This window comes from Eretmochelys imbricata, chromosome 17, assembly GCF_965152235.1.
Source record: "Eretmochelys imbricata isolate rEreImb1 chromosome 17, rEreImb1.hap1, whole genome shotgun sequence".
NCBI lineage: Eukaryota > Metazoa > Chordata > Testudines > Cheloniidae > Eretmochelys > Eretmochelys imbricata.
Genome location: NC_135588.1, coordinates 22,259,078 through 22,331,166, shown reverse-complemented (window position 1 = coordinate 22,331,166; position 72,089 = coordinate 22,259,078).

Sequence of the window (72,089 nt, the reverse complement as noted above, 5' to 3'; positions counted from 1 at the left end):
CGCAGTGAGAGGGGGAATTAACGGCCACGCTAATTATAAACTGGAGCTGTGGCTATTTTTACTCCAGCAGCCGAGGTTAAGCTCACTGGCATTTCCTCTGCTGGCCTGGCTGCACGGTGTGTCATCCGGCTGGGCGCTCACGCCCAGAAGGGCTGCGTTTGGATGCCATTCCAGTGTGGCCAGCACACGGCCACTGTCCGCAGCCAGGGAGGGCAGGGAGCGGGGGGGCCGGGCCAGCAGCACAAGGTGTGAACGAGCTCCGGTTAGAGGGGCGTGCAGCTGTCTCCTGCTAGGGGATGGGCCCACGGGGACGTTCCCGGAGCCCGTCGGGCCCAACCCCATTCGCTGCGAAGCCGGCGGGCACGTTTCCCCCTGGGCTTGACCCTGCCACTTGTGCCCCTGCAGAGCCGCATCCCACTGCACTGGCAGCCCCAGGGAGTCCTGCAGGCCACCTCAGCCGGAGAGAGGCTGCCAGTGCGGGGGCCTCTGCTGGGAGCTGGCTTGGGATGGACCCAGGCCCAGTTGGAGCTAGGTGCCCACGTCCCTTTGAGGACCTGGACCACACAATCTATTTTCTCTGCTGCTGCTCCTGTGACTTTCCATGTGCTTGTAGCACTGGCCTGTGTGAATGCTGGGAATGGTGGGGGTGAGCCCATCAGAGGAAGGGCCCGGACAGCCCCCTGAGATGAGGGAGCGCCACAGAGCAAGGTACGGAGGGCAACAAATGAAAGAACCAGGATGGGCATGAGGTTATGGGTCCAAGGGAAGGGAACCGGAGAGGGACCCAGAGCAGAGAGCACCCACCGGTCCGCTAGGATTGCCAATTTTCTAATCGCACAAAACCGAACACTCCTGGCCCGCCCCTTCCCTGAGGTCCCGCCCCTTCCCTGCCCTATAGAATCATAGAATCATAGAATATCAGGGTTGGAAGGGACCTCAGGAGGTCATCTAGTCCAACCCCCTGCTCAAAAGCAGGACCCATACCCAATTAAATCATCCCAGCCAGGGCTTTGTCAAGCCTGACCTTAAAAACTTCTAAGGAAGGAGATTCCACCACCTCCCTAGGCAACGCATTCCAGTGTTTCACCATCCTCCTAGTGAAAAAGTTTTTCCTAATATCCAACCTGAAGCTCCCCCACTGCAACTTGAGACCATTACTCCTTGTCCTGTCCTCTTCCATCACTGAGAATAGTCTAGAACCATCCTCTCTGGAACCACCTCTCAGGTAGTTGAAAGCAGCTATCAAATCCCCCCTCATTCTTCTCGTCCGCAGACTAAACAATCCCAGTTCCCTCAGCCTCTCCTCATAACTCATGTGTTCCAGACCCCTAATCATTTTTGTTGCCCTTCGCTGGACTCTCTCCAATTTATCCACATCCTTCTTGTAGTGTGGGGCCCAAAACTGGACACAGTACTCCAGATGAGGCCTCACCAATGTCGAATAGAGGGGGACGATCACGTCCCTCGATCTGCTCGCTATGCCCCTACTTATACATCCCAAAATGCCATTGGCCTTCTTGGCAACAAGGGCACACTGCTGACTCATATCCAGCTTCTCGTCCACTGTCACCCCTAGGTCCTTTTCCGCAGAACAGCTGCCTAGCCATTCGGTCCCTAGTCTGTAGCTGTGCATTGGGTTCTTCCGTCCTAAGTGCAGGACCCTGCACTTATCCTTATTGAACCTCATCAGATTTCTTTTGGCCCAATCCTCCAATTTGTCCAGGTCCCTCTGTATCCTAACCCTGCCCTCCAGCATATCTACCACTCCTCCCAGTTTAGTATCATCTGCAAATTTGCTGAGAGTGCAATCCACACCATCCTCCAGATCATTTATGAAGATATTGAAGAAAACCGGCCCCAGGACCGACCCCTGGGGCACTCCACTTGATACTGGCTGCCAACTAGACGTGGAGCCATTGATCACTACCCGTTGAGCCCGACAATCTAGCCAACTTTCTACCCACCTTATAGTGCATTCATCCAGCCCATACTTCTTTAACTTGCTGACAAGAATACTGTGGGAGACCGTGTCAAAAGCTTTGCTAAAGTCAAGATACAATACATCCACTGCTTTCCCTTCATCCACAGAACCAGTAATCTCATCATAGAAGGCGATTAGATTAGTCAGGCATGACCTTCCCTTGGTGAATCCATGCTGACTGTTCCTGATCACTTTCCTCTCATGTAAGTGCTTCAGGATTCATTCTTTGAGGACCTGCTCCATGATTTTTCCGGGGACTGAGGTGAGGCTGACTGGCCTGTAGTTACCAGGATCCTCCTCCTTCCCTTTTTTAAAGATTGGCACTACATTAGCCTTTTTCCAGTCATCCGGGACTTCCCCCGTTCGCCACGAGTTTTCAAAGATAATGGCCAATGGCTCTGCAATCACAGCTGCCAATTCCTTCAGCACTCTCGGATGCAACTCGTCCGGCCCCATGGACTTGTGCACGTCCAGTTTTTCTAAATAGTCCCTAACCACCTCTTTCTCCACAGAGGGCTGGCCATCTGTTCCCCATGTTGTGATGCCCAGCACAGCAGTCTGGGAGCTGACCTTGTTCGTGAAGACAGAGGCAAAAAAAGCATTGCCCTTCTCTGAGGCCCCGCCCCCTGATCGCTCCATCTCCCCCCCCCATACGTCGCTCGCTCTCCCCCACCCTCACTCACTTTCACCAGGCTGGGGCACTGGGCTGGGGTGCGGGAGGGGGTGAGGGCTCTGGCTGGGGATGCAGGCTCTGGGGTGGGATTGGGGATAAAGGGTTTGGGGTGCAAGAGGGGGCTCCGGGCTGGGGCAGGGGGTTCAGGGTGCAGGGTCCCAGCGGTGCTGATCGTGGCTCCCAGGAAGCAGCCGCCAGCCGCCAGCATCTCTGCCTTCCCCTTTTGACTGTCCATATGCAGGGTTCCCCTGCCGCTAGGGGCTGTCCCTGTCACCCTCAGTTTCCCAGGTGCTCGTCCTTCTCCCGCAGGCTTCCTGAGGGGGCTCAACTCATGGCTGCAAACTTCTTCCTTGCTCTTATTTCACAGTGCTGCTCTCCAGGGCTTCCCCCCAGCACCTCCCGTCCATAGGGCTGCTGCAGAAGCCGGTCCCTCCCTGAAGCTGCTCTCCGTTGTTCCCCAGCCTTCAGTTCAAGTACCCCTTCGGCTTTACCATCTCCACCTCTTGGGCTCCACTGCTTCCAGCCCCCTCCTGGCTCAGGATAACCCACCTCTGGCCCCAGCTTCATTTACCCAGCCTCCCTCCCAGCTCAGACCCTTCCAGTTCTGGCTTCAGGCCTCCCAGGCTCGTTTCAGCTTTTAGCCCAAGAGAGGAAACGTCCAGCTCCCTCCCTCCTGGGCGCCCTCCCTGACCTTCTCCCACTGCCCTGCACTCCTTCCGCTGTGAAGACCCAGCTCTTCCCCAGCTGGGTTTGATCACTGTTCTTGGGGTGCCCAGGCCTGTGAGTCACCTTGTTACCCCCGGCTTCTAGCGAGAGGGAGTCTTGCCTGTGGGGGCTGGGTGTCAGCTTGCTACCACCAGCAGCCTTTCAGCCACTCAAACCCTCTCCTCGGGGCTGTGCCAGCCAGGGCTTTGCCTTGCAGGTTAACAATAGATGCACCCCAGCCCCTGAGTTCCCCTGTGCTATCCAGCTCCTGACACTGGCTGCTCACAGAAATCCCACCTCTACTGTCTCTCAGGAGCAGTGTACCCCATTTTACCCAAACCGTCACTCCTGTAATACCCACAGCACTTGGAAGGGAACGAAAGAAGCTTAATTTAAGAAGGAACAGAAATTCAAGTAGGAATAAGAGAGAGGGTGAAAACAATGGTTACAACACAACACAAAACAAAACCAGAAAACACGAACTAGGGCCTACTCATTAATAGTTATCTTTCCTATCTACAAAGCAGGTCCTGCCCCACACCGCACCCACCAAGTTCAGTCTGGTGCAGAGCTGGCTGGCTTCACAGGAACCAGGATCCAAACGTTCATGCAAAACATCCCTGCTCCCCAAGATGTTTTCTCAGTGACTGGACACAGAGGGCCTCTCCCCACTCGGTGGTATATTGAAATAATCTTTTGTCTCTGTTCATAGACCGTGGGATTCCCTGCCTGTCTATTCTATGGTTCATTTTTTACCTCCAAGTGATTTCCTTTGTTTGCAGTTGTCTCTGATGGATTTCCAAGGATAGTCTTGGGATGGAGCAAGGCTGGACAACTGAGCCTTGCATTACATCACCTGCTAACCCAGGAGGGGTGACAACTCCCTCCTGCTGGAATGGGCCATCACCGAGACATCTTCTCCCCTAGTGACTGACTTTTACTCTAAGACCAGAAAGCAGACCGTCACTATAGTTACATTATGCCTTAATAGGTTACCTGTACACACAACTCAACAATGATTATGGGTCTTGATAAGTTTTACCCTGTCTGTAGATACCTTACATGATACCCCTTATGGATAAATACCCCGAAAGACATATTTGGGGCAGTGAATTTGTCAGGTCTGAGGTGAGAGTTGTTTGCGAAGAACAGGGGACCCTTTGCCAAGAGGTCTCTGTGTCACAATCACCAATTATGCCTTTCACCCTCCAGGTGCCACCCACTGTCCTCATTAGGCCCACACTCCGGTTAACCCATGGTTAACCAGTGTTGGGTTTATAGATCCTATCACCTGTACATACTCCACTCGCCACGCTCTAGTCAGCAAGTGCACCAGAGATGGAATTTCTGTCCTCCATCTAAAGAGAGGGATGGGTCCCACCAAGTTACAGATGTTGGCCCTTTGTTGGAGCAGCACATAGGAAGCCCAGGAGTGACTCACTATGGAGAGGGATTCCACCCCCACCCCCATGGTGCCCATCCCCATAGTATCTTAAAAGGAACAATGTGACAAAGCCAAGGAATGAATTCCCACCTCCCCGGCAGAGAAGAGCATACAGATGTTTCTTTCAGGTCCGGGTTGAGGTCATGGCTCATGTCTGGGTGGACAGGACTGATCTCCGGCTCCCTGCACTGGACACAACCTGCAGAGGCCCCGGGGCTCAGATTCAGTGGCTCTGTATAATGCTGCTGAGAGTTTGTGTTAAGAGGTCTCCTTTTGTGGGTGTGTGGTTTTGGTAATTCTAGCAGCTGTGAGAGCTGGATCTTAGAGGAAGGTCAACATGAGCCATTCCCCTGTCCACATCTGTGTGTGCCTGGGGGCCCCCCAGAACTCAGGCCCTGAGAATATAGCTTAGGAAATGCTGCACATTTAACAAAACGAGGTGGAAAGTTTTGCTCCTAGGGAAAAGGAATCAAACCCGGAGCAAAGCCTGAACTTTAACCTAAAAACTCCCCACGCGTGTGCTGCTGGCTGTGCTTCTCCAGCCACACGGGCCCTGGCTGGCTCCTCAGGGTTTTCTCTCCTTGGAGAATGTGGTATTTTCCCCTGCTGGTTGTCCGCCTTGCATTTCCAGCTGCGCCTCCTGAAAGGCTGATTGTGCAGCTTGGCCAGGAAACAGCCCGGCAGGAGCTTTGGCTGTGAGTTGTGTCTTTTCCAGTCCAAATGGAAGAGAATGGGGCCTCTGTGCAGTGCTGCCCACACCAGCCGCAGGGCTCCAAATCCAGGGGGGAAGCGCTCACAGCCTCCAGGGAAGGAGAGAGAGGGAGCGAAGCACTGGGCCCTGTGCACTCCGGGACTTGGTGGCCTGAGATGATCGTCATCACCCTCATGAGCATTACTGGACGGTCCCCTCACAGCTTGCAGGGGGAAAGGACATGTTCCTGTGGCCTTTCCAAAGCGGCCGCACATAGGATCATGGAAAGGTTGGGCTGGAAGGGACCTCGAGACGTCAGCCAGTCCAGCCCCTGCGCTGAGGCAGGACCAAGTGAACCTAGAGCAGCCCTGACAGGTGTTTGTCCAACATCCAGTGACGGGGATTCCACAACCTCCCTTGGAAGCCTGTCCCAGAGCTTCACCACCCTGAGAGTTAGAAAGGTTTCAGAGTAGCAGCCGTGTTAGTCCGTATCCGCAAAAAGAACAGGAGGACTTGTGGCACCTTAGTGATGAACAAATTTATTAGAGCATAAGCTTTCGTGGGCTACAGCTCATTTCATTAGATGCATAGATCCTGCTGATAATAGCTCATCTTAACTAATTAGCCTCTTACAGTTTGTATGGCAACTTCCACCTTTTCTGTGTGTGTGTGTATATCTTCTTACTATATGTTCCATTCTATGCATCCTTCCCACTATAGTACTTTGCACTTGATTGAGTTTCATCTTGTGGATTTCAGACCAGTTCTCTAATTTGTCACAGTCACCCTGGACTCTAATGCGTGTGCCAGGGGGGCACGTTGGTGGCATGTCACACCGAGGACATCAGGCATCTCAGAAACTGCTCTCGCCATGTTCTTTCCTTCAAGTGCTAATTCTGTTTTACAGGCCAGCACAGTCGGGGTGCTGGGATGGGGCAGAGTGGATCGATCCAACCATTTTCCGTCTCCTGCCTCTGCCGGGTGTTGTGTCTGATGGGGCAAAAGGCCCTGGTAATGCAGCTGGCTGACTGAGCATGTGGGGTAAAGACTAGTCCAGGAGCAGGAGAGCCCATGATTAGCCCAATGTGGCATTTGCAGTACCAAGTATTATAATGATTACTAGGTGCTATTCTAGGACTCTGGAGACCTGGGGACAATTCACTGCTCTGCTATAGACTCCCTCTGCATGGAATATTAAGGTTGTAAGGGACCTCAGGAGGTCATCTTGTCCAACCCCCTGCTCAAAGCAGGACCAATCCCCAATTTTTGCCCCAGATTCCTCAATGGCCCCCCTCAAGGATTGAACTTGGAACCCTGGGTTTAGCAGGCCAGTGCTCAAACCACTGAGCTATCCCTCCCCCCACGACCTCAGGCAAGTTACAAAGGTCCTGATCCTCAACTGTTTTAGGGTCCTAACTTTCACAGAAGTTTGAAGCTCTGGCCCTTCGTCTCTCTGTGCCTTTACTCCCCGCCTGGCCCATGGAGATAACAGCCCTGCCCTACCTCGCAGGATGGTGTGAGCTGCTCAGATGCTCTGATCATAGGACCCATATAAGTGCCATAGAGAGATGATAGTTGGATGATCATGCCTCTCTTAAAATCCATCTGCCTCCTGGGCTCTCTGCAGATGCAGACCCCCTGTGCTGGCAACGCCCTGTGGGCAGCCGGCATTACTAGAGTCACTCAGCCCTTTTAGCATTAAACATGTATTTATTTTTTGCCAGAAAATGGCCTTACACCAAACACATGTCCTGAGCAGTTCTCGTGTGTATGTCCTTTGTGATCAACCCACCTGCCCTTCGCAGTGGGTGACCCCTTGGTCTGGTCCAACAGGAAAGAGTACAAGGCAGAGACTGGTCGGTCTCATGGTGCCCCTCCTTAAACCCTCACCCAGGAGCCCTCCAGCTCCCCTCTCGCCAGAGCTAAATAAGCCTCGTTTTTACAACCTTGCTGGGTGTTTATGTGCAGAGTGTTCAAGAAACAGTCCTCAAACACTGTCTCCTTATGCACCAGGGCACGTCAGCGTTCAAGGTTGGAAATCAAACAGATGGAAAATGAAGCTAGAGCTAGTTTTGGCCTCAAAAGAGGAAGATGTGGGGAAGGATCAACACTGGGCACCAGTCAGATTTCAGCCTAAATTACAGGAAAACTAAGAACATCCTCAAAGCCATGAGCACAATGAAAGTGCTCGTCAGCCCTCCTACGGGCCGGTGCAGCCATTAATTCTGTCATGCCCCCCAGCCCGCTGCACACACCAAGGGATGGAGAGCCTTCAGCGAACTGGGCACGGGCAGGGAGTTCGTCTGAGCGTAGAAGGCCAGCGGCTGCAATCTGGGGGCCTGGGTGGCATGGCCCATGGAGTTGGAAACCTGATGACTCCCCCGCGTGGGATGGGAGAGCTGCAAATGTCTGTCGTTTCTGCAGAGGTGATGGCAGCAAACCTCCTGCTCAGTGCAACCATTTTAAATCCATGGAGCCTGGCTGGCCATTGGAGACAGGGCTGGAAACACAGGCCAGCCTGACAGGGTGAGGGTCCCTGGCACTGAGTGCCCCTGAGGAATAGCACCTTGGTGGACAGAAGGTGAGCGCACAAGGGCCCCGGAGGAGATCCTGTAACGCAGGGGCATTGGGCCTGGCCAGGCAGAAGGCACAGCCCTCGCCTCACACCCCAGATCTGCTCAGACGGCGCCTTGGAAGAGATCCTGCCTGAGCCATGCATGCAGCAGAGGGATTGAGCCACCCCTGCAGGCCAGGGGTTGTAGAGTGCTGGGAGGGCCCCAGGCTTGGAGGCCAAGCGCTGTTGGTGCCCCCAGCACTGGGCTCTCCAGTTCCACCCAGCCCCGCATGGGAGTGCAGAGCTCCTGGCCAGAGCCCCAGCCGGGCTGGGGGGCTGGGACCTGACCACACAGCATCCCTGGTGCAGGCTGCTCCCAAGGATCTGCCCCCTCCCAGTCCAGCTCCTGGCCTGACCTGCCTCCCGTCCCAGCCAGCTGCCTGCAGCTTCCCCGGAGCCCTGTCCCCTGGGACACTAGTACAGCCCTCAGCTGGCTGACGTTGCAAACTCAGCACCCAAGCAGGAGGCAACAGGGCCCAGCCCCTCAAAGCTATTTAGGCGCCTAACTCTCATTGGAATCAATGGGAGTCAGGTGCCTAAATACCCGTGAGGCTCTGGGCCCTGGTTCCTGACCCCATGGGACAGTTGTGAGCTGACCCCGGTGCAGCCAGACCGAGCACTCGACCCACTGCCATTGCCACCCCACCAGCGGCAAAGCTCCCTTGATTGTCAGCCCCACACTGCAGCCGTGTGGCAGAGCCCGGCTAGCGGCTGCCTTGGGAGAGCCAGGGACATTCGCAGCATCCTGGCGGTTTAAAAAGCAGGGACGTGTTCCAGCGGTGCTGGAAACCACCTGGCAAGGGCAACGTTGGCACAGCCATCTGGGACCGAGCCACCTGCTGGCACAGTGCAAGTGGGGGCCAGGGCTGGAGCATGGCCCCCCAGGACTGAGGGTGCCAAGCACACCTCCCTGCATTGCCCCACCCCACCCACCCCGGAGGGCGCCCATGGGCGGGAGGGGGGCGAGCTCACTTTGTGCCCCCTCCACTCTCTCTGCCAAGGAGGCCAGGCAGTGCCAGCTGGGGTGGTGGGTTATGTGATGTGGGCAGTGGGTTGAGACAGCCCCCAACTCATTCCCTGCCGGCCCCCGGCAGCCGTTAGCTGGGACCTGCTCTCAGGCACTAGGACCCGGTGAGAAGCGGCCGCTCAGTCCAGGGGCTCCATGAGCTGTGCAGTAAGGGAGCCGGCCCGGCACAAAGGACTCCTCCCAGAGGAAGTATTTCCCAGTGGTTAGAGCACTAGCCTCTGGCTTGGGAGGCCTGGGTTAAGTCCCTGCCTCACTCCAGGCTTCTTTTGTGACTTTGGGCAAGTCACCTGCCCTGTGTGTGCCCCTGGCAGCCACCACTGCCGAGCCCACGCTGCTGAAGATGGAGTCCTGGGCTCTGGCAGCTCGCTCGCGTGGCCTCTGCGAAGTCCGGGCTCGGAGCTGCACAGACACTGACGTGGGGGAGCAGGGTTACCACAGAGCCGCGATCCCCTCCTGCAGGCCATTCCAGGCCTCGGCTCTAAGGACACATCCAGGACTGGCTGCGAGGCTCCTGCTCCCTGGACAAGCCTGGGGGGCTAAGTACAGCAGGAAGCACTGCCCAGAGATGCCCTGACAGGCTGGGCCCCCAGGGGCCCTGCCTGGCCCCGGCACACTGCGTAAGCCTGCAGGGACACCAGGTGCAGCTAGGTGGATCCCCAGCTGGTTGCTACGACAGACCCTGCTCCTCTGCCTTGCTTCGGTTCCGAACGTCTGACCCTTGGCCCCGCTCCTGTGTCCGACCCTTGGCTCCGGCTCGCCCCACTAGCCCTGCCCACCCGTGCGCTGGCTGTGACAGTGGTCCCTGCGGGGATGGCCATGCTATGACCGATCGGAATAAGCCATTTCGACGCCTCTGTGAATGATCAGATCCAGCTGCAGCCCTTGAACTTCCTAGCCCCCGGCTTGCCAAGAACGAGGTGGGAGGTGGGCATGGTGGATGTAGCCCGTATTGGCAGTGTGGAATTGGGGAGAATGGCCACTCCAGTGAGTCAGGACACCTCGATGGACCAGCTGGCTTCTAAAGGAGCCTCGGGACACACAGGCAGCTGTTCGAGTGTTTATCAGGGTTCGGAGCAGGGGGTTGGAGAACCAAAGGGATTGCCAAACTCCTCGGCTCTTTTGTCAAGTGTTGCTGAGTGTGCTGGGCACGTCACTCCTTCCCAGCACAGGGTTTGCCCCTATGGATTTATGAGGCTGACACACAGGGACTCTCTTTTCAGCTGGTGTGGGTGCTTAATCAGGGCCTGAGCATGCTGGCAATGGAAGCATCATGGCTAAGATTTTACAAGCACCAAAGTCAAGAAATTCAGGGTTGTGGCAAAGCAGCCATGGTGCACAGACTGGGCCAAGGGAGCTGGGCACGCACGTCGTGGGGCGCTGCTCGTTCCTGGAGGGCAGCATGTGTCCAAGAGCATGACCCTGCCCCACCCTTCCTCCAGGAGCGCCTGTGGGTGTTGGGGAGTCTGTGGGCTATAGGAAGGTGTGCAGGATCGGGGCCTGCCCCATCCACCTTCCTGCCTTGGCGCTGTGGAGTCCCAGCAGTGAGCCAAAGGGGACGCCCAGGGGGCTGGGCTGCTGGAGCCATTTGGCCACAGGCTCTGTCCTGGCTCAGAGCAATTAGACACTTAGCACTGGAAGGCTCCGAGCGCAGAGGGGGGCTGGCTGGAGAGAATGGGGGGAGCTGGGAGCCCCTGGGGTGGCAGGGGGCGGGAGTGCTGGGCCTGGTGCTTCCCTCCAGTCCAGCTCCCTTCCCCAGCCAGCCCCGTGGTATTTTTAGCTCTGGGAGGCTCCAGGGCCCAGCTGATAACACCGCGGGGGCAGCCCAACGGGCTCGTTACAGCCTCCTAGGCGGCCTTGGAACGCGCGTCGCCCTGGAGCTGCAGGGGGCACGGAGGGAGCCTCCCTAGCCCATCAAAGGGCTCCCCGCTGTGTCCCACGGACCCGCACCCCCAGACAGTCACACCCCCCCTGCTCCCCAGGGACCCGCCCCCCCGAACACTCACCCCCCGTTTCTCCCCAGGGACCCGCCCCCCCCAGACACTCACCCCCCGTTTCTCCCCAGGGACCCGCCCCCCCCGGACACTCACCCCCCGTTTCTCCCCAGGGACCCACCCCCCCGAACACTCACCCCCCGTTTCTCCCCAGGGACCCACCCCCCCGAACACTCACCCCCCGTTTCTCCCCAGGGACCCGCCCCCCCCCAGACACTCACTCCCCCCTTTCTCCCCAGGGACCCGCCCGCCCCGAACACTCACCCCCCGTTTCTCCCCAGAGACCCGCCCCCCCCGGACACTCACCCCCCCCTTTCTCCCCAGGGACCCGACCCCCCCGAACACTCACCCCCCGTTTCTCCCCAGGGACCCGCCCCCCCCAGACACTCACCCCCCGTTTCTCCCCAGGGACCCGACCCCCCCGAACACTCACCCCCCGTTTCTCCCCAGGGACCCACCCCCCCGAACACTCACCCCCCGTTTCTCCCCAGGGACCCGCCCCCCCCCAGACACTCACTCCCCCCTTTCTCCCCAGGGACCCGCCCGCCCCGAACACTCACCCCCCGTTTCTCCCCAGGGACCCGCCCCCCCCAGACACTCACCCCCCGTTTCTCCCCAGGGACCCGCCCCCCCCGGACACTCACCCCCCGTTTCTCCCCAGGGACCCACCCCCCCGAACACTCACCCCCCGTTTCTCCCCAGGGACCCGCCCCCCCCAGACACTCACCCCCCGTTTCTCCCCAGGGACCCGCCCCCCCCGGACACTCACCCCCCGTTTCTCCCCAGGGACCCACCCCCCCGAACACTCACCCCCCGTTTCTCCCCAGGGACCCACCCCCCCGAACACTCACCCCCCGTTTCTCCCCAGGGACCCGCCCCCCCCCAGACACTCACTCCCCCCTTTCTCCCCAGGGACCCGCCCCCCCAGGCACTCACGCTCACCTTCTCCCCAGGACCCACAACCCCAGGCACTCACACCCCTGGGCACTCACCCCTCTGCTCACCAGGGACCCCCGCACCCCTGGGCACTCACCCCCACCCCCTTCTCCCCAGGCACTCCTGAACCCCCAGGCAATCACCCCCCTGCTCACCAGGGACCCACACTCTGGGCACTCACCCCCACCTCCAGCCCCGGGACCCGCACCCCCGGGCACTCACCCCCCCGCGGTCCCCAGGGACCCACAACCTCGGACACTCACCCCCACCCCCATTCCCCAGGGACCCGCACCCCCAGGCACTCACACCCCTTCTCCCTAGTGACCCGCACCCCCAGGCACTCATTCCCCCCCCCTGCTCCCCAGTGACCCGCACCCCCAGGCACTCAGACCTCCTGTGTCCCAGGGATCCGCAGGCCCAGGCAGGTTTCAGAGTAACAGCCGTGTTAGTCTGTATTCGCAAAAAGAAAAGGAGTACTTGTGGCACCTTAGAGACTAACTAATTTATTTGAGCATAAGCTTTCGTGAGCTACAGCTCACTTCACCTTCCTGCTGCGCACCCTCCCCCCGCCCCCGCCTGGTCTGTCAGGGACCCCTGCTACCCTACAGCCCTGGGCACCTGCACCCCCCCAAACCTCAGGGTCCACACTCTCCACTCACTCAAACCCAGGGGTGGGTGTTGCTCTGTCATCCCTGGGGCAATGGGGGTGGATGATGCAGTCGTCTACCAGCAGCAGAGACCCTCCCCAGCTGCTCCAACCTCCAGCCAGGGTGAAGAAATGGGGCTGCTCCATCCCTGGCCTTTGGCTTGTCCCAACCCAGACCCTGCGGAGTGACTCAGGGCTGTGATATTGTAGGCAGCATGGGGACATGTGCAGGGTGGAGCGTGGGCTGAGTCGTGAAGCCTCACATCCATCATGAGCCCACTCGGGTTCTTGCAAACAGCAACATCACAGGCCTGAAACTGAGCCAGGCCCTCAGCCTCTGCCTCCAAGCACCCGGCACCCCTGTCTGGAGCCACATGCTCTGGCCACTGCTCCTGCCCAGGGGCCTGCAAGCAGTAACCAGGCGCAGCGGCCTTTGCTCCGCAGCTGGGGCAAGCGGCCTGGCTAGAGCATCCCGCAGCTGATGGCAGGATGCAGCCAGCCCTGGGCTAGGAGGAGCAACCGTGGAAGCCACCAGAGTTTGTGGGACAGCAGCCCAGGGTGGTAGCAGAGGATTCTTCCACTCCAAAAGCTGTAGTTCGGGCCGCAGGGACGGGCATTTGCCGCCACGCGCGGAAGGAAGGGACCGCAGAGCCGTCAAACGGGCAAAGGAAGCCTTTAGTCAGTCACAGGTGATCCCAGGTTCCTGCCTCCAGCCTGCACGGCTGCGCTGCGGGAGCCGGCGTGGAGCCCAAGCCAGGGGCTGGGGAGAGCCGGCATGCTGACAGCACGCTTTGTATTTCCTCTGGGAGCCACCGGCTCTGTCTGCGCCCAGCACCCTCAGCAGACTCCAGCCGCGTGCTGGCACGCAGCTGCCCCGCCGGCATTTCTGGCCCTTCTGGTTTCGACCTTCCTCCTGAGCCCCAGGGCCAGTGCCGGGTTTACCATGGCTCCATGGAGCCGGGCCCATGCTCCGCTTGCCCTGCGCCCCGAGACCCTGCTGGCTCCCCCCGCCCGCCACTTGCTCCTCCTGGCCTGCCCGCTGGCTGGCCGAGGGCTCCTCTCTGCCCCCAGGGCACCCCCCTGCTCCTCTCAGCCCCCTGGGCACCCCCCATGCTCCTCTCCGCCCCCTGGCCCCACCTCGCTCCTCTCTGCCCCCTGCCCCCTGTCACGGAGTCCCTGGGCGATGCTCTGGAACTGCTCCCCATGAAGTCAGGCAGGACTCTGGGGCAGTCGCCTTTCTGTGAGCAGCCTGTCTTCAGGACACACAGCTCACACGGCTTCCACCTTCCTGGGTCTGACCTCAGAGCATTCAGCATCCTCTGCCCCTCCGTGCTCTTCCCACAGCGAGTCCACTCAGGCGGGGCTCCTGGGGAAGCCAGAGGGTCCTACACCCCAACTTCGCAGTCAGACGTGACTCTCAGCCAGCCAGTAAAACAGAGGTTTATTAGACGACAGGAACATGGTCTAACACAGAGTTTGTAGGTGCAGAGAACAGGACCCCTCAGCTGGGTCCATTTTGCGGGGCAGTGAGCCAGACAACCACATCTGCCCTTCACTCCATGTCCCAGCCAGCCCCAAACTGAAACTCCCTCCAGCCCCTCCTCCTCTGCGCTTTGTTCCTTTCCTGGGCCAGGAGGGCACCTGATTCCTTTGTTCTCCAACCCTTTAGCTCTCACCTTGGGGGGGGGGGGGGGAGGGCCCAGGCCATCAGTTGCCAGGAAACAGGGTGTCGGCCATTCTCTGTGTCCAGACCCCTGCACACACCTGCCCTCCAGGGCTCTGCAATGATCATACACCCTTACCCCACCCCCTAGAGACTTAAGAACCGCATAGGGGAAACTGAGGCACCCCCACAATATTCGGAGGAAACATTAAGAACAGTCCCACTTCGTCACACCCCCCCACTCCTCTCCGTCCCCTGCCCCCCCTGGCCCCGTGCCCCCGCTCCTCGCAGCCCCCTGGCCCCACCCCTGCTCCTCTCTGCCCCCTGCCCCCCCCGCTCCTCTCAGCCCCCTGGCCCCACCCCAGCTCCTCTCAGCCCCCTGGCCTCCACCTGCTCCTCTCAGCCCCCTGCCCCACCCCCCTGCTCCTCTCAGCCCCCTGGCCCCACCCCCACTCCTTTCTGCCCCCTGTCCCCCCACTCCTCTCAGCCCCCTGCCCTCCCCCCGCTCCTCTCTGCCCCCTGGCCGGACCCCAGGGCACCTCCAGCTCCGGGCAGTCTCTGCTTGCCCCACCTGTCCCCCCGGAGCTGAGCTGCCTGGTACTGGGGCAGAAGCCTGGCCCGTCTCCGCCAGGTGTGTGGGGGGGAGACAGTGGGGGGGCTTGGCTGGGCCCCTCCAGGCCAAGTGACGGGGCCCGGCCGGGCAGGCCCTGGCCTGGCTGATCGCACCACTCCCGCGGGGCCGCAGCGATTCCCGGCGCCGGGACCAGCCCTGGCTGCGCTGCCAGCTGTGCCCGGCAGACACAGGTGCCTCCCAGCAGGGCCGGTGCGTGCGGCCGGGAGGCAGGGCGTGGGGCCGGGGGCCGTGGGGAGCCTGGGGGGTGCTGGGCTGGGAAGGGGCGGGGAGGATCTGTGTGTGTTGGGGCACTAGGAGCAGGGGTTCTGTGGGGGGGTGCTGGTCAGGAGTGGTGGGGCTGTGGGCAGGGGTGGTGCTGTGCAGGGTGCTGTGCATTTGTGGGTGGGTCGGGGGGGGCTCTGGCCATAGGGAGGCTGTGTGGTGTGGCATGGGCCTGCCCCGAGGGGAAGGGACACGCTGGCAGCACAAGGCCAGGCAGGCCACTGTGTGTCTGGCAACCGCCGGTTTGTAAATAGCGCCCACGGAGCAGGGCCGCCCCTGCCATGCCCCATTGCCTCTGGCTGACCCCTCGCTCCAGGGACTGACTTCCCCGCGCCACGCTCCGTTGCCTCCCAAGGGGCCCGCAAATATGTTTTGTGCCGGGCCCACAAAAGGTTAATCCGGCCCTGCCCAGGACCATGCTGTCTGGCTGAGCCAGCCAAGAACATGAATGGTCCTCCCATTCACCTGGGTGGGGTGTTGACGCTGAACCCTAATGATGCCAGTGTAAGTAGCAGCCTTGTTACTGGTTTCAGCAGATCCCTTCAGCTACTCAGGGGTTGTGGCTGGAGTCTGAGTATAGCCTTCCCCCACCCCCACCCCGCTCCGTGCGTACCAGATCCAGCCTTCCATGCAGAGTAACTGGCACGTGTGACAGCCCTGAGGCCACCCCTCGGCCACTCTGCACCTGGCATGGGAGTTCCTAGCACTGGGACAATCTGGCCACTGCCCCCCACCTTCCCTCACACCTCACCCACAGCCTGCCAGCCCATCCATCCTCGGGAGCCTAACGAAGTGCTGAAGAAGGTCAGCTGGTTAGCAGTGGGTTCCGTGGTGCCAGCCTCCTCCATCCCACAGCCGGGTGACGTCTGTGCGCCCCATGCCCGCGGCCTGGGGGCGGCCTCTCCCCACCCCTGGCACAGAAGCCCTTTCATTCCCTGCCCTGCTGCCTGTCGCCCACTGTGTTTTGCTTGGACAGAGCAGCTGGACCGGTGCTGGGCTGCCCTCCCCTTCCTGGCCCCCCCCTGCTCCTGCTGCTGACACACACTCCAGTTCTCGCCCCGCTGTAGTGCATCAGGTCCTGGTGCGTGCACAGATTGCTCTTTCTTTGCCTGCCTCCCCCTCAATCCCCAGCCTGGCCCAGCTCACGGGCCCAGGGCTGGCAGGCTGGCCTTCTGCTGCACAATGCGCCTCCTTGTTCGCCCCGTTGCAGGGCCGGCTTTTGGGGAATGGCAGGGAATCGCCTCCATTTCCTGCTGGAGTTTTATTACATTCTCCATAGAAATAAATAAATACCATAAAAAAGAGCCCAGGCCAGCTTGGAGCCTCTGGGACGGATGCTGGAGCCGAGCCTCCCGCAGCAGCATCGAACCTCGACTCACGCCGAGGGGTGCAGGGAGTGGGGCACTGGGCATACCAATGCCTGGCCCTGCCTGTGGGTCCTAGACCCCACGCTGCACTCTGCTCCTGAGTGCCGGATCCACCCCCTTACCCCAGCCTCTGAGCGCAGGATTCACACCCATGCTGGGGAGCAGAATCTATGCAAATCCATCTCCACATTCATCTACCCTAGAGTAAATGATCCACCCCCAACCCATCCCCTCCTGCCCCAGGGTGTAGGATCCACCCCCACTTCCAGCCTGAATATAGGATCCTGGGGGGGGGGCGACAGAATACATTAGCTCAGTGCCTTGTTTTAAACATCGGTTGATTTAATTCACCCACAGAGGAAAGCTCCTGAAGAACAGGGGTCATGGCGACAAAGGCAGTCTGGTGTGCCATGCAGCAAAGACCCAGTCTCCCCCAGCGGCCGTTTACGGGGGCGGGCACGGGGCATGACACACAGTGCTGTGGCTCAGCTCTGCCTCCCAGGGAACAGCATCCCCCTGAGTCACCAGCGCCACTCCCTTGGTGGGCCTGGAGACCCCCCCGCGCTCAGCGTGTAACATCTATTCTCCCAGCATGAGCAGGGGCTGCAGGCAAAGCGTTCTGAGCGGCCAGTGCCCAGCTTGGCAGGTGTGCCCGGGTCTCTGCGTGCCCTCCCCTGTGGCTCTGCGGGGGTGGGCAAGCCCTGGGAAGCTGTCATGGGCAGGCACCTGCCCATTCAGTCTCACTCTGCTGCAGCTCCAGCACGGAGGGGGACACGCCTGCTTCTCCTGCAGTCCTGGAGCCATCCCCCAGCTCAGCATCCTCCAGCCCTGGGGAGCCAGGCGCCATCCTGTGGAGCAGCAGGCAGGAGCTGGGACCATTGGCCACGTTAGACGAACTACAGGCCTGAAACAAAGGCCACCGAAGGCCGTGGGAGTCTCTCCACTGGTGTTAATGGGGTTTGGATCAGGCCTGAGCTGACTGGAGCAGGAGGCAGGAAGGGGAGTCGGGGGGGTCCTCCAGGAGAGAGAAGGGGGGAGCAGCATCGAGCGCCCCACAGCAGTGGCGTTGGCTGAGGTTGATGCCGTGCATCCTGGAACCTTTCCACAGGAAGGACTCACCCCCGCCGGGCCGGGAGAGCGAGGGTGGCGCGGAGCAGTCGCTCCGAGAGGGGGAACGTTGGTGCCGTAGGCACGGGGAGACGCCGGGGCAGCAGTTCAGTTACCGAAGTGGCGCTACCGGCTTCTGGGTCCCCCAAGTCCTCTCCCCTCTGCCAGCTGGGGAGGCCCTGGCTCTGGGTATGGCCGGGGCAGCTGGGTAGGCCATGCACACCAGGCTGGTGTGGTCAAAGCATGGGGCTGGCCCCACACAGGCCAGCTCTGACCAGAGACTGTTGGCACTTGACAGGCTGCAGCTCGCAGCAGAGCTGGGCCAGCCCCCTAAAACCGCAACAAAAATAAAGACCAAATCAGGGCCCCCCAAAACAAACCCATGGATTTTCCAGTGAAACGAACAAGTGAAACATTTTCATTTCATTTGATGTTTTTAAATGTTTTTAACACTAAAATGGAGTGAAATTCTGCAACTCACCCTCTGTCTGAAAGGCAAGGTTGAAATGGCTTATTTCAGAAACGCCAAAACCAACCTTGCCTCTCCGGAAGGGGCGGGGCTTCCTGCCACTCCAAGGAGGTGGGATCATATCATGGGGGCGGGGCTGAAGAGAGGTCCCATGACTTGGTGTGCCCGGGTTGCACTGCTGGGCCCCCTCTGTTTTGCCTAATGGCACACAGGCCATCGCAGGCAAGGCAGAGACCCTGGGTTGCAAGCACCCAGCTCTGAGTCCCTACAGCCAGGGAAGCTAGGGCCAGAAAAGTCATCCAAGACCTAGTCTGGCTAAGAGGCCCATGGGCAACATGCAAATCCTGGCCTGCCTGTGTGGCTGAGCCCTGCTGAGTGCCCTGGGTCATTGGGCCAGGGGAGAAGATCTCTGCATTCTGGATTACAGGCAAAGATTCAGGTGATGGGGCTTCTACCATGTCCCCTGGGAAATGCCCCACAGCCTGGGCGAGCTCCTGCCTGCAGCCCCGACTTCCCTTTGCTCAGCAGTGTCTTGCTGCGTCCTCAGCAGCTGTCAATCGTCCTGGTATGGAAACACGAGGCCTTTCCCCCCCACTCCTTGCTTCTTATGTTAACCTAACTCACATAGATGCCACGGTCTGGAAGATGTTCCATGGCGTTATTTATGGGATGCACTGAACAATGCACAGCAGCTTCAGTAATATCATCCCTTAACAAGGGCAGCTCAGCCTGGGAGCATGGTCCACAGTTCTGCTTTCCCATCCAGCGGCTGTAGGTCTCTGTCCAAGAGATCAGTTGTGCTGTGTTTGCTCTTCCTGCCAGCGTGCCCCATCGTTACGGGGCCCAACGAAGGATGTGTCAGCATCAGCCAACTACATTGATCACTACTGACTTATCCGAATTGGGGTGCATACGTTACCATGGGCTCTTAGGCCCACCGATTCCCAAGCACCATTAATTGTTGTGACCCTCAAGTAACTGCACAGACACCATGGGTGTCATTGGACATTGAACCTCGGAGCTTCAGCACCAAAAGGACAGGCCTCTCCCACTTGAGCTACAGAGGAACCCCTGAAACCCTGGTGTGCTCAGTCGGCCATTATAGCTGCCATGACCAGCCTCGAGAGGGAGACGGGGGCATACACAGAAGGCCAGTGGATTACAGGCTCCCGCATTAGACAAGTTCGCCCCAAGGGTCTGAGGTCTCCAGTAGGGCAAGTGCTAACTGCAATCACTTGTATACAGATGGCACCGTCCCTGGCCGAGCTCTGCCACTTGAGCTCCACGCACACATACTGCCCCCACGGATGAGCCTGCTGCGCTGTCAATCCACCACGAGGCCACGCTGGTCGCATGCCCAGGAAACTAAGTAGTGAGGCTCGGCACTCTCTTGTGAATCTACCCTCAGATACCTGCTCACCCCACCTGTTTGCTTTCTCAGCACCTAGCCCGTTGCCAAGCAAATTCACATGTGCTCAAACATGCTTGATGGCCGGTGGGCTGGCTAGACGGAACTCAGCTGGCCTGCCTGCCGTGACTTTACTCCTGCAGTGACTTGTCATTTTGACGAGATGACCCACGACAGAGTCTCTTTTACAAACACAGGCTGGGGATGGACAGCTGGATCCTCCATTTTAAAACACTAGAAAGGCAGGCAGGAGCCCAGGGCTACATTCCACCAGCCACATTCCAGCCTCTTTCCATTCTAGGCTCAGCCTCTGACCTTTCGGTTTGGGGTCAGACATGCTGGTTCCATCATGGAAAGGTCCCATGGCATCTCTGCACAGGTTTTGATCCATGTACACTTTGTTGTTGATTTAGATGAAGCCAGATCTCCAGAGGCCTCAACAATATGATCCTTCGAGTCCTCCCGAATCCTCCTCTGACGGCTTTTGGAAGTTTAGTGCCTCTCTCGAAGGCCCTGTTTTCTGTGCACAATGCCTGCTGTACTTCGATCAAAGCGCTCCTTGAGCACGCAGCAAATTGCAACATACCTGTGGTACCTGGCTGCAAATGTCATTCTGGGAGTTCTACCAAGTGTCACCAGGAAGCCGGAGCATCAATCCTCCTTCAGTCACCCAGGCGTGCAGCCAGTGGGGGCTTGGGAAGCTCAAGGACTGTGGTAGCTTTTCCTTCTCTCTCAGCGAGGTCTAAGGTTTATGGTTAGTGCACCCAACACCAGCAGTGCATGCCGAAGTTCTCGCAGCTCTTCCATTCCATTTTCAGGGTCTAAGCAAGTGGCTGAGACATTCTTGTCATACTTTTCTCTCCATTCTCAGATGGGCTCTTCAGCACCTTTGAGTCATAATATGCTGCTCTTTGCTTTTCAGGTATAGAGTCAGTACCATTACATAGAAACCAGTTTTTCCCGCCTGGCTGCTCATAGCCTTTATTGGGTCATTTCTTATGTTTGTTCACCCACCTTCCATGAAATGCCAACACTGGGTCTTCTATCTCTTCCTTTCATCTTCTCCTCTGTTTCTTCTGCAGCATCCAATAATGGGCCTGTGAGCTTAAATCTGTCTGGAGGAGCATATCCTAGAGTAAAGTGCTTCAGTTCTTTCTTTAAATTGCTTATCTGGTGCTTTGCAGAAGGTGACATTGCAACTTCCTTTTTAAGATGAAGTCGTTGCCTTGGGGCTGTTTTGATGGCATGAACAGCAGTTAATCTTTGCCATTTTTGGGGTGTGGAGGTCAGAGAGAGCTCTCGATTAAAGTTGATGTCAGAGAGGCTTAGAACAAAGACATAAATGATCACAGCAGCTTTGTTTTGATGAGGACAATGGAGGGCATGTCAACACTACAAAATTAAGTCACCTTAATTAATTTACGTTGGCATAGAGCCACCGCAGTAATTCCATCACTCATGGGTGTCAACATTTTGCTCCTTGTGTCCGCAGTGCGTGTCCTCACCAGCAGAGTGGGGCATTGTGGGATGGCTTCTGAAAGCCAGTAACAGTTGATATACGCAATGCAGTGTCTACACTGACACTGTGTCAGCCTAACTACATCAACCTGGACTCTACACTGCTCGTGGAGGTGGAGTTACTAAGTCAGCGTAGCAGGGCAGTTATATCATTGGGACAGAAAATTTTAGTGTAGACACTTGGATAGTTAGGTCTATGTGAGCTACCTTGCATCCATCTAGCTCCCTAATACAGACACGAGACCTGAGAAACTGCCCTTTAAGTTCCCCAGTGCTCTTTCCCACTTCACTAGACAATGTTTCAGGCAGCGGCACATTGGATCCTGAAGAATCTGAAGCATTAGATTTTCTACCCGTTTTGAGATGAGCATGAATCTTTTCCATCTTGCTGTCTGACAACTCCTGATCTTGGTATTTTCCTTTCCAGGTATTATGGTTTCATTACTTCAGGCCCTCCAGTCACCCGTTTCTTATCACTTTCTGCAAGTTTAGGTGAGCTGAGTCAGATCAGCTAATACAGCCTCTCAACACTGATCCCCGACTACCGTATTGATCAGCAGCTTTCACTGCTCCACAGACAGGTAATCACCTCCCATGGTGCCATGACCGCACTGAAGTCAACAGCAAAATTCCCACTTGACTCCAGTGGAGCTGGGATTTTATCCTTAGTGAAGACTTAAAAACAAGATGACCAGTCTGTTTTACACAAAACCAGGTGATCAGTCTCTGCCCGCCCACTTCCTAGAAGCTTCTAGATTTTATTAATCCAACCCCCCTTTAACAATTCACAGCGCCACCGGCTCCCCTCTGCTCAACACCCAGGCAGCACTGATCCCACTCACAAGCCCGGCCCCTCTCTCCAATGGCTCCACCTATTCCTCTGGGCTTCTAGACAGTTCTATAATGTTTTTATAGCTTCCTAACAGGCATACCAGGAATCTGTTTTCATTACGTCCTGTTAGCACTTCAGAATGGTTAAAAGCTTTTGTTCATGATGAAACTGGACCTTAATGTTTTCAGCATAAAGAAATTCAAATGTGGCAAATTTCACGGAAACACTTCAAAGTGTCACAGCAATTTAAAAAAAAAAATCAAACCTCCTTTTCTTTCTTTTTCCCTGGGGAAAAAAAAGTCTTTTCACAAATCTAGCCACTGTCTCTTTAGGAACATCCACACATACTCTGCAGGCCAAACCAAGCGTTCCAAAGGAGGAAAACTTGGAGTGGAAACCCTCAGGTATGTTAAACCAAAATATTATTTACCGTTCACTTACTAATCCTGTTCTCCTGTAGAAAAAACAATATTTATTTAGCATAACTCAGCAGTTTTGGGTTCTGCCGATGCTACCTAAATATAGCTCATGAAAAATAAATCGCCTTCTGAAGGCGGGCGGGGGTGGGCCCCATTCCCATTCGTCTCTGCACCCATCCTGCTCTACAAATGACAACAGGAGAGCGGCAGGTTTCACTCCTGAGCTGGGGGCAATTGTTATATATCGAAAGGAACAACGAGAAGAACTGTAACAAAATAACCAACCCCCCCCCTTTAAAAAAAACGTGTCATTGTTCTGAATAAAATGAACAGTGAATGCTCAGATCTTTGGAAAGCGACAGTAATTGCAACCAGACGGCCCAGCTGGTGCCAGGTGGGTGCTTTTCGCTGCTCTCTCACAACGGCCTTCCAAAAAGCACAGCTCTCCAATGTTTGCAGAGCAAAGGGCTGTGGCCAGTGAACCATTTCCACTCCCCCTGGGGGCAGGACGTGGGTCTTTGTTTTGCACTCACCACGTTCAGGCTGAGAGTTTGTTGGCAGCAGGGTGGCTGAACTCTGCCCTTCGGGGATGGGGTGAGCCATTGTTTATTCTGGAGGAGACAGCACAAACCCGAGCTGCTCTGCAGGGATGGGACAGGTGACAGGGACCTGCTGGGCGGGCATGAGCACATGCTTGCTGTGTGTGTGCGCACGGGGGGTCGCTCAGGGGTAGGACAGCAGGGGGCTGGCTGGGCTGCACAGACAGTGGCAGTTAAGGAGTCTGTGGCATTTCTGTATTTGAACCTCTCATTGCTGGGCTGCCCGGCCCGGCGCTCTCTGCCGTGTTCCCAGGTATCTGATACACCAGCCATACGGCAGGTGTCCTCTGCTTGGCTGCACCGGGTATGCTCAACATTAGCTAAGCCGTTCCTGCTCCCCACAGGTGCAAAGACATGCACATCGTACACGATGGGGAGGGTGCCTAGCGATACAAGCTGTAAACTGATGCAGAGTCCCAGGAGGAGGATCCTTTACTGGCTCCCACCTCTCTTATGGGAAGGTAGATCTGGCACTTCCAGATGCTTGGCACAGGGGACTGGCAAGGAAGCCAAGAGGTAACACACTCAGAACTGCTAAGAAAGAAATACTGTTTACACAACGCACACTCGGCCTGTGGAACTCACTGCCACAGGATCTCACTCCCACCACCAGTGCATCAGGATTCCAAAACAAGGCCCAGAGCTTTTATATGGCCAATGAGGCCCTCCAGAAATACACAAAACAGTATACAAATGGAAGGGATGGAAACCCTCCCACTTCAGGACATAAATCAGCCTCTGACTGAGTGGTCTGGGCAGGTTATTCTGCCCTGCAGGGGTTGTTGCACCTTCCTCTGCGTTGGTTCTGGCCACTGGGGACCAGACGGACCCTGCTCTGATCCAGTCTGTCCAGGCCTAAGTCCCCTTTCCCCCTTCCTTTGGGGCCCTCACGCTCTCCCACCAGTCTCCCTCGGGCTCTTTGCCCTTCTGTTAAATCCAACCCCAACCCCTGCTCCCCAGGCCATGCAGCCATCTCCCACAGGGGCTGCAGGAGCTGAGACCACTGGACTGGGATCGCTTTGGGGGACAGCCTAAAGACACTGTCAGGGCTGGGCTTTCTGTAGCTGGGGAGAGGCCCCTGCCCGTCACCAGGCCACGTTCCAGGGCGACCGGGCTCAGCTGAGCCTGACTGTCTGGAAGGGGCAGGGGAGGCTAAGTGCTGCTCTTCAGCAGCTGATTTCCAAGTGGAGCTCTGGGAAGGTTATCAGCAGCCCTCGTGAATTCCACCCATCACCTTTTGCATCCATGAGCCCGGGGATTGGAACAGACAGAGGCAGGGGTTTCGGATAAAAGCTGCCTAGTAGAAAACTGGGTTCTTTTTAGCCAGCTGGATCCAAGGAGGTAAGGTCTTCATCTGCCAGGCAAAGGGCCCCCAGCTGTCACAGCTGGGATATGCGTCAGAAGCTGAACCTATCAGACTTTGTTACTTTGAACAGAAGTTTTGTAAGATAATAACCTACACTTTTCTGGGTCTTTAGCATTCTTACCACTGTGCAAATATCTCTTGCTTCCTTTCCATTTAATTAATAAAGCCTAAATCAGTTTATTACAGTATTGGACTAAGCATTGCTTTAGAATCATAGGGAAATTAGGGTTGGAAGAGACCTCAGGAGGTCATCTAGTCCAACCCCCTGCTCAAAGCAGGACCAATCCCCAACTAAATCATCCCAGCCAGGGCTTTGTCAAGCCAGGCCTTTAAAACCTCTAAGGATGGAGACTCCACCACCTCCCTAGGTAACCCATTCCAGTGCTTCACCACCCTCCTGGTGAAATAGTTTTTCCTAGTATACAACCTAAACCTCCCCCACTGCAACTTGAGACCATTACTCCTTGTTCTGTCATCTGCCACCACAAAGAACAACCAAGCTCCATCCTCTTTGGAACCCCCCTTCAGGTAGTTGAAGGCTGCTGTCAAATCCCCCTTCATTCTTCTCTTCTGCAGACTACATAATCCCAGTTCCCTCAGCCTCTCCTCGTAAATTAAGTGCCCCAGCCCCCTAATCACTGCCCTCCACTGGACTTTCTGTAGTGGGGGGCCCAAAACTGGACACAATACTCTAGACGTGGCCTCACCAGTGCTGAAGAGAGGGGAATAATCACTTCCCTCGATCTGCTGGCAATGCTCCTACTAATACAGCCCAATATGCCATTAGCCTTCTTGGCAACAAGGGCACACTGCTGACTCATATCCAGCTTCTTGTCCATTGTAATTCCAGGCAAGCCAGCTATGGTCACTCAATTAGGGTGAACTGCAAAGAATGGGGCAGACAATCCCCAAACACTGGTGGATATTCTAATACCTAGATTCACCAAACCAGCACAGAACAGCTTCTTTATTACCTTACTAGTTACTCAGAAGTCCAAACAACACAGTTCCCTTAAAGTGATCCAGCCTCAGGCCCCCATGCAGGTATCCACATCAAATATGATGAAAATTTCTGTAAATCTTATTTCATCATATAAAAGAAAAGGTTCTACCAATCCCAAAGGATCGGACACGTCACCTCCCAGGTTCATGAATGTTCCAGATCTTACCCAGATACACGCTACAGCCAGTTCTTATTAACTAAACTAAAATGTACTAAAAAGAAAAGAGAGCGTGGTTAAAAGATCAATATCCATACAGACATGAGTTCAATTCTTAAGATTCAGATTCATAACAGAGATGGTGAGCTTTGTACTTGCACAGAGTTCTTTCAGAAATAGTTCATAGGTTATAGTCCAATGTCCAAATATATTCAGGGCGTACCAGCATAACTGGGACCTGTCTTGCGACTCAAACTTCCCCTGATGAAGCCTAAGCAGATCTGAGATGAAAGAATCAGGCCCCAAGGATCTTTTATCCAATTTCATGTCCTTTTTGACAAGTTGGAGTTCAAAAGGTTATTAGCATGACTTTGAAGGAGGTCCATCACCGGAACTTAGCTATAGAATTAACATAAAGCAGTTTGCTTGTTCCTCCACCATTCACAAATTATTTGCTATATATTTCAAAGAGAGATGAATACTGAGATATCCCGTGTTTACAATTCTTTTGACCTCTGAATTATCAGAATACAGCATAGACAGGGACTGTTGATTACATCGTTGACCCTACTCATATGTATGTAAATACACAAACATTATCCCTCCACATTTCTTTTGAGGATTATTTATTTTGTGGGATGTTTAACCCTTTCTGACCATGCGTCACAGTAATAAATATCCAACATCAGTAATAATGGGCTACAAATCGCATCCCAATACTCTTAAACAGTCAGACATATCCACCCTGAAATCAAATTCCCCCTCACCCCAGCTTCTGCAGTATCTGTCCCCACCCCATTTGTATAATGGTAGCAGTAATACTGCAGTAATGTAGAATTGAAGCCTTGTTTTAAAGAAATATTCTTTTATCACACTGCAAATCCAGGTTGCTGATCAAAAGCAGTATATAAGAGCTTGGTATTATTATTAATTATTATCTTCTTGTTCCTCTGGCATAATTTGTCTACCCAAATCCTGTTCCCATTGTATCACATATGGGCATTTCCTTACCAGTAGAGACTGATCAAAATTAGTTATCACTGAATTGCTTCCTATTTGTCCAGAAGCCATCCCTTTTAATAAAGTAGCTTTCTGTACGAAACAGCTTTTCTAGAAAGCTGACAAAAATAAAGCCTAATCTAACAGTCCCATGAGAAAGTGGGACGATTATGGATGGTTTTGATTTCTAAAAAAATTAGAAAAGTCGCTTTGGCGAACAATTGACCAGCCATGTGTATTCCATGGCTCTCCAGCCCTGGAAAACTCTTTGGTTCATTATTTGGGCAGGGCAGTTTTGTCGCCAAGAGTGGCATTGCAGTGTGTCCATCTTCACTGGTTTGCTACCAAAAGCTGCCTTTTGCTGACAAAACTCTGTAGTGGAGATAAGGCCTCAGAGTCTCTTCTTTTCCCTTGTACATTCTACCAGCGTTCATGCTGTAACTACCACTGCTTGATCTGGAACGTCTGCAGGGAGATTTTGAAATGAGAAAGATAGCCTGGAAGAGATGTTTGTTTTGACAGTGGCTATTCGCCCTGGGCAGGAGTTCGCATAATTCTCCCAGAATTCTGCATCTCCGTTGCTTTACTCCTCTCTTTGTTGCTTAATGTTGTGCTTATCACTGGGAAGTGCGACAGTACATGGGAGCAATGGTTTATAAACTGATGCCTAATAACACTGAGTGATCCGCCGATCCTCAGGCAGAATCCCAGCTGCTGCATTTTGTACCAGTTGCTCACAGCAGGGTCCATCAGCCTTTCACTCACTGAATCACTCATAACCTGGGTGTGCAGGACACATTCGCTGGCGTCATCCCAGAAGAGCCCCTGGGATGAAGAAACAGAGGGGGGCAGGGAGGTAGGAATAGAGAGCAGTGGGTTGATAGAACGGAGAGGCAGAGACAACAGCGACGGTAAAATGGATGGGTGGAAAAGGGGTAAATTTGAGAACGAACATCCTAAAGAGAAGAACTTTAGAGAGAAAAGTTAATGGAAATATTTATACAGGGTGAAAAATGTATGTGTTCTACCTAAAAAGAGATGTTTTTCTTGACATTCAACCTAAACATTTATTTCCTTAATTTTGTCCCATCAGTCCTATGTAAAACCTTAGTATCTCACCCTAAATCATGGCACTTTGGAGGGCAAACTGGCTAGCTACTTCCACTCTGTGTGGTCATGCTCGATTTCAAAGCCAGGGACATGGCCAGCCAGTCATATGTCTGCTGTTATGATGCCTGCTTCCTTATATTCATGAAGAGCTCTCCCTGGGGTAAGCAACTGACCCTGAGGAGTCAAAGCAAAGTCAGGACATTGGCTCTAGATTATTCTTGTTATTCCCCTCAGAGGTCACATTCTAGCAATTTCTAGGCATAAACGTCCTGCTCGTGAAAGCTGCTGGCTGGATGGCTCTGGAGATGGAGTTGACAGAGCTGGTCCAGCAGCCAGGGCAGTGTTGCCAACTCTCACAATTTTATCATGAGTCTCGACATATTTGGTGGTTTTTTAAATCTACAGAGAAAAGCTTGACAAGGTGACGCGAGGGCACCCGAAAGACTCACAAACCAGATGCAAATAGAAGAACCCAACAGCTGTTATATTTTTAATCTCATGAATTCTTAGGACCCGACTCCTGTTTCTTGAGCTTGTGGGGTTGGGAATACTGCTCGCCAGTCTGTGTGTCCAAGGTGACCGAGTCAGCTCTGACCTGGAGAGCCTTTGAGGGGCAAGACGGCAGCTCAGCCTGCACGGCCCATTCAATCCTGCAGAGGCTACCAATGCGGGGGCCCAATTAGCCCCAAGATCATTAGGAATAAGCCTGACACCAAACATCCATGAGAGGTGGCCCGGGCTGGGTATGAACCACCAAGCTGAAAGGCTCTATACTCCATTGTTAATCCTGAGACAGGCTGACCCTCCATAATACCCACTTCTCCCCATCTCCTCCACACACACGAATATCAGAGCAAAACCATCCTGCTGCTGGTGCACCCAGGGCAGGAGGGCTCTAGTTTCTCAGGCAGGCCCACCCCACAGCACTCGATAGCTTCAGGAGACAAGCCGGTTAACACAATAGAAGGGCTCCAGAAGGGCGGATTGCTGATTGATGGGGGAGGGGGAACGGGCTATAAATACACACACACAGAGGGCTGCTGTATTTATGTCGAGGTGAATGGGGCTGGGGGTATTTATATCGCATTCACGGAGGGTACATGCATGGCTCACGCTGTTTCCTGGGGATGGGTATAAATAGCACGAAGGCATGCGTGGCTTATGCCCAAACATACCGTTGTACGTACCTTTCCCCTTTTTCTTTCTTTCTCTCTGGGCCCAGACTGTGCACATCTAATATTTTCCATCTCACAGCGGCATAGCTCAGCCAAAACAAAATCCAGCGACGTGTTCAACTAACACATTGCCGCTGCCTCCCCTCGAGAAGAGCATTGGGTCTGTGGAGCGATTGGGTGGGTGGGCCCTCCCCACTCGGACACCTACCCTGAGAGCAGAGATCAAACCGCTCCCTCGGGCCTGGCCATAGCCTCTCTCCCCAGAGCTGTGTGTGTGTCCCTAGAAGACCTGTGTGTCATGGTTGCAGGGCTAGCTTTACCTCTGACTCCTCTCTGGTCTCTCTGACACCTCAGGAGTGCCTTTACCTCTCCTGGGGTGGAATTCCACCATCCCCCCACTCCTAGACCAGGCCCTGGGCTACAGAGCCCCATGGATCCCCTGTTCTTACCCTAAAGATCCGACGGGGGTTCTGACACCTGCGGTTCTTTCCTTTGGGAGTCTGTGACCAGGGGATAAAGTGATCAAACAGCTTTACACCAAACGCATTGTTCAATTTCAGCAGTAGGAGCAACACGATTAGAGAAAGGCTTTTAAAACAACAGCCTCGACCCACGTCTGTCTTGCCCAGAGTGCTCCCCCATCCCAGTGTCAGCCTATGGCAGCTGAGTGTCTTCAGACACCCCGGCAGGTGCCTGGGTCAGTCTGAACAGCAACCCCAGCAGCTGCTCCTTTTTGAACAAGCCGAGTTCCTTTCTCTTTCTCCAGGTCCCAGCTTTTGGCCCTGCTTGTCCAGAGCCAGTTGGCGGCTCTGCCGGGGGCTGAGCCAGCATCTCCAGAGGCAACAGCAATGTTGTCCTATAACAACCCCCAAGTGTTTACTGGGGCGTGGCTCTTCTTGAGCCATTGTTTCTCTTTCCTGCTCGCCCTGTTGACCTAACCCAATATCCACATACTGCAAACAGCCCAATGAATCTCAGCACCATAAATTCTTCCAGAGCCGCTCACATCCACCACGCAGCGTATACGGACATATGGTGCAGCAGCACTCCCGCCAGAGCTCTCTGAGCACCTCTTCTCAAGAGGTTGCTTGTACATTGGCTCCACGTTACTCAACAAGCTGTGCTCTGGCTAAGGAAGCTCTCCGGCTAGTCCTGAAAACACCTGGCTCCCCGGGGGGAGGGAAGGGGGGGGGACAGGGACATGGGGCCTGACTTGCAGGTGTGCCGGAACGGAACCACACCAGCTGAAGTCCATGGAAGCTGCCAGCATTCAGTGCTTATTGAGGAAGCAGTGCAGTGTAGCAGCAAGAGACCGGGAGGCTGGACTCCTGGCTTCTGCTCCCTGACTGACTTGCCACCTGCAAGATGGTCTCATGTACCTGCCGCTGTCTGGACCTCGTCTGGGCGAGGACAGAAGTGTGTGGTTAGGGCGCATTCGCTGAAAACCTCCTGTGGAAAGACCAGGGTGGACAAGGCCATGTTGTCCCCAACATGGGGTAAGTTGGCTACGTGAAAACCTGGACTCCTCCCTATGGGGACGCTGCAGCTGTAAGCATGAGTCTCAGCTCAGGCAGACACACCCTTGCTGCCTTTGATCGAGCTACCATGCAGCCACAGGGTGCTGGCGGCGGTTCGGGCTGGCCATGTGGGCATGGACTGGGGACCTCAGACGGGACTGCACTCGGGTGACTAGCCCAAGCCACCACTGGCGCTCTCAAGGCCATGCTATTTTTAGCACACTAGCTCAGTCAAAGCTAGCGTGTGTACGTCTACGCCAGCTAGAAGTTACACCTCCCGCTGCAGAGGTAACGCAACCAGCCAGGCACACTCGGAAAAAGTTGTGTGAGCCTTGTCTGCATTAGCTAACATCCCGGGCGCTTCAAGCAGCCCCGACACCAGCCAGGGACCTCGGGGGTCTGTAAAGCACATGGCCACCCTCTGAGCAGAATGCTCTGTAGAAGCTCTTCTGTCCCCAGGCTCTCGTTCATGACAGAGGGGCCGGTTCTGGTAAAGCCACAGGCGGACCCAAAACAGCACAGCGGAGGGGAAAACAATGAGAAACCAAAAGCAGACGCCTGAGTAGGGATTTTGGTGCCTAAAGTAGGTATTTTGGGGGTTCAGTCTAAGCACTCAATCAGGCTGGGCCCAAAGAGTCTTCTCCTGCCATAGATATCTATATCCAGTGGTGCTAATCACCTTGGTTCCCAGGGCTGAGCCTTCATAGGGTGGGGCCCAGACCTCCTGGGGCCCAGTTCAGTCCCCACCGACTCCAGGAGGGGCAGGACCATAACAAAGGAGATTCTCCCCCTGCTTTTGACACCCAGAGCCGAATCATTCCTGGGGGGGCTCTATGGGAGGCAGCAGACGAATCTGGCCCCCTAGTTGCCGAGCCAAGAAGTTCTCTTGTCGCACGGCCAAGCTCCTCTGCTGTGGTCACTGCTGAGAACACCTGGCTAGCTGGTTGGCAGCCGTCAGCGGCCCATCTGTAGCAGCTGCACTCCCGATGCCAGTGCAGTGCTTGCCACTTTGTGCCCACTAGAGTTCACCATCTACATAGACAAGACAGGGTGCGGGGAACCCAAGACCCGGGGGTGAGGGGAGTGACTTGCCCGTGGTCACCCAGCAGGTGAGGGGCAGAGTCAGGAAGGGAGCACAGGTCTCCCAGGCCAGAGTCCTGCTCACTGGCCCACGCTACCCCCAGGGAATCCCAGGAGAGAGGGAGGAAAGAGCTCCCGGCTCCAACCCATCATCTGCAGGGACTGAGGCAGACCCTGTATGTGTAGGGAGAGGCCATACTGCTGCCAGTGCGTCCTTCAGGGTAAAATCAGATATTGTGGGTCTAATTCCCCTGGGTCTACAGGACAGAGGCCCCCAGCCCACTGTCTGCAGGTTCCAGTCTCTCTTTCAGTCCCATTCCTTTGCCTTTTTTCTCTATTTCTTGAGCAGCCCTAAGCACACATGGCGCCCCAGCCATTCAGCATGCCCAGATGATATGGCTGCACATCAGGCACCAGGGCAGCCTCACCTCTCCCTTGCAAGGCTGTGCAGAGCTCTGGGCAAGGCTGTGGAGAAGGTGGGACTTCATGACCACACTTGATTTGCTACAAGAAAGGCTGAGGCCAAAGGCCCAGGTGGGGCCCAACATCCAGATGCCTTCTGCTACCAGCGAGGGCTGGGCTGACTACGTTCTGCCCTGAGTCTGACAGGCTAATCGCAATTGCCCTGAGCATCCTCCAAAAGCAAAGGTTCTTTCTCGCTTCCTGCTCCAGCCCCCTCTGGCATCCACATTTTTCATCTTCACTGCATCTGCTTCAACCACAGAGGGAAAAGCAACAGCTTGGAAAGCCAGCCTATTCCAGGAGCAGCCATGCCACCTCCTTCCCCGCCCCTTCACAACCATAATGTTCTGACTAGGTCCTGATTAGATCAGTCACTCCTGATCTCCAGATGCTAGGTGCAATGTGATGGGCATCCTGTTGACTCCTGGATCTCATGATAGCTGGGTCCCAGGGACAGCACTGGACCAGGAAGGTCCATCACTCTGTGCCAGGTGTCTTGTTGTCTGCTCTGCTGCTGGGATGCTCCCCCTCCCTCCAAGCTCTATGGGCCTCCAAAGCCAGGAGCACTCCCCCACTTGGCAGAGCTGATTCCACTGGCTGAGGGTTATGAGGGAAACAGTAAAAGCAGCAGGACCTGAGGCAGGTAAGTAACCGCGCTGTCATGTACGGGACCAACACAGCCTCTTGGGAAAAGAAACAGAAGCAAAGTCACTAGCATTTGGAAAAGTCCCTGCAATTTGCCCTGATATTACTTCTCACATTTTGCACTTCTCCACCAGTTCCACCTAGGAAAGAGCCTCTCGGCTCCCACACCAGCCCTGCCATGTGCTGCTCTCACACCAAGCCCTGAGCAGAAACATAGTGTCCAGCCATAACTGCCTCTGCGTTATTGGCTAAAGCGAGCAATTCCCAGAGAGAACAACCAATCAGTCACTATGAATGGGGAAGCATCTGAAACCTAACCCAGCTGGGAGAAGTGGTTAGCTCTGACCACTGAATACTTGGGAGGTTCTGTTCCTTCCTCCCTCCTCCCCCCCCCACCCTCCCATTTACTATCCCATTGCTGGGAATCACCACTGTACCTCTCTTCTCCCCTTAGACTGACTGAGTCAAACACTCACTCCAGGGCAGGGACTTCAGTTTTAAGCTTAGACCCCATTTTCCATTTTAAGCCCAATTCTCAGCCCTCTGATCCCGAGCCCTGTCTTCACTGCATGCTCACAGAAAAGCTCCTTTCTGCCTGAAGCTTTTCATGTGTGGTCTCCTGCCAGAGGAGAATTTTTTGGGGAAAAGTTTGAGGTTAATTGGACAAGGCGTTTTTGAGATGTGGGGCTTTGGAAAACACAGATTGATTTCCACTCCTGGAAAAATCCAATCTTTACACACACACAAAGTCATGTTTCAAAGAAAAAAAAATCCAGCTCTGTCTAGAAACTTCAAATGTGTCTTCAAATCCTTCCACAAGAACTAGTGCAGAGAACTATTTTGAATAAGAGTGGGTAAATAATTGGAGTGATTTGCTATGCAGATGCAAAGCCCAAGGCTACATGAGGTCTCAGTGGATATTACAGAGCATATTGCTTGGTCTTGCAGACCTCTCATGCTTCAGAGACAGCCAGAAGAGCTGGTCAGGTCAATGAATCAGATTACTCATGTCAAGGAGCTTACAAGCCCCAAAGCTCTTAAATTCCATGAGTCCTCCCACTAGTTCAAGGAGTTTTCAATCTCTGCTGGCAAATATGGTAGAACTTGTAAACCACCCATCACCATCACAGCAAATGCCAAAGGGACTGGCCTCCTTGCAAAAGGAGGGCCACCCAGACTGATCTCTGGCAAGGTGTGTAAGGGGGTCTGATCGTATATTCAGTTTATGACCATTACGGGTAATCTTATCATTCCACCAAAGCTTTTGGTGCCTACCTGATCACTGGCCATGTGGCAGCACGCCTTGGTACACACGCTTCGGATTTAGCTGGTCTTCCATTTCTATCATATGTCACACCAAGCTGCTGAAACCAAACCAGCGCTGACTAAGGCAGCTGCTGGGTTCAGCTCTGAATATCCTCATTGCTGATCTTGTCCTGCCATGTGACATGGAGCAGCTGATGAAGACAAGACTCAAGAACATCACTCCAGAGTTCTTCAGCCTTGCTGAGCACCCACGTTTCACTTCCGTAGAGCAGAGCTAGTACAACTGTGGTTCTATAGATCCGCAGCTTTGTAGCAAGCTTGACAGCAGGACGTCCCCACAAAGGCCGCCCAAAGAGTGCTGCTATGGGAGCATTCACATCCCGTCCTCCAGCAACTCCTGTGATGCTGCCCAAATATTTGCCTACTCAACGTCCGGTCTGGACATTTGGTCTCAGAGGAGCAGCCGTGTTAGTCTGTATCTGCAAAAAGAACAGGAGGACTTGTGGCACCTTAGAGACTAACCAATTTATTTGAGCACAAGCTTTCGTGAGCTACAGCTCACTTCATCAGTTTTCTACTGCATGCATCCGATGTAGTGAGCTGTAGCTCACGAAAGCTTGTGCTCAAATAAATTGGTTAGTCTCTAAGGTGCCAACAGGTCCTCCTTGTCTGGACATTAGTTAACATTAGTCGAGCTGGCTGTAAATCTGGAGCTGGAGACTGCTTGATGGTAATGGTGAGGGACTTCATTTTATCCAGATTAATAACTGGACTTACGCACACTGCTTCTTGTCTGACCAAACTGGCCATCAGCTTGTACCTTGGCCCAATAACTATCCATGGGCCACAGACTCTGCACAGCCCACAGAACATTGTATACAACAGTCATTCTGCAAAGAACAACAGAGAAGTTGAAGGGTCTGCAGAGAAGCCTCAAGCAAGGGGGAATTGGTTGGCAGAGGAGTATTGGAACATTTAACTTGGGGTAACTGTAGGCGAGGGGAGGCTACTAACCCCCATTAACTTTTCTGTTACACATTCACCATTTAATAAAATTCCCTCGAGTGTTAACAGGCAGAATGACCAAGCGGTAAGGAGGCTGCCAAGCAGGAGAGTCAGGCCAGAGTGCTGGAGATAAGAGACACCTTGTAAAGGAGGGTCCCATTAGAATGCTGAAGCACAAGAAAACAAAATATGTGAAAGTCAGGAAATTCCAGGCTAGGGCTTCACACCTTTCCTTACCTCTGAGCCACTAACCCTGCTGAGACTCCACCTGAGACTAGAAAAACCCCTACCAAGATCACCCTTCACATCTACATTTCCAGACTGTGCTACCCCAGATTGCAGGTAAGTACCAGTCACCACAGACCTGACCCACCACCACCTCATCTACACCTTCCACATGCGGACTGGAGTCCCAATCCTCTCAAAGGTTATTCTCATACTATGAGCCAATATCACCATACCTTCCTTTATTCTCCACACTGCTCCCAGAGACATTCCTTCCCAGCCCCACTGCACTAGGAGCCAGAGAAGCCAACAAACAGATGAGAAACCCCCTGGATCCACTTCACTCACCCTCCTGATATTACCCTGAGGGTCTGTCTCCATGGCAGGGTTAACTTGAGTTATCAACGCTCAGGTTACTCCTCTCCAGTTAGCCTGGTTCGAGTGAGCATGCCCACACGGCAGAAGAATATCGAGCTGCTGCATTCAGACTGGTGCTGCACTCACTCACAGGTGCTCAGCCTTGTGGGGCATATCCCAGGGTTCTTAGCACTGCAGCAGGCTGAGCTGCTCTGGGGACTCCTGCCAAGTGAATTGTGGGGGAACTTGCCTGTCCCTTCTGGGCACATGGGGGAATTGTGGGAAGGAAGTGGAGACCTAGCACGACTTGAGTGGCGCCAACCTGCATTCACACTACAGAGCGGTCGTGCTAACAGCTGATGAGTTGCGCTTCACTTGGATTTTAGCTTCTACCCTCTCTCAGGCCAGCAGCTGGAGTTAAAAGCACCAACGCACTCAAGTGAAGGGTTTGTGTGCACAACCAGGATTCAAATTAGGGGCAACACTCGAGTTATAACTTGCGTTAACTGTCAAGCGGAGTAACCCCTTTGTGTACTAACTCACGCTGCAGTGAAGACAAGCCCTTAGATGCTATTCTTCATCCATGGGCCACATAGATGCATTTTCATCCACAACATACAGGACCAAGTTCAACCCAGTTTTATGCCAAGGACCCCGAGTTTGTGAGCTGCTATAATACTTCATAGATGCCCATGAGGGGGACAGTAGGCCAGGATACGGGTCACGAATATGGAGTCTGTCCAGACTGGCTTGGCAAGTTAACTCAGTTTTCTGAGTTTTAGATGTTAAAGCTCTTTTTAAAGCATAACATTCTGAGGAGGTTTTTTCTGTGCATGGCCTATAAATAACTAGCTTTAACTCTGTCCTTAAAGAGCTTTTGTACTGGTACACTCAAGAGAGTTTTCCCTGCATGGGGAGGGAGACGACCGTGTCATCCGTGCCACAGAAACCGGCATCAGTAGCAAAAGCAAACAGACATTCACTGAAACAACTGCTAATTTTTACCAATTATGTCTCATTCTTGAATGATCATAATTACACGGGACCGTCCCTAATGCATTTCCCAGGACTGTAAAGAATGATCATAGCTGACAACAAGGAAAAGAAATACATTCACTTGGCTTCTGCCTTTTGAAGCCAGACACAATGGGGGGTTGTGTGTGTTTACGTTCCTTTAAAAGAAGAAGAAATATGTACTTGTGCAATACTACTGCTATATGCTTCTCTGTGCCTTTCGTTTGAGGAGTTCAAAGCATGTATAAAACATTAATTATGTCTCATCGTGGTTATGAGGTAGATAATGAAGATCTAGGGGGACGGCTTTACCCACTACTGAAATGCAGCCACTTCTCAAAGGGAACGTGGCAGCTGATTTAACAGCACACAGCAACACTGCACAATACTTGAGGACAGAAAGTGAAGGAAAAGCACGGTCAAGGTAGTTGTGTCATAAAGGCCCTGGAGGACACCTAGGGTCAATTCCCTGCTCTGCCACAGACTGTCTGCATGACGGTGGGAGAGTCATTTAGGCCCAGATCCTGCAATCAGTGGAGGTTCGGAGCCTGGAGGATCTGGGCAGTAGTTTCTCTGTGCCTCAGTCTGTCTGTCTGTAAAATGGAACTAGTCTGTCCCTGCCTCACAGGGAGGTTGTGAGGGGACGTTTGTGCAGCTCAGTGCTCTCTGAGGAGATAACTGGCTCTGTGGATGAGGGAAAAGCAGTGGACATGTTATCCTTGATGTTAACAAAGCTTTTGATACAGTCTCCCACAGTATTCTTGCCAGCAAGTTAAAGAGGTATGGGCTGGATGAATGGACTATAAGATGGATAGAAAGCTGGCTAGATCGTCGGGCTCAATGGGTAGTGATCAATGGCTCCATGTCCAGTTGGCAGCCGGCATCAAGCGGAGTGCCCCAAGAGTTGGTCCTGAGGCCGGTTTTGTTCAATATCTTTATTAATGATCCGGAGGATGGTGTGGATTACATCTTCAGCAAGTTTGCAGATGACACTAAACTAGGAGATGTAGATAAACTAAACTGGTAGATATGCTGGAGGGTAGGGATAGGATACAGAGGGACCTAGACAATTTAGAGGATTGGGCCAAAAGAAATCTGATGAGGTTCAACAAGGACAAGTGCAGAGTCCTGCATTTAGGACGGAAGAACCCCATGAATTGCTAAAGACTAGGGACCAAATGGCTAGGCAGCAGTTCTGCAGAAAAGGACCTAGGGGTTACAGTGGATGAGAAGCTGGATATGAGTCAACAGTGTGTCCTTGTTGCCAAGAAGGCTAACGGCATTTTGGGCTGTATAAGTAGGAACATTTCCAGCAGATTGAGGGACGTGATCATTCCCCTCTATTCAGCATTGGTGAGGCCACAACTGGAGTACTGTGTCCAGTTTTGGGCCCCATCCTACAAGAAGGATGTGGAAAAATTGGAAAGAGTCCAGCGGAGGGCAACAAAAATGATTAGGGGGCTGGAGCACATGACTTATGAGGAGAGGCTGAGGGAACTTGGATTATTTAGTCTGCAGAAGAGAAGAATGAGGTGGGATTTGATAGCTGCTTCCAACTACCTGAAAGGGGGTTCCAAAGAGGATGAATCTAGACTGTTCTCAGTGATACCAGATGAGAGAACGAGGAATAATGGTCTCAAGTTGCAGTGGGGGAGGTTTACATTGGATATTAGGAAACACAATTTCACTAGGAGGGTGGTGAAGCACTGGAATGGGTTACATAGGGAGGTGGTGGAATCTCCTTCCTTAGAAGTTTTTAAGGTCAGGCTTGACAAAGCCCTGGCTGGGATGATTTAGTTGGGGATTGGTCCTGCTTTGAGCAGGGGGTTGGACTAGATGACCTTCAGGGGTCCCTTCCAACCCTGATATTCTATGATTCTACAGGAATGAAAACGAGACAGGACTCAGACTGCAGGGGAACTAGAACTAGATCATGGACTGAGTGTTAAAACCACCCTCACTCAGCTTGTGGAAAGTGCCATGAGAGCTTTAATGAGCATAAATCTTCAGACTCGTTTTTTAGATTTGTTTTAAAGTCTCACTCAAAAGGCAGGATCTCCAGCAGCACCATGGCATGACCAGGTAGTGCTTCATACAGACTCGGGGAGGAGGGAATATTCTAATGGGGTACCTCGGTGTTCCTGGGAAGCCTGCCATCCAAGTACTGGTCTGGATCAACCCTGTTGAGCTTGCGAGACCTGATGGGATGAGTGTGGAAAGAGTTATGGATGCAGGAACAGTTCGATACTTGATACGGGTTAGACCAAACACCGGTTACTGCACAGGCCAACTGCATTAGGACACATTGAGAGCATGACCTCCCAGGGAAGGGGTCTGAGAACACAGAATCAATAAGCATATCATGCAGAGTGAGGTGGGCCTGGCCTACATGGCCCCCTAGAGGCCTCTCCTTGCCCAAGGCACAGGGAACAATGTAGGAATTCCAGAGCAGGCTCAGAACAGTGGGTCAGGGCTGGACTCTTGTCTCAGAGTGGCCAGAACTAGATGCTGCCGCCGAATTCTGCAATAAAGTGCCCCAAGGAGAAATTTCTTCCTTAAGGCCAGAATCAATGCTTGGTTTGGGTCCTGGATCATGACAGCCATCCTTCCCGCATCCAATCCCAGCTGCTGTAACGAAAGCTACACCTGTTATTCATACTGATTGAGTTCTACTGATAGGCATAGGGGTCTTGTACTAATTCCTGTCTGTGTGCAGTAACCACCTTTCAAAGACAAATGTCTTGGAGGCTTTACGGGGGTGGGGGGGTGGTTAGCCCAAAGTACTTTTTAAAAAAAAATAGTTGAATCATAAATTTCGTTTCATAAATCACAGCAGGGGTGAGTTGTACCGATCCAAAGGCGTGTTCAATTTGCTCCCTTTCAATTCCATAACTCAAACGAGGCCACGCCATTTTCTTGTTTCAACATTTAAAGGAAGAGGAGTTCTGTCTAGCTTCCTCTTCACGGGATCCTGTGCAGCTGGGTGGCAGCCAGCAGTGCAATTTTATTTGCAGCTGAGTTCTAAAAATCCTTGGAAAGCAAAGCTCTGAATGATTAACTCAGATGCAAGTTCGCAGTCCCTTGTGAGCTGCCCTAGCATAACCCCAGTGGCAGAAGGCCTGTCAGAGGAGCTGTGCCCCAGCAACTGTGTGGATCAGCCTTTGATTCCTTTTTGCAGGGTCTGCTTTTGTTTGAGAGTCTAGTCTATTAAGGGCTTTGTGAAAGAAATCTCTCGCCATGGTATTTCTAATGCACTTATCACTGGAGCATCGAGAGGCCACATCCCAGACCCTTCTCTAAGGTTACAGTATCCTACTCAATTTACAGGGCAATATATATTAAAATCATGTTCGTGTCAGACGTGTACAGAGAGACCATCAAGCTGAGACAAGCTCATGAGCAATCGTGCTGGCCCTTCCTGGGGGGGGGGGGAAGGGAGGGATGGCAGGAGGGGGAAGGGAGATCTCTCTGGGGCTCAGCAGCTGGAGCAGCTGCACATGGCCATGGCCAGGTCACCTACGTGCATGAGAAAAGGGTTCAGGTCCATGTCCCGTTCACTCCTCAGCCTCCCCATGGCCATGTCCAGCTACGAGGGAAGTTTCTGATAAAAGCCGACTGGAGACCAGTGAAGGATCTCTACCTGGTCAGCATTTCGTTCGTTACTGCCACAGGCTGGATTTGAACAGCCAGCAGAGAGTGACATTACTCTGACTTCCGGCTTGTGGCTAAACCCTACATCGGACATGTAACCCCCTAGGTAGCCACATTCACTGTTTGCACTCCCTGCCCATTCCCAAAACCAACACAAAACCAGGGACCTCCATGGGCCCCAGAGAACAGGGCTTTCACGGAAGCCAGGTCTCCTCTCAGTCGCACCTTGTGCTGAGCTGTCTCGGCCAGTTTCCACTGGTGGCACATTTTACATTCATGCTGTCCTACAACTTATTTCTCCAGACACAGCCCTACACTGACATCAAGGTCTCCATGCAAATGGCATGAGTGAAACGGCAGCGCCCAGCAGAAAGCTGTTGATAAGCGTGATGCATTCAAGTAGTTTCCGCCCCTCCAAAGGTGAACTGCCAGCTGCTGTGTATTATTTACAGCAAACACACAATGGTTTGCCTAGTGTTAGCCTGCTGCTCTCAGGGCGACGGCCAGGAGCCCAGCTCCTTTTCCAGGTGGCCTGGATGAGGAGGCATTTCTGAGGCTGGAGCCTCAAGTTTATCAGACCATGCAAAATGACCTGAATGTGTCAAGCGCTGTGACTAACTCAACAAACAAAACCGTCTCACGATGCGAGTGCTCTCTCCTTCCCCCCACTGCCCTGCACTTCAGCAAGAACACAAGAGATGAAAACAAACCTGTTAACCCCTGGACTAAGCAAGGCCTCCAGCCTGTGTGTGTGCCTGAGACCTCAATGTTTCTTCTGGGCTGTGCAAGACTGGATGCTCTGTGGACGACGAACCACCTGAAGCCCCACAGCATGCCTGAAAGGTTCTCCAGCCCTTTTCACTCCCCACCCCTAGGGCATGGGGTTTGTGGCTTTCCCAGGGAATGGGTTAGAACTAGCTACTGAGCTGGAAACGCCACCTCACATCACCTTGCAGCTGCATTCTCCAAGGCAAGAAAGCCCTCGCTGCATCAGTCCCCTTTCAAAGGAGAATGGATTTAAATAAAATACATGTAATGTAGCTCCATCCCCCTAAACCCGACTGATGCAGGAAAAGTCTTTACCACCTACTAAAGGAATGAGTTGAGTAACCCTGTGAAGCACACACAGGATTTCCTGAGATTGAGCCTCTATGATGCGTGATCAAGTTGTGTCAGGAAATGCCAGTTTTCAGTCCACTGGACAATGCCGGCAGCAGACAACCACTTGCGTCTCTGCTCCAAAGAGAAAAATCCCCCTTAAACCAACATAAAATAACAGGGAAATCCTGTGACAGAAAAAAGCAAATGAACCCCAAAACTGGACTGCACAGATCTCCTCTGAATTTGCTCTCAGAGAACCTCATTCCTCACATACAAAGAAACCCGCTCCATCGCCGTTTGGGAGAAGGAACGAGGGTGGCTCGATTTTGCAGCCAGGAGCGGTACCAGCACACTGGGGCAGTGTTCCACCACCCTGGGAAAGAAAGGAATTTCTGTTTAAATCCCAGATACCATCAGGTTTCTCACTTCCCTTCCACCAGAAAAGCCCAGCCCTCAGAATAGTGCTGCATGAAGAAACTTTTATAGATATTTTTGGAAGAGGGACTTTTTTCTGCAAAAGAACCTCTTTCAGCTAATAATGAAGTGAATATTATATTAAGAATGAAAACACAGTCAGTGTAACTTACAGAGAGAGACAGAAAACCTTTTCATAACACCCTGGCCACAAACACAACTGCCAATTAAATCAGCTCCATTCTCCAGCAACTGCCAACGCAAACGAGGGGAGGAGGAGAACAGAACATGCAAAAATAGTAGCGCTCAAGGCGCCAGTTCTGGGGTTCACGGCTGCGAGTCAGCTGGCGCCAGCGGGCAGTTTCCGCTCGCTGAGTTTCAGAAACAGCAGCCGGGAGTAAAAGGCTTCTCAAGCAGCCTGTGTTACAGCCGGGCCGCCGCTCAGGCGGCCTGGGAAATCCCTGCAGTGAAATAGATTTCACCAGCTCTGAGAAGAGGAAGCAGTGAGAGGCGACTATAACGAATATGGGAAAGTGACAGGTTGCATCAAGCAAGAAGTGACTGAATTCCTGCATCCCTCCAGCTCCAGATGAAAGTGAGCAGAGAGGGGAGATGCACTGTGATAACCTCCGGAGATACACACCTTGCTTCTGAGGGCCCCACAGGGGCACTGGGCTGTTATTCCTGGGCATCTGCTCCAGTGTAAAATTATACTGGAAAACTGCTTTAAAAACAAAACCCCTTTGGTTCACGTCCTCTCCCTCCAGCAGAACCCTTGGTCTGGCTCCTGTGGCACTGAGCACTCCAGCCCTGACCACGGCCACAGGGGAAGATGATCATTAGCTATTAGAGTCCCTACGGTCATACATGCAAACAGGCACAGAGCAGTGTGATTTATATGACAGCAGTGCCGAGAGGTCTCGATATGCTAGGTGTTGCACAGAAATTCTACTCCAAATAAACAAGATGGATGAATGGTGGGAGGGGAAAAGAACCTCAGTGAGGCAACATCACTTGTGTAAGGTCATGCAGGACACCAGGGGCAGAGGCAGGACTAGAACCCAGGGCTTCAGATTGCCATGCCAGTGCCCTAGCCGCTAGATGATACGGTCTCCTCAGACGGTCACAGGCTTCACCGAGTGGAGCAACTTAGAATATTTAACAAATGGACAATTCAGAGTCCCAGGGAGCCAGAAGCCAGTCGGGGTCCTGGTGGCCCTCCGTCTCTCCCGCCATCTGTTCTTAGCTAGGTGTCTGCATCTCCTGACAGTCTGTGCGGAGGAGATCTCAGCTCAGAGTCTGGGGGCATAGACAAAGATGAACAGGTGCTGGGGAAACTCTCATGGTTTTCCAGCCCCCTACTGAGTATGTTCATGCCAAGCTTAGACTGTCACCCACTCATGCATCCCCCGATGTATTTGACCCACTGTTTGGAAAGGAAGGAGCTCTCGCCCTCATCGACTAAGTAGTTACAATGCTGGTAGTCAACCAACTTGTGTGGGTGCCTAAAGCTTCCATGGCCAAGCAGTCACAGTGGTGGTGAGCGGAGAAGAATGCAACCTTCTAAGTATGGAAGGCAGTGGGGTCATTGCCATCCCGAAGCTTTTGCTTACCTACCTACAGATCTAGCTTACCGTGACTCCATCCAGAAGACAGAGCCCGCTGAACCCACCTCAGAAATGGAAGACAATGTGAGGTACCATGCAGCTGGTACCTTAGCTTACCCTGGATGCCTAGCTGTTGAAAACCAAGATACCATGGTATTCACGCTCTAGTAATTTCAGTTGTATTTACATTTGCATTATATTTCTTGTGTGGTTACTAGCAAAAAAGCAATTTGTAAGAGCTGGCAATAACCAGGAAATACTGACTCATCTCTCAGGCACATAAGAGCCAATGTGTTAGTTTATTTTTTAGAATTAATATGTTTCATCTTAGCTTCACAGACGGCAGGGTAGAAGTGGGAGCAAACTATGTCCTGGTCTTTTGGCTAAGGTCAAGTACCTACATAGGGAAAATATAGCTGATATTATGTGTCTCTTAATTTAGCAGACAAAGGCATAACCAGATCCCAGGGCCAGATGTTGACATTTGAAAAATCCGAACTGGAACTAGGACAACTTTTGAATGGTGAAGGTAACAAACTCTTGGAATAGCATACCAAGGGATGTGGTTAGTTCTACAGCTGGTTGAAGTTTTTCATCAAAAACATTTTCTTTCGATGAAAGATAGCTTTTTGATCAAAATTAAATTTTCATGGATATTTTTATTTTGGTTAGTTTTCTGGGTTCATGAGTAAAAAAACCCCTAAAATTCTCAGTAAAATTGTTTGGATTTTGGTAAAAATTTCCATTTTTCTTCATCTTTTTTGTTTTGTTTTTTTGTGGAGAAGCTGAAAAATTTTCATGGTAAATTTCAGAAGAGAAATTATCCACATTTCCTGCAGGAAATAACTGGTATTTTTGGACAAGCTCTAGTTAAATCACGTGGATTGGCTGTCTTCCTAGGGATGTGCTCAAGGTAATCCACAGGTAGAGAGGGGAGAAACTCTTTTATTGGTTTCCTGCAGTTTAAAAAAAAAAGTTTTTGTTTTGTTTCAGGTCAACTGAAAACTGAAATTTTTCCACTATTTTTGATTAATTGAAAATTCAGACACAAAACAGTTTGGAGTCAAAAAGTGTTTCACGCAGCAGGAGACGGAAACTCACCCCCCACCCCAGTAATTAGGGCCCTCACCTGGCATTTGGAAGACCCAGGTTCATTCCCCCCGTTCCTAACCACCAGGCTCTTTGCTATTCTGGGATGAATCTCCAATAAATATTCATTAAGCCACCGAGTGAGGAGGAGCGTAGCCTGGTGGTTAGGGCACTCGCCTGGGTCAGGAGACACTTGGGTTCCAGGTCCTGTTCTGGTGAATGTTTAATTTACACCAAGTGAAACAACTCCTACAGGACAGACCCCCACCCCAAAATAACCAATAGTGTAGCGCCCAGAGCACTCACCTGTGATAGGGAGACCTGGGTTCAAGTCCATGCTCCAGGTGGGTGCCCTAATCACTGGGTGTAAGGAATACCTCTGCCTCTTCCTCCGATTTGTTAGTCTTTAAGGTGCCACAAGTACTCCTTTTCTTTTTGCGAATACAGACTAACACGGCTGCTACTCTACATCCCCTTGTGAATTTAGCCCCCCCAAATTAAAAGGATAACTCCTTTCACTGCAGGAATTACGGTGTGAAATTCTATGGCCTGTGCCAGGCAGCAAATGATCACAAAGGTCCCCTTCTGGACCCAGGGCCCAATCCTGCAACCTTACACCACTGCTTAACTTTATAAGAAGAAAAGGAGTACTTGTGGCACCTTAGAGACTAACCAATTTATTTGAGCATGAGCTTTCGTGAGCTACAGCTTTATACACTCTGAGCAAGTCGCATTGAACAACACTATTCACATGCATAATGTTAAGCAGAGGCTTGAGATTTCTGCGGGATCTGGGCCTTAGACTCTGCGAATCACAGTGTATAAGGTTAGTAGCTGGCAGATTCAGCCTTTGCATAAGATGGAGTCAAATACTGACATAGATTCTATAGGTTTCCATCCCTAACTGTACAGCACCTGTGTTCATTAACCACGAATGACAGCATGCTAGCTCTCCTACAGTGACCATGCTGGACAAAGCTGGCTGCTGGATAAGGTCTGGAAGTGTAGTGGAAAGCTCCTGCTGCTGAAGACATGGGTAGCTATGTAGTAGAACTCCATTACACATGTGCCTTCTTCAAGAATTTCTCTCGTCCTCATGTGGAGTCGTGAGATACGAAAGCTCTCTGATTCTGGCAGGGAACTGCCATCAGCTTCTGATCAAGGAAGTAATCAGAACAATTTGTAGAAAAGATTATTAATATTCAGCAATATAAAGTCAGACAGACACTAACCCATAAAAGTTGCTTGTATTCATGAAGAAGAGGGATATATTGCCACCTAGTGTCTAGTCAATAAAATCTACAAGACTCATTTTAACATCTTCGGTATCAACTTGTTTCTTCAAACCTATCAGTGCCTAAAAGAGACATGAGCCCCTAATATTTATCATCCTGAAAGAAAAACAGCACACAGAGCTAAAATATAACTTGCTTGAGAAGCTGGCTGCACATTACATCTGACAAAAGAACAGTTAGGACAAGGAGTAAGATCAGGTCTCAACCATTACTGAGGCCTGTAGAAAAATCTGTCAAGTGAAGCAAGATCAGATACATGCACAAAACAGAAATGATAGTTCATGTTTACAATTTTATCTACTTGTGTGTTGGCTTCGTAACTCACACCTAATGACCCAGCTAAGCCTTCCTGGCATGCACTGTACGGAGTTAAGTTGTGGATTACTGCAATGTGCTATTAATCAAGACCTAACATGAGCCAAGTCCCTAAATCTATTACAAACTAGGAGAGTTATTAGCCTAAGCTACTATATAGATGCATTTTCCTTCTCCCCAAAGAGAGAGTTTTAAGCTCCTCTGATCCTTTAAAAGGAGCAGATATGAAAGTCTGAACTGTTCTGCTTAGTTTAACTTTTTTCCTAATGTGCTAATATCCACCACGTCCACACACACTTTCATTTTGGGCCCAGTTTTATTCTGAGTTAGACAGGTCCAACTGTCACTGGAGGTCAACGGGAGAATTACATCATGACACAGAGGAGAATTTGACCCTCTGCCTAGCTAAATAGGCGTGTGGGACGTACTTTCTCCATAAGCAACAAAGTCTAGCATAAATTAATCATGCTGTAAATTAAATATTTAGTACTGTGCTTACAAGACACTGACAGATTAAGTCTTTCGGCACCGTAACTTACCAGTGTACTATCTTTGCTTGCTGATTTTTAAGTCAGTCAATAACAACAGTTAAGTTTGTTGCTCATGTGGAATACAAGAGCCAGAAGGTGGAGAAAAACAGGTTGAGAAAGCTCAAGTGGTTTCTTTCTTGGCAAGCAGTCTCTGGAATGTGCATTCACCAGAGGTGATTCTCCTTCACACCCTGCTCATTTCCTTACCACTGATGTGCAATGTCTAGAGGGCATGAGCTGGGACGTACAGGGTGGGAGCAGTACGTTCTGCTTTGCCAGTTTCCCCTTCCATGGAATCTTTGTAAGGTTTCTTACTGATTTTGTATTTGCTGTATGTTGTTCATTAGCATGCATTCAAATCTACATTTAACAACTCAGTCACTCTGCAAGGCATAACCATTCAAAAACAATTCAGGGAATGTGCATGTTTTTCTCCAAAGGGAAATCTATATGAACTAAGTGGGGAGATCTGATACTTGGGGGAAGAGGAAAAGGTAAGGGGTATATTCTGAAGTAACTTGGGATTTAGCATCAATATGCACGAGAATGTTCATAAAGCAGAACATCTTGTATTATCTAACAAGTGAAGCTGCAAGTTGGCAAGACAAACCAAATCATGTTTTCAAATTCTGATTCCTCACTTTAGCTTCTTAAAAAAAAAAAAAAAAAAAAAAAATCACCCTTGGACAAACTGGGGCCAGTCCTGCTAGGATTATTTCCCATAGATCTGTTTATTTTTTCAAAACAAAACCAAATTTCAAACATAATTATTCTACGAACAATCTGCGTAAATACAAATTCCATGGCATCCTACTTTTATTTACGTATTTCCTCTGAGCAGCCCAAAACTTGGAAGAGGTTGGAGAAGATTGAGAAAGTCTGCTTCAAAATAAAGTAAATATCAGCTTCTGGGAATAATCCAGGGCTCCAGTAATGAGAGAGAGAGTAAAGCCCGAGGGGCAGTCTCTCCTTTTCTACAGCAGAGTCTAATCTTATTTTCGAAGATTGAGACTCAAGATTTCACAAACAGGAATTAATATCTGGAAAAATACGTTGTACATATAAAACCGAGAACAGGCTTGCAGCATCCTCAATTCTAAGCTCTCCAGATGAAACAACGTTCCTTCCTCCTTCCTCCCAAAACATGGAAGCAATGTTTGCGGGCTAGAGGTAGGCTTCCTTCAGTTATGGAACCGTTCCTTTCATCTGCAGAGGATTCTAGAACAAAAACCACAATCAGCAACATTCAAACACTAATCATGAATACAGTTTGATTAGATCTGATTGGCTGTAACTGCTTAAAGCCTAGTTTATTCTCAGACACTTGTGATTTATGATTGACATTACTGGCTCTGAAAGAATGCTGTATTTATTCACAGCCCAATACACAGAACACAGTAAGAGTGAAGTTCCCACAATATTCCTTCAACAGCTCACCTGTTGCCTGAAAGGGAATGCCATCTCTAAATATTATGGACTCCAATCTAGCCTTTATTTACCCTCGTAGACCACTGAGTAACTTTCCCTTCACTAGCATTTATACCCATCATATATACTTGTAGATGGTTCCCACCTTAGTCTGCCAAGAAACAAATGATTCAACTCTATTCAAAAACAGTCAATACTCCCAGCCCTATGATCATTTCTGTTCCTCTTATTTACTCCCTTCTAAATTTGTCAATATCTTTTTGGGATCGAGGTGTCCAGAAATGAACGCAGGTACACCTGAGTGTCACCTCCTTACTCGGTGACATAGTTATACAAGAAGCCCCCACAATGTACTACAAACCCCTACCTAATTTGCTGTCTCCCATCACACACAGGTCTCTTCAGCATTACGGTTTCTCTGCTTTCTTCTGCTCACTGAATATTTGGGTTTAAAGCATTAGTTGGCATTTTTCTAATCTGTTTGTCATTTTTTGTCTGTTTTTCCAATCAGAGTCCTTTTGTGGTCTTTATTGATCCTCACATCACCTAGGTTATCATCTTATTCTAGATTAACATGGTTCAGTCTTCATTATTTTATCCGAACTCTATACCAGCCATTGGATTCTTCCTTCAACGCTACATTCTCATTTAACAAGACCTGAAGAAGACCTCTGTGTAGCTCAAAAGCTTGTCTTTTACCAACAGACGATGGTTCAATAAAGGATATTACCTCACCCACCTTGTCTCTCTTTTGTTTGTAGTCTTTCAGCTAGTTTTCACTCCAGATGATACTGTTCTTCTCCAAGTCTATTTGAATTATTTTTGTAAACTTTGGACAGACATTACAAATGTGCCACTAAAACCCAGTTATATCACACATACTACAACACTTATTCTCTAGTTTTATAATTCTACCTAAAAAGCCATCAAGTGTGTCAGGCAGGATTTGTTCTTTAGATTAACCCATGCTGCTTGTTGCTCATGATTCTATGAAGCCCTGCCCCCCCATTTCAATATCCTACTGCTCATGATGCCACAACATACTGAATTGTTCGCAGTTACAAGTGGTAGCGTTGGAAATGTTCACTAAGATGCACTAAGGACCAAGAAGATGTTCTACCCATTTGCCCCACACAGTGTCTCAGATAGGACTAACCCAGATTTAGAAGTACTCAGGCCCTAATCCCATTTAGGGTATGTCTACGCAACAAAAAATCCCAACGGCAGTGAATCTCCAAGCCCAGCTCAACATACGCTGCCTCATGGGGCTCATGCTACTGGGCTAAAAATAGCAGTGTAGGCATTTGGGCTCAGGCTAGAGCCTAGCCTCCCAGACCCTCCCCACCTTGCTGGGTTTATGACCTTGGGCGCCAGCCCAATCCTGAATGTCTACACGGCTATTTTTAACCCTGCAGCGCAAACCTGAGTCAGTCAAGCCAGGCTCTGAGACTTGCTGCCAGGGGGGAGAGGGTGTCTTTCTGTTGTGTATATGTACCCTTACCCATGAAATTCAGGCTTAAAAGAAAAGCCATTGTCAAATTCGCTAGGAGTTAATCCAAATCTGTTCATGTAGTTCATGCAGAGTGAAAGGTAGTCAAAAAACAAAAAGTAGTGTATATGCAATGGCTGTTTTATCTTCTCTTAGTTCATCGTATCCACGTTTCACTTGTTACAGTTTCAACAGCTAGATCCACTTCAGTCTGTTTATCAAGCCAGTTACATAGCTCTTGGGTCATCACCCCACTCTGCAAGCTTTTAAAAATTAACTTCCCGGTATTTACTTATCTGCAATGATAGGAAGGAGAACAGGCCACAATTTCCAACTCACTAACCAAAACACAAAGCCCAAGAACTGGGAGAAAAACAGATCCCTCACAGGCAGACAGTGGGAAAGGCCAATGTTCAGCAGGAGGCAGGAAAGATATCTTTTTTGGAATATTCTATCAGGACACAAAATATTTTGCACTTTTAAACCCTCTTCTGTCACATGGTCGTAAAGCACTCTACAAACGTTTCACTTGTAAGTCTAGTTCCATTTCAAGGCTATGAAAGGCACTTAGGGCCTGCTTTGACTCCAAACAACCTCAGTAAGATTGGGACGAGGCCATTCATGAATTCAGATGGGTCTGTCTGTGAGGTAGCTATCCCCATTTTGCAGGTCAGAAAGTGAAATCATGGAAAGGTCACACAAGCAAGCCAGTAGCTGGACTGGGAGTTTCCAGATGTCTATTCGGGCACTTTACATCACTAGACCACCCTCCCTTCAAACTAGGTTAGCACATCCCTCACTACTGTGACACTGTCCTAGTTCAGACTGAATCATCATGGGGCTTTGATATGGGATTGAAATATGCAACATTTTGAAGCCAAACTTTAAACACTCCTGGGTTCAGGAGGGTGGTACAGCTCTCGGCTGTGTCATAACACTGCCAAGGGTTCACCCTGAAAGGAGGGGGCGGAAACAAGGAATTAGGATGGGAAGGAGAAAATCTTTATATATCACTCTCTGACTGCTAATCCACTGGCTCTGAATGCCAATCAGTCATTTACCGAACCTGCAGCCCAAAATTCCTATCAGCTATGACAAAGTATGACAGATGTTTTTAGATAAGGTACTCCATACTATATTAGAGCAAAGCATCTCTCGACCACACTAACGCTGAGCCACCTTCCATGTTATGGACATACATAGCTCTTTTTATAGGTTCCTGACAGGTGTATTTAAAGATAATCACTTGATGTTTCCACTGGCTGTTAGTTGTGCTTGGGGTGTCTAGCTGGGTGTAAAAACTGCATCTACTGAGACTTCTTGTGCACCATAAGGGGAGAAAAAGGATCAAACTAAGAATCTTCTATGATCATGGTTATTTGAAGTAATAAAGTCTTTACATGGAGCTAATTAAAAATATTCAAGCTGAAACCCTAAAGGCATTTCAAGGCATGTCTGATCAGTTCATCTCTTTCATTTCCACCTAATGGCTACACAATCAACGAGGAAGCGGAGTGGGACTCTGTGGCCTTGAAGCTGAGAAGACCTGGACTTTGTTCAAGGGGCTGCTGCTCTGGCAGATAGGAGAACTACGTGCCCCAACCAGGCCATCCCTCCAGTGTTTCTCTCCTTCCTTTAAAAGTGGTTTGGCAAGAACTACACAAAAATCAACACAAACATATGCTTTCAAGCTCAGAGAGAAGTCTGTTATTCACAGGCTTCAGGAAGACAAAAGTCAGTCATGAATTTATAGTTAGGAAATGCCATTTCACGGGTCATTTAAAAATCACAATTGCCTTTATTCTGCATTTAAAACAACAGTTAACAGGCAGCATTTAACTAATACTTTTAATTATTTTAAGCAGCCTGGACACTGGTGCCTGCAGAGTCAGATCAGCAGCCACGCAGCAGGGCTGCTAAGAGAGAACAGAGGTTGCTCTTCTAGCTCTGCTTCCCTGCCAGCCTCTCCTAAGGCAGTGGGAAGAGCAGTGCTGAACAGACATCACTTACACCAGAGCTCAGGCTCCGCCAAAAATATGCAGGCGTGTGGAATCTGGAAAATAAGCACTGCACACTTCTTGACAAGGCACCAATCCAATGAGGAGAGTCCCTGCCCTTTAACCCTCTCATTAAATCCACACGGGCTGCTCTCAAGCGACTCACTGAAACAGGTCCATCTGCTTGGCATCACACCCATCCATCCACATGGAAACATCCATCGGTTCAAAAAGTCATGGAGATTGTTAAATAAAAACCGGTAATGGAATTTGTGACTTCTGTGAATAAGATGCAGCCTTAAACAGAAGACGAGCTTGAGCTTTTAAATGAAAGAAAAGCAGCTCTCCAGAAGGGTAAGACTAAAGCTACTTTTACAAAGAGAATGAGCCATCAGTTTTACACAGGATGCCTCCAATTTCAATCGGGATTTCAGTTTAAAGTCTGATGATATACCACAGCCCAAGAGTGTTAAGGTGTGTGTTCGTTTTCAAGGCTGGCCTTCAGGTCAATATGGCGCCTTCCATGCTCCAGCTATAGAGGAGCCCTCTGTAAGGTAAAACCAAAGCTTGGTAACACCAGTGGTGTGCTGTACTATTCAAGACGTTTATGTCCCAGATCTCCAGACCAGCCAGATTTAAAAAGGAACACAGCTGGCTGGTCTACAGTTAGCAGGAGTTCTCTTTGCTCCTTCTCACTCCTTTTGAATTCCACTGTCTGAGCTCCTCAGTGTGTGTATCTAAAGTTAGCTACTTCTGGAAAATCGGTATGCTTGAGAGTAGGCAACGAAATGTGCAATAGCTCAGTCTAAAAAATTAGAAGCTGCTTGTCCAATTGCCATGCGGTTTAATGCTCTTATTGATTTAATCTGACTGAGTAATTTAATTGGCCAGGGGGCTCTGCTCTAAATACAGAAAAGGCACTCACAGCTGGAGGCCTGGGATGCAAGATCCCTGCAATTACTGGCCTGAGGCAGCTACAGTTGACAAGGCTGCAACTGCTTTAAGTTTCAGACCTATCCTTTAGGGCAGGCCCTCAGGAAATATACGAGACAAGGTTCAAGGTGGCAATTTAGATTTTTGCTGCCATTTGCTGTTTGCATACAAAGTTATTTTTTTCCTGATCAAGTCTGTTTAATCTGAACATGTTCCCCTTGAGAAAGAACTATTTATATGCTCACCATACCAAACCCCACTCCAGGAATGTGCAATTCTGGCATGACTGGCTTGTATATTTTCCAACACAGTAGGAGCAGGATATTAGAAAGGGAAGAAAGCGGTTTAACAAATTTGTCTCTTCCTGGTGAAGTGACACCATCAATCTAAAAATCACATCAGCTAAAAATATGTAATTTGCTATTATCAGAATATATTGTATCAGGAAGAGTTAAGTCAGAAGGAAAGGAATTGCGCATGGATTTTACATGGTACCATATGACAGGACCGGAAATGCTTGCAATTGGCTCAAGCTCTCATTAAAAATTAAGTTTCTAGCTCTTACGGTTGTAAGGTCAGCTGCTCCCACACAAAACTGAACGTTAACCAGTCCAAGTCTGGCATTCCAGAGCCTGCAGCCAGCAGAGCGAAACTGAAGAGACAAACAACTTTTCCACTACTGCCAAATGATTCATAACAGCAGCAGTGCTGCTAGACAGAGCTCCAAGTCCCAAAAGCAGGCTCTGTTTATGGAGTCCCCCCCTCCTATCTCCCCTAAAACAGAGGTTGAGATCAGAGCAGGGTAAGAGAGAGCCCTTCGCAGCAGCCAAGCAGGAGGGCGGGGGAGAAGTGTAGCAGAGACCCCCTCCCACCTCCATCAGGAGTGCAGGGTAGGGAGGCCTCATGTTGAGAGACCAAACTCAAAGAGTAGTTATCAACGGCTCACTGTCAAGCTGGAAGGTCCTATCTAATGGAGTTCTGCAGGGGTCAGTCCCAGGTCTGGTACTAGTAAATGCTTTCATTAATGACTTGGATAATGGATGGAGAGTGTGCTGCTAACATTTGCAGATGAGGCCATGCTGGGTGGGGTTGCAAGCACTCTGGAGGACAGGATCAGAATTCAAAATGACCTTGACAAATTGGAGAATTAATCTGAAATGAACTAGATGAAATTCAATAAAGACAAGTGCGAAGTACTACTCTTAGGAAGGAAAATTCAAATGCACAATTATAAAATGGGGCATTAACTGGCTAGGTGGTAGTTCTGCTGAAAAGGATCTGGGGATTATCGTGGATCACACACTGAAGATGAGCCAAAAATGTAATTGATACACAGGCAAAAAAGACTAAATGTTCTGGGGTGTATAAACAAGAGTGTCCCACGTATGACACAGGAGGTAGTTGTCCTGCTCTACTTGGCACTGGGGAGGCCTCAGCTGGAATCCTGTGTCCAATTCTGGCCTATGTGCTTTAGGAAAGATATGAATAAATTGGAGAGAGTCCAGAGGTGAGCAACAAAAGTGACAAAGGTTTAGAGAACCTGACCTATGAGGGAGGGTTAAAAACACTGGACACGTCTAGTCTTGAGAAAAGCAGACTGAGGTGGGGACCTGATAACAGTCTTCAAATATGTTAAGGGCTGTTATAAAGGAGGACAGTGATCAATTATTCTCCATGTCCACTGAAGAAAGGACAAGAAGTAATGGGCTTAAACTGTGGCAAGGGAGACTTAGGTTTGATATTAGCAAAAACTTTCTAACTCTAAGGGTAGTTGAGCTCTGAAATAGGCTTCCAAGGGAGGTTGTGGAATCCCTATCACGGAAGATTTTAAGAACAGATTGGACAAACAGCTGTCAGGTCTGGGATAGGTTCACTTGGTCCTGCCTTAGCACAAGGGGCTGGACATGAGGAAGTCTCGAGGTCCCTTCCAAACAGCAAAGTTCTGTGACTATGTTTCAGGCACCTACTAGCTAGGTGTCTATATTAAAGATGGCACCCCTGAGCACGGTCCAGGGACAGTATCCTGATAGGAATCGCAGAACGTCCTCCTTACCACAGTCCCCTTTTAGAAGGAGAGAGGGGAGGGAGGAAGGAAGGTGAAGAGGACTTGGACCTTTCACCAGCACATTGTATTTGAATTTCTCTGGTGCTACAGCTCCGTCATTTGTACCACTCTGTGGGGACTCATCTCCTTGCACAAATATTGATGTGAATCAGCGTAACACAAACATGTTTGGGGTTTTTTTTGGCAACAAAGTGATCACATTCCAATAGAGCAAAACACCAACGCTTACACAGAGCAGTAATGTTACTGGAGCACACGCTAGTGCCTAATGCTCTTATTCACGTCCTTGTTAACACCATCTCCTCTATGCCTTCTTCCACACGGCCCCCTAAGCATGCTCTCGCCCTGAACTGATCCACAAGGCCCCTGCCTCATCCTCATTCTTCAAGACTCTAGTTCACTCATCTAAAAAAAACCCTACTTTGGTGATGTTCTTCCCCTAATTCCTGTCTGTCCATTTGTGGGTATACTGAGAATGCCTCAGGAGAAGGACTGGCCTGCCTTGAAGATCTGCGACGTCCCTAGCCCATCACAGGCACTGCCCCAGCTACAGCACTGTCCCGCAAACCAGAAGGAAGGGCTGGGATCTGAAGAGACAAGAGTTGCAAAACAACCCTAATAAATCTTTTTTCCTTCTTCTCCTTACGGAGGCTTTTCCCAGCAGGGGTGGTGTCTAGTTAAGTTATGCATGAAGCCTTCTTGTTATTTATAGCAGCACTCAGCTACTTCACAGAACCTCCTTACCTGGGAAACCCCCACAGGTAGGGTATTTTGAACCTGCTGAAGGAACATGCACAAATGTGTGTGAACTTGGCAGTGTCTTAGATGTGCAGCTCTGTACCATGAGTCCACATAGCACGGGCATGAGGCATTTTTAAAGTCTATACCTCAGCTACAAATGGGTGGGGTGGGAGGGGACCAGCAAGTCACTGTTTATTTGAAGCCTGGAGTTATCCCAAGTCAGGGGTTTTGACTGTATTATGCTCATACTCCTCAGTTTATTCGCAAGTCTTTTAGCTCATTAGGTCAGTTTAATTGGCAGCAGCCGCTGGTTCTAAGCCCAGTTATAGTCATTTCTACCTGGTGACCCAATCCCAGCGCGGCAGCCAAGTCTCACCAATTAATAGCAGGCCTAGCAATCTGGATGCCATTCCTAAAATCTAGACGTTTGACCTTAGGAGTCACAGTTTCCTGCTATAATTTCAGCAGTGCTTGTTGTCATTGGAACAACTCTAAGTGCTGAGCCTCTCTCTCTCTGGTGTACGACAATTAGAGCGTATATTAGATGCAAGCTTTCAACTTTGGCCCACCTTAGTACAAGGAGACTCATCCTTCTGGAATGAAACTATCCTCCTCCCTGAGTGCACAGACATTTCTAGGGAGCCTGCTCCACACTTCACAGAGCAGCATATGAAACAAGGATTTCTTTAGTTCCCTGTTGCCTACACGAGGCTCTGTAGGGCAAGGCATGGATACAAAATTCCATCCCAGCCATGTGAAGGAGCAGAAATCTTTCCATGCTAACAGTCCAGGCTTCACAATACAACAGTGAACTCTGGTAACCCAGCATTCCCTTCCTACCTCAAGTTTTCAGATAATGGCCCCTCATCTATTTACAACCCCCACCCCCACCCCCCACCCCCACCCCATGCATGTGCACTGATCATATGCACACAATAAATCCCCTCACTTGAGGTATGAAGGTGATGGGGGGGGGGAGAAGAGAATGTGAAAGTTTTGATTGTACAATTGTAGTGCCTGAAGTAGGATAAGGCAAACAATTGGAGTCCACCTACTTTTAGTGGGCAAAGAGTCAGGCCCTGTCTTTCTTTGCCAGACGTTAACCCACTATGGAAACCAGGCACCCCACTTAACAATTCTTGCTCTCTGAAATGTTCATCATCCGTCTCCTCCCTTTCTCCCAGTGTGGAATTCAGGGTTGTGCTAGAAAGAGGCAGTAGACACGAGCGCACATGTTCAGTTTCTCCGCTTTCCCTGCAACCCTAAAAAAATCCTGGAGATGGGCAAATCCCACCGCCATTTGCAATTCAAGAAGCAAGTCCCAGGAAGTCAGTTTTACCGCTTTTATTTTCCATTCCATACACTTATCTGCACTTTGCCTGAGCTGAAACATGCATGTGGGATGAACAAGAATTTTAAAATGCTATTTAAAGAGCCTAGGAGTCTTGGTGTTGACTAACTGAATTGAAGATGGTGCCCAGAATTTTGCTGATCCCAGCTGCTGACCCTATCAGAATTCTTGAGGTGAGAATGTACTGAGAGTTTTCAGCTCCCATGAACAGCTGTCAATGTCTGAGCTACCTTGCAACAGTTGCAACACCGTTCAGCCTGTATTTTTGCATGTCCAGAAGTCAGGTACTGTATATTCTGGCCATGCTAAATAAACTGAAATGATCACTTCTGAAGCATTCTTCACACCTTGGGACACACGTCTGATCGGGGGGAGAAGGGGATGGAAGGGAAGAGAGGAGAGATTTATGCCAGCCGGAATCTCCACAAAGAAAGTCTATTCGGAGCAAGACACTGCTTGTGGTAGCTAAAGGCATGCCCTACTTTACAATTCCTATCTGACAGGAAAGGATCAATCTGTAAGCTTGATCTGTTGCAACACCACATAAACAGGCTTGCTGTTAGAGACAGGCCAATTGATATTCCAAAATAGAAAAAAAAAAAAGATGATGATGATCCAGGCCACTGACGAGTTGGAGATGCCAAGTAGCATGTACTGAGCATTAGAGAGAGGCTGGGTATGTTTAATCACGTCTAGCTTGACTTGTCAATAGGTAAGGTTCATGCCTCCAGGTTCCTGGACCAATGCAGAGAAATTGTTACAAGAACAAATGGAGGTAAAAAAAAATCAAATAAGCACTTCAAAAACTGGTCAGCGTTAAATGACTATTGACCGGGAACACCTACACAGAGGTTGTGTGTGTGAATAAGATAGTTTTAAGAAAAATCCAACATGGTAAAATTGTAGGCTTGAGTGCTGAATTTAGCTAGACATTAGTCCAGTTTCTCACCGGTGATAACAAAACTGACTGTGAGTAATCTAAAAGGCTTTAATAATTTACCTATGTGCGGTTCATTAAAGTTGGCTATATGGGAAAGGTTTGAGAGTAATTTTAATGAGTAATTTTATTAATTATGTTATAAGGAGTACCTGTGGTTTCTTTTTAAAGCATCAGTTGACTCCAAATGTTCACAGGCAGTAGACCTGAGATAAAATGATGAGATAGAACCAATTAAGGATTGGCTTAACATAAACTTCAGACTGTAACCCCAAGTTAAGACAGATCTTACCTCATTTCTGCATTAGTTCTAGATAACCACAGTTTCCTTTTAATAGTGTTTGAGCTAATTACAGCTGCAAGAGTTTTGGTTTGATCTTTATGTGGACTTATTTAGCCAATGCTTTTTTGTTTCTGCCATGGCATGCTGAAGTGGCCTCGTGGTAGAGTGAACTGATACCCTTGAAGAACCTTGGCAGCAGCACGTACAATAGATTCTATTGCAAAGTCTCAATGGATTGCGTTCAGTTTAAAGTTGTCGGGCGGAGGGAGGTTAAAAAGCAGTCTAGAATGGCACTAGCCCTAGGAACTTCACAAAACAAGAACTAGAGGATTTATGGGCTCTCAACTTTCACAGTTTAAGCCTGGATAAATGACAAAGAGCTCCAGTGACTGTAATGGAAGAAAAGCAGCCACTGCAACCTATTGCACTAGTATGATTCAATATATATTTACCAGTGACCTGGCACCTACTGTTTAACCCTCTACCCTTCTCAATTTCCTTGGGGAAAATGCTCAACGCATTAATTGGCAGTGTCAGACTGGAAATAAGGCATAAATTTAACAGTGAGAGTACTTCGCCATTAAAACAAGGGTTGTAGTGGATTTGACATCACTGACCATTTTTAAATCAAGTCTGGATGTTTTTCTAAGAGACCTGCTCTAGCCATTATTATGGAGCAGTTCTGTGGCCTGTGCTATATGGGGGATAAGACCAGATATCACATCACTGGCCCCTTCTGGCCACAGAACCTATGAATCTACTAGTAGTAATTTCTCCCCTGGGGTGTTCTCAATTAAAGGGTTACATCACTCTTCAGCCTCTACTGGTCTTTTTAGAATGTTGTTTTAGAGCCGCTCTTTCCCTGCCACATTAAGTGTGCACAGAATTAACAAACCACACTGAAACAGGGACCTTTCATTTTTCCAGCCCAGACTCAGGAAGGACTATTTTAAAAAGGAGCATGTAAGCTTACACCTAAGTAGAAAGGTAACGTTCCCCTACTGCTGCTTCTGGAAAAGAACTGTTGAGGAAGGAAAACAGAGTTCTGGCTCACCACTCTGTTACTCAGGAAATTACGCATTAATAGCTCGATCACAACTGCAAAAAAATCTCTCACCCAGCTTCATACTCCTCCTCCAACACCTAGGCTGCAGTAACTCATGGGAGCCAGATCCAAGGCTGACCACCACCTGAAGAAAGAATGAGGTTCTTGGCGTAGCTGAATGCATTGCCATCAGTACTACTGTGTTAACACCCCATCGTGACTTTCCACTGTGGCACTATCATGTAATTAATAGGTTAAAGGAGCAAACATGCCAGGACAAACAGCAGTGGGCCCAAAGTGCAACAGAACATTTGGACTGACTACTTAAGCATGCACACTAAAACTACAAAAAGCTAATTCTGGTTTCTTACCGACTGTAGTTAGGACCCAGAACATGGATCGTGATTTTTGTAGATTCTGGGAATGTTGGAGGTGGTTCCACAGTAACAGTTTTTCACTGCCTGGTATCAAAATATCAACTCTGCCCACATATCTACACCAGCGACACCATCACAGGACCTAACCAGATCAGCCACACCACCACTGGTTCATTCACCTGCATGTCCACCAATGTAATCTACGCCATCATGTGCCAGCCGGCCCCTTTAACAAACTGGATTGTTAATGTTAAAAGGACAAGCTTCAGGTTAAGTCACATCGGCCAAACTGGACAGTCCCTACGTAAAAGGACAAATGGACACAAATCAGATATTAGGAATGGCAATATACAAAAACCTGTAGGAGAACACTTCAACCTCCCTGAACATGCAGTAGCAGATGTAAAGGCAGCCATCCTGCAGCAGAAAAACTTCAGGACCAGACTTAAAGAGAAACTGCTGAGCTTCAGTTCATTTGCAAATTGGACACCATCAGCTCAGGATTAAACACAGACTGTGACTGGCTCGCCAACGACAAAAGCAGCATCTCCTCGTGGTGTTCACACCTCAACTGCTCAAAGAGGGCCTCATCCTCCCTGATGGAACCAACCTTGTTTTCCCTAGCCTAATTCTTGTTTGAATATTTATACCGGCTTCTGGAAATTTCCACTACATGCATCCGACGAAGTAGGTATTCACCCACAAAAGCTTATGCTCCAATACGTCTGTTAGTCTATAAGGTGCCACAGGACTCTGCCGTTTTGCTACATATGTTTGTCTTGTGGGTACTTTGGAAGTACAGCAATATTATTGTTGTTAGGAAAAAGTCACAAAGAATAGTCAGTCACAGTCTGCTATGGTTCCATGGTCCAGACAACCACCCTGTGTGTCCAGATGGAAGATCTGGCCTTGTTTCTATGCAAGATGATAGGGAAGTGTGGGGAGTTGAACTACCGATGCTTTTGCCAAGGCTAGATGAGCTCCCAGTACCTGCACTAACAGGCCCTGTAGGGAGCCCTCCACAATGCTGGACTTGGTGTTTTATCTTCGTGGATACTTTGGGAAGTAAAGTGTTGAATTGTACAAAAGAACCCCCTTGCTACAGTCCAGTAAAAAGCCACCTGTCAGAAAAACAAAAACCAAAAAACCCACTATCTTCCTTTCCACTGCGTAAAAGAAGTGTTGACACCCCCCTGCAAATAGATCTTTGAGTTCTCTCTCTGCAAAGGCATACAGAATACCGAATTCTTAAATATGCCGTTTTCACACAGCAAACCTCACTTGAGATCAATCCACCGAGACGTTCTTACCCAGAACACCACCGTCACCATGTTTTCCATGTTGGTGGACACACTGATGGATGGAAATTGCTTTCTAACAGTGGTCATTAGAACAAGCAAACTGACGGAACACATGGTAGAACCTGGATCACTCTCCCCTTTGTGTCAGGCAGAAAGGCCCTGAAAGCCAGCCAGACAAATTTAAAATTATATTTGTTAGACCTCATTACTCATGGCCCCATTCTGCCACCCTGGCTTACTTTGAATAATACTTGTGACATATTACGGATGCATGGAATATCCAAGGACTACAGCATCAACTTTATAAATGTTACATGTACCTGCATGGTCGAGGTATTGTATTCTAGCTCCATAGGGGAGTTACGGGACTTTCCTGTGGGAACTAAAATCACTGCATGGTAATTAACTCAAATCCCCAGGCTGATCACCAGCCTGGAGAAGCTTTGCACCTTGCGGAAAGTTGCACAGACTGGTTTGACCTGGTTAAAGAGAAACTGGTAAACAAGGAACAGAAAACTGTATGAAGTGACCACCCTAGCATAAGGGGAAAGATCACTCTCACATAATCCTAACTCTCTACTGTTGTTAAGTCCTGTTTTTCTAATGCTTTTTTTCCTAAATAAATAGATACAACTCTGCTTTATGGACGTTGGCTCGTCCTTGGCTAACCCTGTCATTGCTCTGCAAGAATAGGACTGCAGGTGCTGAACTAAGGGAGGATTGCCCCAGCCACTACTTTCCAAAGGGTTAAAACCTCAGTGTTTAAGGCACATGAAGACACAAGAGTGGGGATCAATAACTACAGTACATGGCACATTTTATCTGTGGGTTGCAGTGAGTTCATCCTTCACTACCTGCAGCATTGTTTGTGCCATGAGCTGGTTTGAACCCTGATTGGGAAGGGAGGGATTGAGGGGATCAGCAAGAATCACATGCTGCTGAGGTTCACTCGCTACCGCGTCTCATAATGAAGACTGTTGGCATAAGACACTTAGAAGACAGTCAGACTATAGCATGTCTCAAGGCAAGTGCTAGACTGCCCCCAGGGAGACAGTGATCTCCCTAACAGTTCTCACCAGCTAGTAGGGGCACATAGCCAAACTGCAGGTGGGTGGTGAGCAGAGGCCTGTATTCTAAGATATCCAAGGTTACAAAGCAGCTTAGTCAGCGATATAAAACTGTTTATAAAAACAAGCCAAAGCTGGAGACCAATGCTGGTACAAACTGGATTGTTAATGTTAAAAGGACAAGCTTCAGGTTAAGTCACAGGTAGACAGGACAACAATCAGAAAGATTCTGTAAATGGGAGAAGGTGGTTAGGTTGAAATCAGAATACTTTGATTGGTTAATCACAATGGGAAGAGTCTGCCTCCCCCTTTTGGGCACTGTGTATCTGGAGATCAGGGAAAGACCCTGGGGGGCAGCAGGACAGGAAGGAGGAAGTGTCACCACATCATGGCTGCTGCTGCCCCTCCTGTCTCCTGGGATCCACTACGGAACCAGTGGGCTTCCACTGCAAGCCAGAAAGGGAACCAGATGACATCCCAACCTGTTTGGCAAAATCCTGAACATCTGAAATGTGAACTTATGGTTCTGCTGTTAAACCCTCCCCCTAGATGAGGAAGGAAAAGGATGTCTCTTTTTGCCCCGTCTAACAAGAGCCTGGCTTAACTGGCCAAGACAACTCCACCTTTTGCAACACTGCTATGTGCCTGTGACCAGAAAGCAACACCTCCCAATGTTGGTTAAGTTTGCCAGATCTCAGAAAAGCTAACAGCAGTGTGTATTGGGCCTTTCTCTCCAGAAAGCTCAGTTGCAAGTGAAAATAAGCAGAGAAGACGACAGATAACGTATCTTTTGTTAAAAGACAGTTACCTTTTCTATAACTGGTGTTCTTTGAGATGTGTTGCTCATGTCTATTCCACAATAGGCGTGCGTGCTCACCACGTGCACTTGTGCGGAAAGTTTTTCCCCTAGCAGTACCCGTGGGGGGGGAGAAGAGCGCCCCCCACAACCCCTGGAATGGCGCCTGCCTGGCGTGGTATAAGGGGAGCTGTGCGCTCCCCCCACCCTCAGTTCCTTCTTGCCAGACAACTCCGACAGAGGGCAAGGAGGGTGGGGTGTGGAATAGATGTAAGCAACACATCTCGAAGAACACCAGTTACGGAAAAGGTAACGGTCTTTTCTTCTTCTTTGAATGATTGCTCATGTGTATTCCACAATACGTGATTCCAAGCTATGTCTGTTGGAGGTGGGTAGGAGTTCACAAGTTTCCAGGACAGAGGACAGCCCTGCCGAACCCAGCGTCATCCCTGCTTTGGGAGACTATTGCATGGTGCGAGGTGAATGTGTGAACCGAAGACCACGCGGCGGCCCTACAGATGTCCTGAACAGGGACATGGGCCATGAAGGCAGCTGACGAGGCCTGCGTCCGAGTCAAGTGTGCCCTCACAATGGGCGGCGGGGGGAACACCTGCCAGCTCATAACAGATACGGATGCACGAAGTGATCCGATTGGAAAGCCGCTGAGTGGAAATCAGCTGGCCCCTCGCACGCTCAGCCGAAGCAACAAACAGTTGCGAGGACTTTCTGAATGGCTTGGTCCACCCAAGGTAGAAAGCCAGAGCCCGCCGCACGTCAAGCGTGTGGAGACGGCGCTCCTCACTGGACGCCTGGGGCTTGGGGCAGAGGACCGGTAGAAAAATGTCCTGACCCATGTGGTTGGCGGAGACCACCTTGAATGTGGGGTGTGGGAGGAGCTGGACCTTATCTTTATGAAAAACCGTGTACAGCGGCTTGGAGGTCAGGACCCCGAGCTCCAAGACTTGCCTGGCCGACGTGATTGCAACCAGGAAGGCCACCTTCCACGAGAGGCGAGACCAGGAGCACGTGGCCAGTGGTTCAAAAGGGGACCCAGTGAGACAAGCCAACACCAAGTCCAGGTCCCACTGCAGGACTGGGGATCTAGAATATGGGAAAAGACAGTCCAACCCCCTGAGGAACTGGCCAGTCATAGCATGGGAAAATACCGCGTGCCCCTGCACCAGCGGATGGAAGGCTGATATGGCTGCCTTGACTGACGAAGGTACCCGGCCCTGGGCTCTCAGGTGGAGGAGGTAGTCAAGAATAAGCTGGATTGGAGCGGTCGTGGGAGATATACTGTGGTCCGCCGCCCATCCAGAAAAATGGGACCACTTCGCCAAATAAGCACGGTGAGTGGAGGGCAGTCTACTTTCAAGGAGGACACACTGAACCTGTTCTGAGCACGTCCTCTCCTCTCCGCCTAACCACTGAGCAGCCACGCCGTGAGGTGAAGAACCACTAGGGTGGGATGGAGGAGGCAGCTCTGGTCCTGAGAGAGCAGGTCTGGGTGGAGCGGCAATGGCCACGGCAGAGCTACCGCCAGGCCCGTGAGGATCCGGTACCTATGTTGCCTGGGCCACGCTGGGGCAATCAGGATGACCCGGGCCTTGTCCGTCTTTATCTTCTCCAGGACCCTGCTGATTAGAGGGAACAGGTAGAAGGCATAGAGAAGCCGGCCTGACCAGGACAGGATAAAGGCATCAGAGATAGCGCCTCTCCCCAGACCCCCCCACCCCTCGGAGCAGAACCGGGGACATCGCTGGTTCTGCCGAGCTGCGAATAGGTCCACCTGGGGAGTTCCCCATCTTCAGAAGAGCCAGTGGGTTACTTCCGGGTGGAGGGACCACTCGTGTTGTGAGGAAACGTCCCTGCTCAAGCAATCCGCTCTCTTGTTCTGGGTGCCTGGTAGGTGGAAAGCCTTCAGGTGGATGTTGTAGGCTATACAGAAGTCCCACAGCCTGAGGGCTTCGTGGCAGAGGATCGGGCTCTGCCCTGCCCGTTGGTATAGAACATTGAGGCTGTGTTGTCCGCGAGAACCCTGACTACCTTGCCCTCCAGGTGCGAGTGGAAGGCCATACACGCCAGCCACACCGCCCAGAGTTCCTTGACGTTTATATGTAGGGTCAGGTCTTGGGCCGGCCACAGGCCTTGGGTCTGAAGGTTCCCGGCATGAGCCCCCAAACCCAGGTCCAACGCATCGGACACCAGCTCCAACGACGGGGACCTGTACCTGAATGGGATCCCTTGAAGCATGTTGTTTGAGGCAGACCATCACTGTAGGGAGGTGATCAGAGTTTATTTAGTTGGGGATTGGTCCTGCTTTGAGCAGGGGGTTGGACTAGATGACCTCCTGAGGTCCCTTCCAACTCTGATATTCTATGATTCTATGAGTCAGGCACAGTGAGGATCTTGTCCATCCTGTCTGCGGCCTGGGAGAACTTCAAGGCCAACCAGAGTTGGAGGGGCCTCATCCTGAGTCTGGCGCGATGGAGCACCTACATGCACGCCCACATGTGTCCCAAGAGCTGCAGGCAAACCTTGGCTGTTGTCACCGGGAACTTTGAAACCGAGTCCATGAGACCTTTCAAGGATCTTGAATCTGTTTGGTGGGAGAGAGGCTGAGGCCGACGCTGCGTCCAGGAGCACCCCAACAGTCCTGGTCCAACGCATAGAGTTTAACGTGGATTTGGTGCTGTTCACCAACAGGCCGGGCCACATGGAGGGCTTCGGGAGTGGAAGGCATCCAGGCTACTCTGCTCAACGTGAGTTGGAGGCCTGGGGAGTGGGGACTGCCCAACATGGGTCTAGCCTCTGTCCCAGATTTCCCTTGGTGCTGCTGCGAAGAGGGAGTCTTCCTGGCCCTCTTGGCATGCCCCGTGAACGGGGAGTGATGCCGACTGGTCGATGGCACAGGAGGGTTGCCGCATACTGACGCTGCGGTACCGGTTCGGAGCAGCGTGCCGGAGTCAGGGTCAGCGTTGACTCCACCAGGATGGCCCAGAACCTAATGTCCCTTTCTCTTTTGGTCTGAGGCTTAAATGACTTGCAAATCTTGCACCTTTTGCTGATATGGGTTTCTCCCAAACAGCACAAACAGTCTGCGTGCGGGTCACTTCTTGGCATAGAACACTTACAAGAGCCGCACGACTTAAATCCCGGGGTGGGCCCAGGCTCGCTGACTAACTAAACAGCTAACTAACTACAGGTACTAACAGTGAACAAATTAACAGTACTGGGGATCGAGCTACAGCAAAGCTAGAGCACAGTAGTTCCGACACACCTTCACTGGCGGCAAGAAGGAACTGAGGGTGGGGGCGCAGCTCCCCTTAAACTGCACCACGCAGGCACCACTCCAGGGGTTGCGGGGGACGCTCCCACCCTACGGTACTGCTAGGGGAAAAACTTCCAGCACCAGTGCACGTGGCGAGTACGCACGCCTATTGGGGAATACACATGAGCAATCATTCGAAGAAGAACCTTTCTTTCTCCCTGTGTTGGACTTAATAGAAACAGGTTTGGACTTCAACAGCAACAACATTTAAAATAACTTTCTTCAACCCCGCAAAAGAAGAACAGATCAAATCATTTAAAGAGACCGTCAAGCAGTGACTTCCCCCCAAGACAGACTCTGTACAGCAAAAATGAATAAGGAAAAGAGTTAAAATAAATGCCTTTATTCTTTATGTTTTAAAGCATTTAACTGTTTTCCTTTTTCTGTGTGCTTAATAAGGGGTTGAGAAGATTTAGGAGGATTACAATGGGAATAATGCCAGTGCAGACACAAAACTCCAGACCACACTTAATTGCTTAAATGTTATAGAAGCATGCCAGGTTTTTTATCAACATCTTTTCCCTTGCTGGGCCTGAGATGCCCCCTAACCACCACAACAGTGGCATGGACTTGTCAGTCCCATGTGTGGAACTAAGCTCAGTTCTCAAAGCAGATGGTGGAATGCTGCTTTCTGCTCCAATATGTTTCTCTCATGACCCAAAAGTTATCAGATTCTCACAGTTCTGTCAGCAAGAGAAGAGAGCTCCTGTGCTTATCAGTAGGCAGTATGGATTTATTAGGCATATAAGTCAGAACAGTTCCTCTGGTTGGTGTCTGGCAGATGCTATGGTCACAGAGAAGGAGATCTGTAGCATTCACTACCTGCATAGAAGGTCTCCGTACTGACACTTCAACCTCAGCAGAATTGATCAGAGAACCATAAGTGACCTGTGCAGGCAGTGAAATGGAAAAGGGCCATTGATCCTGAGGGAGGATGGCTTCCCTGATGTGCAGTTTTGGAAGTGTATGAGGTCCATCAGTCTTTGCGAACAGGTCTATTTGTTTAGCTGCTAATAGACAAGATTGGGAGTGGGGCTGGAGAAGTTTCTAAATTGAACCTGAAGTTGATTTATGGATTAGGATAAGAAGGTGACTGCTACATCTCTACTCACTGCAGACTAGATCCAGTGTGTGACTCTCAGACACTATTAGCCTGGATGTAAGCCATGATTGCTCCTGGGAAGCTGAGATTATTGGCCAGCCGATTCATCCGGCTTTACAAGGGTGGAGCTAGTTATTTTGAGTGCAGTGGACTCCACTGTTGAATCTGACTTAAGCTCCTTCAGTTTCAGATGGGAGTTGGTAGTTAGGAAATGTGCCTATCAAGACTGTTGTCATTTGGGAATGGTACTCCAGCACATACACTAAGAAGGATTTTGATTTAAGAGTGTGGCTCTCTTGCATGGCCTCGGATGCAAACCCTGGAGACATGCCTTATTTACCAGCCTTGGAGTATATCTGAGGTGAGAGCACAGGGCCGGCAGAGTTCTCCAGCCACATTTTGGAGATACGCAGGTCAGGGTATCTCAACCAAGATCAGATCATATATGAAGGTTTTTGTTTTTATGGACCTTGATATAGTCACTTGACTGATATACCCCTTTATTTCCTGCAGGCCAATCTTTCCATGGCCTTAGAGTAGAAGCACGTGTGATTGGAAGTAGTTTATGGATTTGCTCACAACAAAGATTTAGTGGTATCAAAACAAAAAAACAAAAACAAAAAACCCCACCCAGTTCCAAGTTCTTAGCGCCAGTTCAGATATTGCAATTGGGATACACATCCAACTCAAAGAGCAGAATTACTCACCTATAAAGCAAAAGGCCAATCTCAGAATTCTGAAAGCCTCCCAAAGTCCACTTTAGCTAAAGCACATATCACTAACGCACCACAGTCTAGGGAGAGCCAATCCCAACATTCTGAAGCCATGTCCCTGCCAATGTACTCCTGCATTCTGTCCTCAGCCACTGTGATAAGACTTATGGCCTTCTCTGGAGGCCTGCAGTCCCATTTAAAATGCATATTAAGATTACCCAGCATCTCAATATCATGAAGCAGAACTCCAGATTGACCCTCTGAAGCAATTTTCTCTTATAAGGCTGGCCACACATAGCTTTCTCTGGAACTTGCCGTTGCTGTGGTGATCAGGCAGGAGACGTGGGGGTTGTGAGGGGAAGAATGAGTTGCTGAAGATGTTCTTGTTGCCAGTTTAGCGATTTCCTAACCCACTGATCTGCTGCTAGACTGCCCACCTGATAACTCTCCTCTCTGAGAGCAGAAAGTTACTCACCTTGCAGTAACTGAGGTTCTTCAAGATGTGTCCCCCTGTGGGTGCTTCACTCCAGGTGATGGTGCGGACCAGTGCCATTGATCAGAGATCTTCGGTAGTAGTGCCTGGTTGGGATGCATGTGCTCAGCTGCTGTCTCGTGGCATAGTTAGGGTCTGCCTAAGCACGCACGTCCCGCACCCCCCTCAGTTTCTTCTCTACCATAGAGATGAGAGAGTAGTACTCCAAAGTAGAGGGAAGGAGGGTGGGTAGTGGAGCACCCATAGGGACACACATCTTGAAGAACCTCAGTTATGGCAAGGTGAGTAACCTTCTCTTCTTCTCTGAGTGCTGTCCCTGTGGGTACTCCACTCCAGGTGAATGTGAAGCAGTACCCACTATGGTTGGTGGGATTTTAGAGTTGCTGCAGTGACCACTGTAGACAATAGTGTGTGACCTACTATGGTATCTGCTGTAGTATCCTATGCGATAGCATAATGTTTGGCAAAAGTGTGGTCAGATGCCCACATGGCTGCCTTGCAGACGTCAGTAATAGGTAAGTTATGGAGGAATGCAACTGATGTTGACATCGCCCAAGTAGAATGAGTTCTAATGCCCTGGCGCGGTTGAGCATTCTGAATCTGGTAACAGGATCTGATGCAGTCAGAGATCCACTTGGAGAATCGTTGCTTAGAGATAGCCGCACCCTTCAATCTCTCCGAAGTGGAGACAGCCTAGGGGATTTACGAAATGGCTTAGTCCATCTACATAAAATGAGATTGCCAGTCTGATGTCAAGGGTATGTAATGCTGCTTCCTGTGGAGTCCTATGAAGTTTGGGATAGGATGCAGATATGTATATTGGCTGGTTAAGGTGGAAGGTAGACACCACTTTGGGGAGAAATGTAGGGTGGGTTCGCAAGGTAACCTTGTCTTTAGAGAAGGTCGTGTAGGGAGGGTAGGTCATCAGGGCGCTTATTTCCCCTATTCTTCTCGCTGACATTATGGCAACCAAGAAAGCTACTTTCATAGACATGTGGAGCAGGGATGAGGTAGCTAAGGGCTTGAAGGGAGGTTTCATAAAACCTCGGAGGATTAGGTTGAGATTCCAGGCGGCCGCTGGTGGATGAATCTCAGGGTAGAGATTTTGCAGGCCTGTGAGGAAGCGTTTTATTGTGGGGTGGGCAAAAAGTGAATGTCTGACCAGCAAATCATGGAAGGTGGTGAGAACTGCAAGGTGTACTCTGATGCAGCTGAGCAAGAGCCCGCCCTGTTTTAATTTCAAAAGGTAATCTAGGATGTCAGGGAGGGTCACGGTGTGCGGCGTCAAGCGTCTATGGGAGCACCATACAGAGAAGCATTTCCACTTTTGCAGGCAAGTCTTATGAGTGGAGTCTCTTCTACTGTGCAGGAGGACATACTGGACCTGCTCAGAACAGGCTAGTTCGTGGGTTTGAAACCATGAAGGAATCACGCCGTCAGATGGAGTTTCTGGAGCTGCGGATGAAGAAGCCAGCCGTTGTCCTGAGAGAGAGCAGATCTGGTCTGCTGGGGAGAGTCCTTGGAGGACGGATGGACATGTGCAGCAGGTAAGGATACCATGTCTGTCTGGGCCAAGCCAGGGCAATAAGTATGACCCTGGTCTTGTCCCCTCTGATCTTGTGTAGAACCCTGTGTATCTGTGGGATCAGTGGAAAAGCATACATGAGGGAGTTGTTCCATGGGATGAGGAATGCATCTCCTAGGTATGTGGTCCTGAGTCCCGCTCTGGAGCAAAATAGATGGCATCTGCGGTACTGGGTTGTGGCAAAGAGGTCTATCGACAGGGTGCCCCAGTGGGAGAAGAGCTGTCCTAGTATCGTGGGATGCAATTCCCATTCGTGTTCCTCGGAGAAGTGTCTGCTGAGTGTGTTGGCGGTAGTGTTGACACACCCAGACAGGAAGGAAGCGGTGATTTCTATGTGATGTTGTATGCACCGATTCCATAACCAGATGGCTTCTGTGCATAGGGAGTGCAGTTGTGCTTCCCCTTTCCTGCTGATGTAAAACATACATGCTATATTGTCTGTCGGGATCCAAATGGATTTGTTCTTTATGATGGAGAGAAAGTGAAGGCAGGTGTGTCTGACTGCTTTGAGCTCTAGGAGATTTATGTGCACACGTGTCTCGGACAGGGACCAGCGGCCCTGTGTCGGGTGTTCCCCCAGGTGCGCTCCCCAACCTATCAAGGAAGCGTCCGTGGTAAGCATAAGCACTGGGGAGTGTTGATGGAAGGGAACGCCCTAGCATCTGTTCTCTCGTTTTGTCCACCAATGTAGGGAGGCCAATACGCTCGCTGGAGGAGTTAGCATCATGCAGAAGCTGTGTCTGCTGCGTTTGTAGTTGGAGTTGAGCCAACCCTGAAGACCTCTCATGTGCAGCCTGGCACACTTGACCACGAAGGTGGTGGCTGCCATGTGGCCAAGAAGCTGTAGGCAGGTTCTTGCCTGTATTCTGGGGCAAATGGAGAGCATGTGTATGAAATGTGTATCAGTGAGGAATCTGTTGTGTGGGAGCGAGGCTCTAGTTCCAATTGAGTCCAGATGGGTTCTGATGAATTTGATCTGCTCTGTGGGTGTCAGGGTGGATTTTTAGAAGTTTATTTGCAGACCTAGAATGTGGAAGAAGGAGATGGCAAAACGGGTTGCTTTTAATGTCTCGTCGTATGAGCCACCTTTGATGAGGCAATCGTCTAGGTAGGGGAAAAGTATGATCCAATGTTTGTGGAGATGGGCCACGACTACGGCTAGGGTCTTGGAGAATACTTTCGGTGCTGTGGAGAATGGGAATACTCTATATTGGAAATGGTCGTGTCCGAGTGTGAATCGCAGGAAGCGTCTCTGTGCTGGATGAATGGATATGTGAAAATAGGCGTCTTGTAGGTCGAGGGCTGTGAACCAGTCCCCTTGTTCCAGTGTGGGTATGATTGTGACCAATGTGACCATCTCGAACTTCTGTACACATACAAATTTGTTCAGCCGGCGTAGGTCTAGTACAGGTCTCCATCCCCCGCCTTCCTTCTAGGTCAGAACGTAGTGGGACAGTAGCGAATAGAACCTTTCCCCAACGTGGCGTTGGTACAGACTCCACTGCACTGAGCTGTAGAAGATGAGCCACTTCTACGCAAAGCAGGTGCTCGTGAGAGGGGCCCTGAAGAGGGACGGGGAAGGGTGGGTGGGGAGGATATGAAAGGGATGGAGTAACCTGAACGAACTATTTCCAGGACCCAATGTTCCTGTGAGACCTGTTGCCAGGCATGGTGGAAAACCTGGAGGTGGTGGCCAAATGGGCAAATAGCTGGCAGAGTCAAAGGGTGGTCACGCAACCCCCCGACCAACACTTCAAAATTGCTGTTTGTTTCCCTAAGGGTGGGAGGTAGCTGGTTGTGCATGGTTTTGTCTGCGCCTAGGAGGTGATTCCTCCCTATATCATATGGTCTGGGCTGGGGCTGGTGATATTGTTGTGTGCGGCGCCTCGGATAAGGTTGATACCATTATACACATCCCTCCCCAGGAGACATGCCCAGTGTGCACAGGGTTGCTCTAGAGTCTTTCATAGTGTGACGGACTTCATCGGATTTTTTTTTAGAAAAAAAGCTTATCTTTATCAAAAGGGAGGTCCTCCACTTTGGTCTGCTGATTTTTGGGGGAAACCAGATGCAGACAGCCAGGAAGACCTGCACATGACCACCACAGTTGCGGTAGTGTGGGCTGCTGTGTCCGCCATGTCCAGGGATGCTTGTAGCACTGTCCTGGACACCAACTGACCCTCAACAAGGACTGAAAGTCTGCTCTCCTGTCCTCTGGGATATGGGAGATAAAATCAAACAGCTTGTTGTAGTTGTCCAAGTCATAGCTTGCAAGTAGGGCAGAGTAATTTGGAATTCTGAATTGCAAAGTAGAAGAGGTATAAATTTTGTAGCCCAGGAGGTCAAGCCGTCTGAGGTCCTTGTCCTGCGGGGTGGGCCAATATTGTGGCTGTTTTGTCCTGTGTGTCACTGCATCCACTACAAGAGAATTTGGTTGTGGATGAGAAAATAAGAAATCTACATCCTTAGCGGGAACATAATATTTACGTTCAGCCTTTCGGCATGTTGGTGGAATGGAGGCAGGGGTCTGCCAGAGGGTGTCAATTGGTTCTAGCAGTGCTTCATTTATGGGTAGCGCGATCTTTGAGTGCGCAGAAGGTTGGAGGATTTTGAGGCGCCTGTGTTGTGTCTCCTGGACCTCCTCTAAAGGAATGTCCTGGCTGAGTGCCACCCCCTTGAAAAGTTCT